The sequence below is a fragment of the Strongylocentrotus purpuratus genome, unplaced genomic scaffold (genome assembly GCF_000002235.5).
Source record: "Strongylocentrotus purpuratus isolate Spur 01 unplaced genomic scaffold, Spur_5.0 spur5_scaffold_7, whole genome shotgun sequence".
NCBI lineage: Eukaryota > Metazoa > Echinodermata > Echinoidea > Camarodonta > Strongylocentrotidae > Strongylocentrotus > Strongylocentrotus purpuratus.
The window spans coordinates 19,292,765-19,353,712 of record NW_022145613.1 but is presented as its reverse complement, the minus strand read 5'-3'; the positions used below and the strand labels follow the sequence as shown (position 1 = coordinate 19,353,712).

The window sequence follows — 60,948 nt, the reverse complement described above, 5'->3', positions numbered from 1 at the left end:
TATACATCAAGATTCAAGATAATTTACTGTCTGTTTTAAAAAAATACAGAAATTTGTCCTCCACTGTCAAGTGACATACATGTGCAAGCAACATAAACAATATATACATTTGAGGATAAAAAGAAAATACAATAATAATAATAACGATAATAGCAATAACAAAACTGACATGTAAATTTAAAAACTGGCATTAAAAATTGAATCTCGACAATGCACAGAATGCATGAAATAAATGTGCTCTGAACATTCACCCCTTCTCTCCCAGAAATGGAGTAAAAGGAAAAAACAGAGGCAAGAAAAAATGAGAGAGAGAGAGAGAGAGAGAGAGAAGAATCGCATGGAGTAGAAAAGAAAGAGGAAATGAGAGGGAGAGAGAGAAGGTGACAAAAAACGAAGAGCTCTGGGAGGGAAGAGATGAGGTAGAGAGTACAGGCTTTCAAGAACAGTGACTGCCCATATAAGGACAAACAACGAGTCATCATCGACATTGCAAGCTAGAGATAGACCCTATTATGTTGAAAAATGAAAATTATGTCGACTAAGGGACCTAGCCGTATCCATATTGACACACAATCATGTGTGATGGAACAACAGTCAAACTCCTCACTGAGAGACACCTGAAAAAAAGCAGCTGAACGTGTGATATGGAGTAGACCAGCTTCGCAATGCATTCTAACCAAACCAAATGCGCAGGTACCCGCATTTTAAGCCCACTTTGATTAATAAAAGTTATATGGCGACCAGTAATGATATCAGGCGCGTACACAGGGGGAGGGTTTGGGGGTTAACCCCCCCCCCCTTTGGTATTTTTTTGGTGTAAACCCCCCCCCCTAAATTTCCCTAAACCCCCCCCCCCTTTTGGATTTTAATTTTTTTTTATACACTTAAATGAATGCATTAAGGTTTCAAGTTATAATTCATGCTCACAACAAAATTACATTTAATTTCTGTATATCAGTCTGTATATCAATTAATTTATTCACGCTCCTCAGTATAATAGCAATTTGGCAGCAGCTTGAAAATTGAGGGGAATCTCTCGTGCAATTGATTTCATGCTTGATTGGCGTTCACTTTTCATGAAGCCATACGCATGAAGTCAAACATATATAGGGAGAGTTCACCCATTTCTTCTTTGTATGCAGTTTGTTGCTACGCATCACACATAATATTATTATTATACCATTCTGTACTTTCATTTTAAATATAACGTTAAGATTACAAACAGAAATCGGCACCAAGGAGAGAAATAATAATTGTTTATTCTACGTAAGATACTACGAGCTAGACGCACAACAAATTATTGGTTTGGATGTGCAAGATAAGAGATTGCATTTGATTAACTAAAATATGACATGATTAAAAGCTTTCAAGCATACAGTGATAATATAGACATCAATATGTATATCTTACACAAAGTGCATTTATGTTGCTGTGATATACTTTCACAAATCTAATCCGATATTAAATAGACATCAATATGTATATCTTACACAAAGTGCATTTATGTTGCTGTGATATACTTTCACAAATCTAATCCGATATTAAATAGACATCAATATGTATATCTTACACAAAGTGCATGTTTGCCCATGTAACGTGCTCTACATTTCGAAGCGAAAACGTCATATTGGCTGAGCTTGGTCCTATATCAATACTCCCCATCTCTCTCTCTCTCTCTCTCTCTCTCTCTCTCTCTCTCTCTCTCTCTCTCTCTATACACTTTTACTATGAAGGATAATTTATTACACTTTTAAAAATTGTATTTATCCGTTATAAATGGTTAATATGTATCGGACAAAAAAAAAAGGATGGAAAAGCCGTGGACTAAGTCATGTATTATACAAGTATTCAACATAGGTATGCAGCCGATTATACCTTTACAAAATGTTCGGATAATGATTTCGCGTCTTGTATGACTTTATTGAAATGGTCATAAAATTGCAACGCATTTCCTTTTGAGATAAATGTGTTTATTTTCTCTTTGGTGGGGGGGGGGGGGTGTGATTGGGTCTCGGTCAGTGGTAATAGGATATTCCCTCTTAAATTGCAGATTCTTATGATCATAGAAACACTGAAATCAACTTTAAATTTAGTTTTTGTTTTGTTTTTTGTTTTTTGTTGGGGGCGGGGACGGGGGGGGGGGGGGGGAGTTTTTAGATAGGAATAATAGAATAATATCTTTTACAGCTTTTGGTTTTAATGACACCTTTTCTCTTCGATCTCCAGACAAGAGGCAGTATTATCCTCTCATCTAAGACATTCCACTGTTATTTCCCGCCTTTCATTCTGTCCCCAAGGAGACGGCCGTCTGGTAAACCAATCTGCCAAATTGATTGGTTTTCCATCATAAGGTTGATCCTGTGTATAACCACAAAAATGAAAATAGAAAAGGATAAAATATGACTCACAAGAATACCAAGAAATTAACTACTTGTACGGTTGTACATAATGTACAATAATGACCAAGTTAAGGTAAATCAAACCCCTCAAAAATGTTTGGAAACTCAAAGTCTGATCGATTATATATCTCTTGTCGGAATGCTGCATATTGTTTGAAAAAAAATACATGACTTTTTCATACTAGAACCTCCTGCCTCGTATGTGTGTAGCTCAAATTGTCTAATTTACAAATCATCCTCCGTAAAAACGCTATACGACGACAATGTAACATATTTGAACATACTCAACACTAGTGGCCTACTTTTAATCCAAATGTACATTAATAACACCAATAAAATCTATGCCTAAAAAACTTTAAGAGCAAAACCCCAGACTGCGATTAGAATCTTTATGGCATCAATATGCATCCGCTTTTAGAGGAAAAGAGATAACGCTTCAATAAAATAACTCAATCCGTAGAGGATTGAAGTGACATTGTATACGTAATGGAACATCTTTAGGTTTGTGTGAGAATATGAGCTTAAGTTACAGGAAATGATCAGCCTGTAAGATTTTAGCCGAAATAATGTATACGGGTAGACATGAAATTCACTTAGAGCAACTAAAGGTAATGCAAAGTTTTGGGAAATTTAGAAAATTGAATGAATAATAATTCTTTAAAATGTTGATATATTTGGGATGCCCCTGTCGATGTATTATAAGCACTAGAAAATTGAGCCCCTAAACACTTCTGCTTTCGAGAAATTTGAATAATACAAATTTACCGGTAAATTTCAAATATTTCGTATAGCGCCTAAGGCCATTTTATGGTAGCTGCGACCATGACAATTTCAGAATATGCAGCTCTGAAATATAATTTCCGAACGGGAAAAGCAAATCGGTCGATTGTAGTCCGTTTAATATTTACAATGTTATCACTTTAGACTCGATTCCAACCGCGACAACGATCATTGAATATTGTAAAATCGCATATGCTTTCAATATGTTTATTCATTTGAACCAAATTCATGACCACATAACAAAACTTTGTATTACCTTTAAGGTATAACAATTATTTTCAACTGAGCACAGGCAGATTCCCATACGGACCCCCTCCCCACCTCAGAAACACACAGTTATTTTTTTGCTCGCTATTGATCATAGACTTAATTTTTTTCTTCAAACGTATGCCCCCCCCCCACTAACTGACAATCCCGAGATTTTCCGGAATATAATTTTGTGAATCTTGCTGTAGCTTAGCTACGAGGAGCACGGGGGCACGCCCCATCACATAGGGGAGAGGAAGAGAGGAACGAAAAACAGGAGGGGAGGCAAGGAAATGCATTGATAGGAACAAATATCATATGCCCCTTAACAGGTAGCCTTGTTAATTTCATTCATTCACCTAATAAAACTGCCCCTCCCCCTCTTCATGATGTCAGCGCCCCTCTCGATGATTAGACCCCAAATTTGCCACTGGAAGGATGGGATTTCTTTCTAAAATGCAACAATTTCAGCCGCCCCTCGAAATTACACATGGCCAATTTATAGTTTGGGATTTTAATAAAAGAGAGAAAAATAAAAGATAAAAAGGGAAATTATTTGTACAAACCTCTGTGCTGGTATACTAAACTCTGCTGCCGCATAGTCGATGAACTCTTTGCTATACTTTCTGTTCTTCTCCTGGTCATTGAAGGCGTCGACGCACTCTAGTTTGATTAGCATACAAGGCTCATCACTGCTAAACCTAAACATGACTGCATGTTTGATCATCACAACCACTGCCTGTATGCCAAGAGAACGAACAACACAATGGTAGAGTCTTTTAATAGCCAACTCATGAGCTAACAATTTAAGTTGTTTTCATTTGATAATGTGCAATTATTTCGATTGTAGCACATTGTTATTAATATGATTATTCTTCAGATACTACAGTTTCATTGACTTTGTGTAAATTATTTCTACCACTGTTATCTATCTGTTTGTATTTCTATTTCAAATTGAAACCTAACTGCCTGTTGTGGTTGCAATATTGAAATAGCCTTGTCACCTATTGAAATGTGCGAACATTACAATGGAGTATTATCCGGACATGATTACCACTGATGGGGGTATAACAAAAGGGTGTTAACTCTTTCTCGAAAGCCTTTGCGATCTTGGTAAACTATTTTTTGATCAAACTTGTTCAATATTACAGAAGTATGGCATAATGAGTGACTAACATATTTGTGACTTAACAAATAGTAATGTTACCTCTGTTTTTGGAATTTGATATTATCCCTGTCTTATGACTGCACCTGACTTATGTTTTGTCGTTTCTATTGTAATTAATTTGCGTCATACGTAATACGTGACGTCATCAGAAGGGTATAATGCACTATAACAAACTCTGGAAATAACTGTTGACTGTTGTCTTTATTGCAAATCGCTATATGCAGTCTAATAACTTCTACAACAGGAAATATAATACAGTACATGGAACATAGTCTTATTCCTCTATAATACGTTTTATAAACTGCCAATTGTGTGTGCGAATTCCTCATTAAAAGTCCTAATAATAAGATTTGTTGTCCTCATAATTATGCTGCTTTATATAATATAATTATCTATGAAACACTTGGTATTTCAGTAATAAAGAGACCAGGCACGGATCCAGGATTTTGTAAAGAGTGGGCAAAATATTCCTACAGTTTTATGACAAGCAAAAAGGGGGTCATCATGGGGGGGGGGGGGGGGGCAAATATTGGTCATAATTATGTACTCAAAGTATGCATATTAGGTTTCCAGGGAGGGCTCCTTATTAAAGCCTCCCCCCCCCCCCCCCCCCCCATCCGCCAGTTAAAGTACAATACTGAGAACGAGGCATGTCAACGCTATATTACGTTAGATCGTATAAGATAAGATCATTGCAATAGAAATAGATTATTCTCCCTTTATTTCCTTTTTCGTTCACCATTACCATTGAGCTACATGGATTTTGAATAGTATTTTGATCGACAATGACGTAATATGAATGACTAGATATTCGTAATCAATGATGTAAGTAGGCCTGAGAACGAGGCCTGTTAACGCTAGACGTTAACATGGATATCAAGACACTTTAAACATTCGCCTCATTTCATTTAATAAGATTGTCTTTGCTTCCGTTTTTCTTATATATGTTTACATACCCACTAATCCCGTCAATAGTTACCTCCTATAGATTTTACAGACGATTGATATTACATCAAATTAAGTCTGTTGAGTTGTTTCACCTTTGATAAGGAAAACATTTGACATTTTAAAAAGTGACAAAGAAACATTTTGCATATACATAGAGAATTAATCGCAACATTTCTCATTCGTTCCTTTAGTATAAAAAATGATATTTTTAGCTTTATAAATAATTCAAGTAAACCAAATATAATCTTTGTGCTACTTTTTAATATCTCGAAATTAATATTACAGCTCGACTTACTTTTGATGGTGTACCAAGCTTTTCTGCTGTGAAATTCGCTGTTCTTTCCATGAGTCCATCCGGTAACGAATCAGATGAAACGTTTGAGATTAACTCAATGATTGGCATTTTCCCTCAATGATAAGAAGTTTTCTGCTTCTCTTTTACTTCTTCCCTCTCCTTCTGTCGTTAACGTTTTGCAGTTATAAAGTGCCAAATCCAGGATGCACGGAAAGCCACGTAAGAGAGAAGAACGCCAACAGAGTGTTACAAGTTGATTAAAAGAAGGATTGTGGACGAAACACAAAAGTATTGAGTGATCACTAATGGTATCGAGCTTATCTCGTTCTTACCCGTTCAATTATGCCCGTTCAATTACTTGCCCGTTCATTTATGTAGCGTTCAACTTTCTTACTGGTAGGGATATAGGCCTACATTACCCTTCACCTTGTGAATTAGGGGCGGCGATTTCTTTTCATGACCGGGGGGGGGGGGGGGGGGGATGAAATGCGAGGGACCAGGGATCAGTGGCGTAATGATAAAACAAAATGATGGGGGGGGGGGGCAGAAAAAAATCCGCATCACCCCCACTTTTCCATGTTACAATTCAATTCAAACTTTATTGATTTCAATCCAAACAGATAGGATCATGCTCAATTTTGTTTATACATTGAATAACAAATTTCAAAGTTATAGTGTAACATAGATAATTGAGTGTAAGAGTAAAGATAACAATAACCAGGAATGACATATTACATGCAAGTCCCGCGGAACGTTTTTCAAAAAGTAGGGGGGGGGGGGGAAGTATTTACGATCAGGTTTAGAGCAAAGCGAGCGAAGCAAGTGGAGTGTAAATTGGCGTTGGGTCCAGGGGCATAGCCCCATGAAGCTCAGGGGTTTTAGGCATGCAATAACGGTCAGATGAGCATCCGGGGGTTCGCCTTATACGGCCCCTGGTAGGGTTTCCAGGGGGCGGATCCCCCTGAAGCTCAGGGGTTTTAGGCAGGGGCGGCCGAGCGACTTCGAAAGTGGGGGGGGGGGGGGGGGGAGGCACCAAGAAAAAGGGGCACTTTCTGGAAAAAAGGGCACCTACAAAGGGAAATCTCAAAGCGAAAATATTCAATCTTTTAGACATAGGTATATAACCCTATATTGTGATTACATTATCAGGGATGATTTCAATATTTGTTTCACTTTATACACCATACAAGATATTGCTTAAGCATCATGCATTGCAGTCGGGTGTAATGGTCTGGAAAATCATTTGCAAGCGAGCGAAGCGAGCAAGGAAAATTTTAAATATTTGTGAGATCGCAGAGAGAAAGAGCACATTCTCATAATGGAAGACTGGATAGAGCTTTGGTAGAAATTGCTCTTAGTCGCTTGAAATTTGGGGCGCGTTTAATGATGAGAGGAAAAGGGGACACTTATCAGAAAAGAAAAGGAGCATTTGCCAAAGTACAAAGAGTAATTATCAGAGGTGAAAATGGGGCACTTCTTAGACCTTCAAAAAGAGGCACTCAACCAGGGATGAACTAAGTCAGTCATGACAATAGGAAATGGGCATTTGTCGACGGAAAGGGGGCCCCCATCAGATTTTGATAGGGGCATTTATAGGAGGTGAAAAGATGGGACAGGTCCCTTATTAGAAAGAAAAAGGGGCACGTATCATTGTTAAAAGGAAAATTATCAGAGTTGAGAAGAGGAACTTATTGCACCTGATAAGGGACAATGACCTGATATGAAAAGTGGCACTTATAATAAAGGAAAATGTGCATTAGTTGAAAGAAAATTGGCACCGATCAGATTTTAAAGGGGCATTTATCGGAGGTTATCGGGGCAGTAATCTGAAGTGAAAAGGAGTATTTTCTCGTACCTGAAAAGGGTCATTTACCAGAGAAGGGGCACTTATGGGAAGGGGCTCTTTTTAATGGGGCACTTATCATTAGGAAAAGGGGAACTTAATAGAAAGGAAAAGGGGCAGTGGTTTAAAGAAAATGGACACCGATCAGATTTTAAAGGGGCATTTATTGGAGGTTAAGGGGGCACTTATCTGAAGTGGAAATGAGTAACTTCTCGTACCTGAAAAAGGTCATTTACCAGAGGAGGGGCACTTATGAGAAGGGGAAGGGACTCTTTTTTAATGGGACACTTGTCATTAGGAAAAGAGGCATTTATTAGAAATTAAAAGCCGGGCACATGTGAAAATATAAGGTGCGCTTATCCGAGTTAAAATGGGGGTAGTTATTAAAAGGAGTAGGGGCACTGATCACAAAGGAAAAGGGACACTTGTCAAAGAAAAAGAGGCACCTCTCAGATTTGAATAGGGCAATTATCAGAGGTGAAGGGGGCACTAATCAAAAGTGAAAAGAGGCACTTCTCGCACCTGAAAAGGGGCACTAATTATACTAGAGATTGAAAAGGGCACTTATGAGAATGGAAATTGGACACTAACCCTTATTGCAAAGGAAAACAGGGAACTAGTCTTGTCGAAGGAAAAGGGGCACGTGTCCAAATAAAAGGGGCACTTATCAGAGTTGAAAAGGTGAAGAGGCACTTTTTAAAAATTAATAGGGGCACTTGTCTAAGTAAAAGGGGCACTATTCATATGTTAAAAGGGGCACTTTTCGGGTGCTTGAAAAAGTAGGGGGGCACTGTGCCCCCTGCCCCCCGGGAGGGCCGCCTCTGGTTTTAGGCATTTAATTACGGTCGGATGATCGAGCATATTTTGATACCATATTTGTGTCACTGATATGCAGGTAACTAATTGGAGTGGCCGGGTAAAGGGGGCGTAGCTACCCCAGAATCTAAGTTGGATGAGCAACCTGGGGCCGCCTTATATATGAGCACAATTTTATCAGGCAGTCTCACCTCCCTGATTTTATTTTGTTTCTTCTCTCAATTTCGTGAGAAAATATATAGCGGCGAAACAGCCATCCGCGGTGAAGCGGGGGGGGGGGGGGGGGGGTGGCACTTATTTTCACCCCCCTCGATATACGCCAATGCAAATAGACACCTCCCAAACGCGGACACACCTCCATCGTTTTAAAATCAACAATTTATCATGAGGATCTTATGAGACCCACACCGGGCATACCGATGACATCAGACCACCGGCCCCTAGATCACGGTAGCTCTGTGCGCCGCGCATCGCCCCAGCGAGTTGGTACCCAGCGAGTTGCGTAATAATACGGCATCGTTGCATGTGCTATCGTCTCCATCGTCTCGGCCTGGATGATGAGAAAATTGATTCCAGTAGAAGTAGAACTCCGAGGAAATTTCGGTAAAAGATGTTGCGAGCTGCCATTTCATCATCGTGGTCACGTTGTGTACTAAAACGACGTTTGAGGTAACGCTCATTTCTTCATTTTCATTGAACTAACTAGAATTCTGGCTAAAAAAATGAGAAGCGTCAAAAATCTAGTCCAGTCCCACTCGCTGTAATTTGTGTTCGCCCTTTATTTCACATTGTAGATTGCATTGTAGGTCTATTTGTAGCATTGACATTATCATTCACCCATAGCTGCATTACTATCCTGGCTGTGTATTAAAAGCTGTGCTATTGATTCTCAACATTTCAAACACCACTGTACAAAACTCAACTGCTTTCACTCAAAATCGGTAGATCTAGGTCTACTTTACTTTAGGCCTAGTTCTTGATGACACCCAAATTACAAATACTAAGCAGTAAAATACAAATTTTTCAAATTTACCGATGTTAGGTCTAGAAAGAATAGATCTAGTTTAAAAATTCAAATTGTGAGTCTACTGTCAAATTTGCTGATCAGCCACATCGTCTTTATTACATGCATTTGTGTGTTATGTGTGTATAGACTATGGACTATTCATGAGTGCAATTCTGCCTATTAACAGTACATGTGTAGCGACAAATGTTACAGTGCATTCATTTATAATTCACTGGTATACATATTGTGTTTTTAATCCAAAATGGCCGCTTTAGAAGTCATTGAGAGTTCGAGGATTTGGTATTATGCCATGTCCTCAGAACTGGTTTTAACTCGATTTATTATATAACGATGTTTATTCATTAGTATTTTGATCACATGACCAATTAACATAGATGTACGCGTATTTATTCATAAGTATTTAGATCACGTGCTTAATTAACATACATGTGCGCGTGTTTTGAACCAATCGCGCTGTAGTTGATTGGCGCTCTTCTGATTTTCCTGTGCGGGAATCAGTGAGCTGTTTTAATATTGGTATACACACATGCTGTTATTGTGTTGATATTTGTACCTAGAAAATTGTATCCAACGAGGATTGAACTGCTACGTCCCCGGACCATTCCCGGTGGACGTGCTCACCTATTTACATCTTGTACGTTTTGCAAGATATATTTTGACTCTCTCGATGTTCAACATTGACGACACTTTAATTCACCAGCAGTGAGAATAGAACATTTAATATGATCTAACGTTTTTTCTCACCTGCATTATTGTTTGACAACCTTTTATCATCGACTTCATATATATTGTCTCGACATTTGATTCTTCGACCTGCATCGCAAGTCACTGAAGTTGATCTATTGACATTGACTGCATCATCATTGTATTCATCTGTTAACTGATTCATCATCGCTGTCTTCACCAGTGTCGTCTTCATCGTCGACTTCATCATCGCTGTCTTCACCAGCGTCGTCTTCATCATTGTTGTCATCATCGTTGTCTTCAACATCGTCTTCATCATCGTGGTATTCACCTAGCGTCGATCATCGTCTGCATATCCTACGCGATCGACAACCAGCTCGTCGACCACTGTTCTCGACTAGCTAGTTTCTACATCTACCTAGAAGTAGAACTTGAAGAAGATCTACTTTGAATTCAACTCCAATGACTCACGTAACGTTAATTATATTGTGATTTATGCTTTGCATTGTTTATCATTGTGAGGCCTTATTTTGACTGACTGAGTGCCTGTTGTTGAGTGCGTACGCTTACTAACACATATTTTACATGTTTATAATTGCACTAGTTCTAGGCCTATGCCTGGTCTACTGATCTAGATCTGCTATAGTCTAGATCCACCGATATATTGTTGTATTCTCGTGTTGTGCATTCCGTACACATACACAAGTAGAGATTTGTTTAGCGGTTTCTTGAACCACAATATTTCGTGCCTATGTAAGTAAATCTAAACGCTGTCTAGCTTAGATTTGAGTAGTATTTTCTTGACTGTTATTATTCATGCAGTGTGAATGATATTTAACTGACTTGTTTTAGTACTGTTTTAAGTTGTACTGAACAGCTAGACTCCTGATATTTCGAGACTTGTATTCAGCGGTAATCATTAATACCATAGTGACTAAGTTGAGTCTCCTTTACATTAATGTGCTGTTGGAAGTTATCTATGTTTGATTATTAATAGCAACTACCAAGGGCCTAGTGATAGTTTAATTGTCTGTCACTGTTGAGATAGACAGAAGAGGTTTCTGATAATTCTGTAATCATTGTATCTTATGTGAAATTATAGAATATAGAACCAGTTTTTAACCATAATCAATTTGTCTGGATGTGATCATTTATTAAGTGTTTTCTTGTCTGGAGGGATACTGCTTTTTAGTAGTTTAATTAAAAAAGGGAATTATGTGGGATTACTAGTTAACACGCAACATAGTCCATACCCCATGTAGTTTTCTAAATTGGTGACCCCGACGTGATCCCCCTGAGATAAGAAACATTTAGTTAGATTACCTTTGCTTATTAATATTTTTTTTTTACCATTAGGTAATCACATTTCTTACTGATACACTGAATTTAGATTTGTGAACAGTGGACGTGGCGCGTCGTCATGCCCGCACCAAATACTGCCGAGGAGGGCCCTCCGCCGGAGCATGAGCAGGCGGGAGCCGCGGCCGGGGCTAGCGTACAGGCCACCCAAGGCGTCGGCGCAGTCAGCATTAAGCTCCCCCCTTTTTGGAGGGGAGACCCGGAGGTATGGTTTGCCCAAGCCTCTGCTCAGTTTGAGACTAGAGGCATAACCAGCGAGCAGACCAAATATGCCTATATTATAGCGACATTGCCGTCGGATGTTGCGCTCGAGATCCGCGACATATTGATTAGTCCACCCCCGATCAAGCCTTATACTGAGCTGCGTGCCCTGCTCATATCGCGAATGACCTCCTCTGAACAGCGCCGAGTTCAGATGTTATTGAATGAAGAGGAATTAGGCGACCGAAAACCTAGTCAACTTCTGAGGCGCATGCAGCAGCTGCTAGGCATGCAGCAGCTAGAGAAGGGGATTTTGCGGGAATTGTTTCTGCAGCGCCTGCCACAGAATGTCCGCCTCATTCTGGCATCATCGAGCGACGCGCTTCCGCTTTCTGAGTTGGCCAATTTAGCCGATAAAATTCTAGAAGCGTCAATTCCCGTCACTGGAATTTCAGCACCCAGCGCCACAGTCGCAGCTGTATCTAACTCTAACCCCGATCTTCAACACCAAGTCCTTGAGCTCACGAAAATGGTGAAGGAGCTGACTGCCACTGTCGGTCGCATGCGGAGCCGAAGCCGAAGCCGCAGCATGAGCAGTAACCGTAAGCGCGACTCATCCGGTAGTAAATCAGCGAGCACTTCAGAATTGTGCTGGTATCATGAGAAGTGGGGTGAGAAGGCTCACCAGTGCCGCCCACCATGCACATATAGCAAGCCGGCGGAAAACAACTAGGCCAGGAGGTGGGCGCGACAAGCCTCACTGGCCCTCTTCGTGACGGTCGCTTGTTCTATGTCACAGATAGAGATTCTGGGACACGATTTTTGGTCGATACGGGTGCCGCGGTAAGCGTAATTCCTCCCAACACCGCTGATAAGAGGCACCTTATGCCACTCGTTTTGCAGGCTGCAAACAAGACGCGCATATGCACATATGGGCAGCGTGAGCTCACAGTGTGTATTGGGCTGCGGCGTTCGTTTAAGTGGTCATTCATATTGGCCGATGTTTCGCAGCCTATCCTCGGCGCAGATTTTTTTGAGGCATTACGGCTTACTAGTGGATTTGCGCACCAACCGACTTTGGGATGCCACCACTAGTCTGTCCGTACATGGCATCGCCTCCGACTTACCGTCGCTGAATCTCACAATAGTGCAAGTAGACTCCGATTCTGTCTACAAACGCTTACTTGCCGAGTTCACGGAAGTAACTCGGCCCATGTTTAAGAACTGTCCGTTGAAACATGACGTCACACATAGAATACTCACAACCGGCCCACCAGTTTCGGCACGACCTCGACGCTTAGCGCCGGACAAACACAAGATCGCTAAAGACGAGTTTGGCCGGTTACTCGATTTGGGCATTGTCGAGCCCTCAGACAGTTCATGGGCGTCGCCGCTCCACATGGTGCCAAAGAAGTCAGGCGGTTGGCGACCATGTGGCGATTACCGCGCTCTTAATCGCGTGACCGTCCCGGATCGCTATCCCATTCCGCACCTTCACGACTTTGCCGCACAGTTGCGAGACAAGTGCGTATTTTCCAAAGTTGACTTAGTGCGCGCATATCATCAGATCCCCGTACACCCTGATGATGTGAAGAAGACCGCGCTGACAACCCCTTTTGGGTTATTCCATTTCCGACGCATGCCATTCGGACTACGCAACGCGGCGCAAACCTTTCAAAGGTTTATTGATAGGGTCGTCCGTGACCTGCCATTTGTATTCGTGTATCTTGATGATATTCTTGTTGCCAGCGAGAATCCCGAACAGCACGAGACTCATTTGCGCCAGCTGTTCACAAGCCTCCGTGATTATGGAGTAGTAGTGCATCCTGACAAATGCCAGTTTGGAGTCGAAGCACTAGACTTTCTAGGGCACCATGTGACTGCCCAGGGCGTCTCCCCGATGGATGACAAGGTCGCGGTAATTCGCAAATTTCCGCGCCCTACCTCGCTACGCCAGCTGCGCCGGTTCTTAGGCATGGTTAATTTTTACCGCCGATTTATGCCTAAGTGCGCATCCTCGCTGGCCGCCTTGACTGATTTGCTGCGCAAGCAACCTAAGCGCTCTCGAAAGGCGTTAGATTGGTCCCCTGTGTGCGACTCTGCTTTCGCGGCTGTCAAAGAGGACCTCGCGAACGTCACGATGCTTACATACCCGTCTGTTGAGCTACCTACATGCCTCGCGGTAGACGCTTCCGATCTCGCCGTAGGTGGTGTGTTACAGCAACTCCATGAAGGGGAGTGGCGACCGCTTGCGTTCTTTTCTCGCCGCCTCAAGCCTCCCGAGACTAGGTATAGTACCTTTGGTCGAGAGCTGCTAGCCATTTACCTCGGAATACGCCATTTCCGATACTTCTTAGAGGGGCGTGATTTTTTTGTTTTTACAGACCACAAGCCTCTTACCTTCGCACTCAAGACATCGCCCGATCGACATTCCCCTAGGGAAGCGCGGCAACTCGATTACGTGTCACAGTTTACCTCCGACATACGCCATATTCGAGGCGTTGATAATCAGGTAGCTGATGCACTTTCTCGCACCGAGATTGACTCAGTGCAATTACCGAACTCGATTAACCTGCGTGTAGTCGCGACCGACCAAGTCGATGACGTTGAGCTCGCTGCTCTGCGCTCAGACACGTCAACCTCGCTCAAATTTGAGAAGGTCCTCCTTCCGGAAGGGGACGCGCACATTTGGTGCGACATGTCCACAGGGCATCCGCGGCCGTATGTATCGGTAGCGCACCGTCGATCGTTGTTTGACAATCTGCACAATCTCGCGCATCCGGGCATTAAAGCTTCGCAAAAGCTTATAGCGGCCCGTTTTGTGTGGCGGGGTATGAACAAGGACATTTGTACATGGGCGCGTACTTGCATCCCATGTCAGCGCGCAAAGATCCAACGTCATACGCACTCACCGCTTGGCACTTTTGCCAACCCCGATGCCCGTTTTGCACACGTTCATATTGATCTTGTTGGGCCACTACCGCCCTCGAAAGGGCACATTTATCTGCTGACGTGTATCGACAGGTTCACCCGTTGGCCCGAAGCGATCCCGATAGCGGATGCCACTGCCGAGACAGTAGCCATAGCTCTAGTGGAGAACTGGGTAGCTCGCTTTGGAGCTCCAGCCACGATTACGCATGATCGAGGTCGTCAGTTTCAATCTGCGCTTTTCACTGCATTAGCTAATTTGCTAGTTTGTCGGACCATAGCCACCACGGCCTACCACCCGCAGGCCAACGGTATGGTGGAACGGTTCCATCGGCAACTTAAAGCCTCTCTCAAATCTCAACCCGAGCCGAACCGTTGGCAAGAATACCTTCCTTTGGTCATGTTGGGTATCCGCGCAGCTATTAAGGAAGACATCGGAGCTTCCGCTGCCGAACTAGTCTACGGGACGGCGTTGCGTCTTCCAGGCCAGCTGATAGTGCCTACGCGACACGATACTGTTGACCCCGCGGACTACGTCCAACGCTTGAAGGACCATATGTCTGTTTTAGCGCCTACAGCGACACGTAGGTCACCACAGACCAGTTTTGTACATAGGTCTCTCGATACTTGTACGCATATTTTCTTGCGTATCGATGCTGTCCGTAAGCCATTACAGCCTCCGTATTTGGGTCCGTTCAAGGTTCTCAAACGAAACCCGAAGTTTTTCGTTATTGAGCAAAAGGGCAAGCATGTTTCTGTAAGCATTGATCGACTGAAACCCGCATTTTTGGAAAGCGTTTCGGCTAGGACTACCGCGGCTGACGTACCTCTAGAGGGAGAGCCTACTGTCTCCTCCCCTCTGCGCACAGCACTTCGCGCAACCTCTGCGCCTGCTCCTGCACCTGCTCCTACGCCTGCTCCTGCTCTGGTGAAATCGCAACCTGCTGCGCGTGTCACACGTTCAGGCCGCCACGTCCACTGGCCGCAAAGGTACGTTCAGGTTCACTACATTGAACGTGTCGCATAAATAGTGGTTATTTTCATGTATATTAATGTATTTTGTACATATGTTTCCTTTATATTTTTAATTGTGTATTTTCGCCCCTCGGAGCTTACGCAAGCTCGGGTCTAGTAGGGGGGTTAATGTAGCGACAAATGTTACAGTGCATTCATTTATAATTCACTGGTATACATATTGTGTTTTTAATCCAAAATGGCCGCTTTAGAAGTCATTGAGAGTTCGAGGATTTGGTATTATGCCATGTCCTCAGAACTGGTTTTAACTCGATTTATTATATAACGATGTTTATTCATTAGTATTTTGATCACATGACCAATTAACATAGATGTACGCGTATTTATTCATAAGTATTTAGATCACGTGCTTAATTAACATACATGTGCGCGTGTTTTGAACCAATCGCGCTGTAGTTGATTGGCGCTCTTCTGATTTTCCTGTGCGGGAATCAGTGAGCTGTTTTAATATTGGTATACACACATGCTGTTATTGTGTTGATATTTGTACCTAGAAAATTGTATCCAACGAGGATTGAACTGCTACGTCCCCGGACCATTCCCGGTGGACGTGCTCACCTATTTACATCTTGTACGTTTTGCAAGATATATTTTGACTCTCTCGATGTTCAACATTGACGACACTTTAATTCACCAGCAGTGAGAATAGAACATTTAATATGATCTAACGTTTTTTCTCACCTGCATTATTGTTTGACAACCTTTTATCATCGACTTCATATATATTGTCTCGACATTTGATTCTTCGACCTGCATCGCAAGTCACTGAAGTTGATCTATTGACATTGACTGCATCATCATTGTATTCATCTGTTAACTGATTCATCATCGCTGTCTTCACCAGTGTCGTCTTCATCGTCGACTTCATCATCGCTGTCTTCACCAGCGTCGTCTTCATCATTGTTGTCATCATCGTTGTCTTCAACATCGTCTTCATCATCGTGGTATTCACCTAGCGTCGATCATCGTCTGCATATCCTACGCGATCGACAACCAGCTCGTCGACCACTGTTCTCGACTAGCTAGTTTCTACATCTACCTAGAAGTAGAACTTGAAGAAGATCTACTTTGAATTCAACTCCAATGACTCACGTAACGTTAATTATATTGTGATTTATGCTTTGCATTGTTTATCATTGTGAGGCCTTATTTTGACTGACTGAGTGCCTGTTGTTGAGTGCGTACGCTTACTAACACATATTTTACATGTTTATAATTGCACTAGTTCTAGGCCTATGCCTGGTCTACTGATCTAGATCTGCTATAGTCTAGATCCACCGATATATTGTTGTATTCTCGTGTTGTGCATTCCGTACACATACACAAGTAGAGATTTGTTTAGCGGTTTCTTGAACCACAATATTTCGTGCCTATGTAAGTAAATCTAAACGCTGTCTAGCTTAGATTTGAGTAGTATTTTCTTGACTGTTATTATTCATGCAGTGTGAATGATATTTAACTGACTTGTTTTAGTACTGTTTTAAGTTGTACTGAACAGCTAGACTCCTGATATTTCGAGACTTGTATTCAGCGGTAATCATTAATACCATAGTGACTAAGTTGAGTCTCCTTTACATTAATGTGCTGTTGGAAGTTATCTATGTTTGATTATTAATAGCAACTACCAAGGGCCTAGTGATAGTTTAATTGTCTGTCACTGTTGAGATAGACAGAAGAGGTTTCTGATAATTCTGTAATCATTGTATCTTATGTGAAATTATAGAATATAGAACCAGTTTTTAACCATAATCAATTTGTCTGGATGTGATCATTTATTAAGTGTTTTCTTGTCTGGAGGGATACTGCTTTTTAGTAGTTTAATTAAAAAAGGGAATTATGTGGGATTACTAGTTAACACGCAACATAGTCCATACCCCATGTAGTTTTCTAAACATGTACTATGATGTAGTGCAGTGCTAGTGGTCAACACATTATCATTGACTCTCTATGACTATGGCTATGCTTTGCTGGAGTGTTACCATGTAGAGTCTAGGCACTCCAGCAAAGCATAGAGAGTCAATTATTCAAACCTGTCAAGCATATTTATGTAATGCTATTGGTAAACAAAAACCACAGAGACAATTTCCAAATAAATCTTATTCTTAGTCACCTTGTCAGTCAGTTTTGTTGCTCCCCTGAGAAAACAGCAAAATATATAAAATAAGATAATTAACATTACTTCATTTACTAGAATCAGACCAGCATCTGTGTCAGATATATAGTTTTATATATTACTTCCACAAACTTTTAGCCAATTAGTTGATTACATTTGTAAGAAATTAGTGTATGGTTCTAGAGAGTAGAGTGTGGACATATTTTCAAACATTGTCTCTATCCTAATATTGTTTTCTTGTCTATTTTCAGTGCTGAGTGGAGGAGAAGCTATGCTGTTGTGAGTAAAGCCCAGGAGAGAGCGAAGCAATACCAACCAGGAGACAGGCTCCATGGCTTCTCGGTAGAGAAAGTATGTCACAGTTCCAATCTTCTCTCTTTTACCCCATCTTTATGATTGCATCATCTTTTTATGTACCTGTAGAATGCTGTAGATTATAGATGAACATAGTGCATGATGAGAAGAAAGAGAAAAAGTCACTGAGATATTGGAATCCTTTTCTCCAGCAATACAAGATGCAGTTCTCAAAGTAAAATACTTGGAATGGATATATGTATACAAATTGATGGTTTTGAATCAGCCATTTTCCTAATGTAATCAAAATAAATGCATAAAACTTTTAGTGTGTTGTTACAAATAATTGTATTTCAATAGTCAGAATGCAAATTGCATACATTACGTGTTGTTAGGTAGGGCAAGCCATAATGTTTGAACTACTTAGAAACCATTAATGTAATTTGCATTCTGATTATTGAAATATATTCATCCATAACAGGTGAATGAAATAATTTGTATTGACTAATGAGGCACTTTAACAAAGACTTATGCATTCAATTTGATTACTGTACATCACGAAAATGGCCTATTGGCGTAAGATCACTATCTTTTTAAAGAGATTTTGTGTTTTTTCAAAGCAGGTTTATTGGTATACCGGTATGCTTTATTTTGCCTCTACAAAGTAAGAGTGAAGGAAATGCATGCCAATATTAGGAGGGTGTATCATATTGAATCAGAATAAAAAAGATATATCTTACAAAAAGCCAGACTGCCGACTGCTGCATAGCACAAGTTTTGAATATCTTGATTGTCTGTGCTACTACTGTTTGAATACACTCTCTCTCAGTATCAGAGTTAGACCTCAGACTCAGTCAGGCCAGGTTTACAAATTATGCATCTTTTAGCTATAAAAATCCTCTTAAAATAAACGTGGCATTTAAAAGAAGGCAGTGCAAAATGAACTTTTGCGGTTGTTGCAACCATATATGCAATGCATGAACCTGGCATTTTGAAAAGCCCTAAGGCCTGTGCCAATGATATGCCTCGAGGATGAATTTATATTTCATGTATGCAGGGCAGATCTGTAATTAGAGGTGTTGTGGTCGAGTGGATACGTCACCAAGTCGATCACAAGGTCTGTGGTTCGAGTCCCGCCGCTGCACTAATGTCCTTTGGCAAGACATTGATCTACATTTGCCACACTCCACCCAGGTGAAGTAAATGGGTACCTGGTAGGAATTTATTCCTTGAAACGCAGCGCGCGTAACAGCTGCACTGCTAAAGCCAGGGTAATTATGCTGCATTATTGTAGAGTGCTTAGAGACTTCTGACCAAGTAAGTGTTAGGCGCTATATAAGCACTGTAATTATTTATTTGCCCCTTTACATAATGGCGCCTAGCCCTTCAACTTGGCTGCCCTTTACCTTTTCTAAATATATCTCTATAATCAGAATGTTCATAATCAGTGTCGGATGTTGGTCAAATCTTTGTTGTTTGTTACCAGGTAGTTCCGGTTCCTGAACTGTACCTGACTGCGGTTCAACTCAGACACGATAAGACTGGTGCTCAGTATCTCCATGTGGCAAGAGAAGATACCAATAATGTTTTCAGGTAAAACTTGCCTCTTTCTTTTCTTCTTTTGAAATGTAATTAGAAATAATGTAATTAGAAATAATATATATATGGTAGCCTCTATTTCAAACTAATCTAGGAAACAGTGCATATTCTATGTTTAGGTTTTTTCCTTTTGGTCATCCATCATAAATTTTTGGTTGAGAAACAAGGGGTAACCTGTACCACTCCATCCATAGCTGCCAACCATTCCTATTTTGGAGGAAGTAGTCCTAGTTTTTGGTCTTCAAGCTACTGTTTTGAACCTAGATTCCTCTCTTTTTCTGATAACCTCTGTGTAAAGTGTATACAAAATAGACTCTATTCCTGATTTTGACTTGAGATATTCCTTATATTGCTGTAAAAGGGTGGCAGGTATGCTTCATTGAAGTTGATTCATGTAGGTTAAATTGTTTCAACATAGGGCTGTGACTTGAAATAACTGTGTTTGTCATTGCTTGTTTCTTCCTGCCAGTGTTGGGTTTAGGACCACCCCGATGGATAGCACAGGTGTATCACATATCCTGGAGCATACAGTCCTATGTGGATCTCAGAACTACCCTGTCAGGGACCCATTCTTCAAGATGCTCAATAGATCACTCTCTACATTCATGAATGCATGGACAGGTTAGAATATTAGGGTATAGCGACTCTCAATCCCACCCTCCCTCTCTCACTCACTCTCCTCCTCTCACTCTCTCTCTCACTCTCTCTCTCTCCCTCTCGGGTCCGCAACAACTCCCACAGACGTGATGATATTTACCATCGTATATTCAAAGTATACTATAGTGTACATGTGTTTTTGGAAATTCTTGTTCATAAAAATACAATGTAACCTGTAGGTTGTTGGCTTGTGAGTTTCTTACACAGTGTATTAGTGGTAACCACACCTCATTGTCCCATCTTTTGAGGCATGGGGCATGTAGAATTTGCCCTTCTGCCGATGTCCTTAAAAGGAAGACCAATATTGTCACATGAAACAAGAACTGCAACAATTTTTTTAGCAATGATCCTGTGCTTACCTGTATGTTTTGTTTTCTGTGCAGTGCTCAGTACTGTTTCATTGTTCTGTCATACAGAACAATTCTTATAGCAACCCCCATAGTCAAGTAGTTTAGACACTTGATTGTGGGTTTCAAACCTCGCTTGGTACCGATGTCATTTATCAAGATGTAGATCCTCATTTGTCACTCTCCCACCCTGGTGTAGTACACTGAATACCTGGAATGTTTTGAGCTAGGGTAATATTGGAGCACCTTGAGCACCATGAATATGTAGGATGGTGATTTAAGCACTACAAAAGAAGGCAAATAAATTACATCTTCCATTAAATTATCAATTTTTCTCATTGCAGCCAGTGACTACACGATGTACCCCTTTTCAACTCAAAATGGCAAGGATTTTGAAAACCTTCTCTCTGTCTACCTCGATGCTGTATTCTTCCCAAGACTGAGGCAACTGGACTTCATGTAAGCCCTCATTTACAATCCTAGTTCAATGCCATCAAGAGAGGAAGTGTCGTACAAACTTTAAATACCAATATAGAAAGGTGTATGGATGCATGAGGCAATGATCCAACAATTACTCAGGCTTCATTCCATCATAAAAATATTGGATTAGTTTAGGGATGTGATCAGGTTTTAGGGGAGTGAAAGATTAGGATGAGGAATACTGTATGATGATGATGATCTGAGATTGAGATGTTTTTAAAAATTATTCACACATAAATATATCAGCTTACCTATCTTTTACCATAATGCTGGATAGAATAGTTTAAAAAAAACTTTTTACTTTTTTAAATATATGAGCTTCAAAGTTTACTTTTGCAAGAGGTATAAATATCATACTCTGACTAGTTGAGTAAACTAGTTGGACGCACACTAACGTAACCTCAGTCTCTGTGTGCGCCATTTTATATTATCCATTCTTTTCTTCATACTCCAGGGGAGTGTTTCACAAAGACTAAGATCGATTTTAAGTTGGACTTAAATATGGCAGTCCATTATATTATTCCTTCAATAATGAACTATCAAAAAAGCTGAATTCTGCGGATGTGTGACCATGATTTTGTACGTCCCTTGAGAGGGTTTTTCAGGTCAATTTTATACATTCTGTCCATGTAAAATATTATTTTTGCTCTCCTTCCCATAGGCTTATTACTGGGACCACTTGGTTCCTGTAGGCAATGGGTTATACCAGGGATTAATTAACAAGCTTACATTTTCATTTCAGGCAGGAGGGTTGGCGTTTAGAAAATGAGGTGACAGAAGACCAATCTACTCCCATTGCCTTCAAAGGAGTTGTCTTTAATGAGATGAAAGGTGCCATGGTAATTATTTTATTTAATTTTTGTTGCATCTTTGTATTGATTAAAAAATTGATTGAAATGTAGATTAGGCAAGTGAACAAAGGTATTCCCATCATCTCTAAGTTGGATGTCTCTTAACTGAGATCAATTTAAGTATGAAATTAAAGAGTGAAATGTGATTTATGTATCTTCTTTGCCATTTTCATCAATTTTAAAGTCAATTATGAAGAGTTGTAACTATGCTCTGAATAAGATAAATATCCAATCAATCAAAGGTAAAATGCAGTGTACAGTCACTGGAGGATTTGCACTAGATTTGTATCAGTCATAGCATATATATATAAACAAGAAAAGAAAAGTTATGTGTATTCATAGCTTAAAGAAGGATCTACTGCTCACAGTTTGAATGATATTCAGAAGACAACCAGGGAATAACTGACCCTCCATGCAGTTGTTAAATTTTAGAAATTTTTGTTCATACTTGTAATTAAATTATTGGCAATCATCAATTTTCTTGATATTCATTTAAAAACTTCTTTGTTTTTTATTTCTTCCATTTTTAGTCCGGTCCAGACCAGCTGTTTGCTCACAGTCTTCAGAGTAAGCTCCTCCCATCTCATACATATTCACATAATAGTGGAGGTGAACCAATCAGAATCCCCGATCTAACCTGGGACCAACTCAAACAGTTTCATGCTTCACATTACCATCCAAGCAACTCCAGGTAAGAAGAAATTGTGTTTTTTGTCCCCACAATGATATAAATAAGGCTAATTTTTTTAAATTTCATTTTTATAATGCATATTACATTTTAAAATATAACATCCCTGTGAGCTTCTGCAGGAGTTTTGGATATTATTACCATAGCTTTTAAAAGCCCTGGGAGCTGCTATGGGTGCACAGTGCATTGCAAGGAATAAATCCTGCTATGTACCCGGGTAGGGAGAGGCAGCTGTAAAAATGCCTTGTCTTGAGTATTTACATGTATGTAGTGTTCACCTTTTGACTGAGATGCAAGTAAATGACCATTATACCAATATACTGCCAGGAAACAAATTTTTGGCCCCTTTTTTAATAGAATTTTGAAAAAGCAATGATTTATGAAAGTGTACATGAAGAGAGCAGAAGAACTCATTTTATATATGGCCTGATTTGATGAGCGATGTGAAAATTGTGAATGTATCAAACCCTATTTCAATCCTCAGTTCTAAAGCAAAATGATGTTAATCTTAATCGTCTCCAACACTTTCATGGCAGGTTCTATACTTATGGTGATCTTCCCCTAGAGCGCCATCTAGAGTTGATTGAAGAGAAGGCATTATCCCACTTTGAACGTCTCCAGCCTCATACAGAAGTACCTAATGAAAGCAGATGGGCCAGTCCGGTATGATGTAATGATAATAATAATATATATTCATTTTCCAAATGCATTTTCAGTTTGGTTTTATGACAGGCAATATTCATACCATCCAATGACTCCAGAAGATTTCTTGCCATGTGAACTTAAATAAGCCTTGCTGCAAGTAATCTGGAATGGAATGTCTCCCTGCGGATTTTCCTTTTAACTTTGTTTGTTTGTTGTGTATTGATTAGGAATTCCATCAAACCAGTGTTTGTTCTTTAGTTGTCCCAGGTAAATGTTGGGGGGGGGGGGTGATGGTGATAGTTCGGGGTCAGTCATCTCTATATGATGTAGTGAAGCACATTTCTCATTGTTAGTACATTGTTCACATCAAGGACTGATTCTTCTCATTAAGAATGACCCGTTACCTTGGCAATGTTTCCCATACAGCGTGAGCATACCATGTACTGCCCACCGGACCCTATGGCCCCTGATCCAAACAAACAGACTACCTTGGCAGCCAGCTATGTCATCAAAGAGTAAGCAACAAACCAGCACTAAATTTGGGTTGTACACATGTTCATGAATGTACATGTATATTATAAATTTAATGAAATATTTCATTTTTTGTTCAAATTATGTATACTACACCTTCAGCCTAAAATTGATACATGTATCTTTACATTTCAAGATGTCTTTGTGATGCGATTATCAGATGGATGGCGAATGGTGGATAATACTTATATGGTATTCTAATGATGATATTGATGATAATGGTTATGATAAGGATAATGATGATGATGAAGGTGATGATAATGATGATGGTGAAGACGGCGAAGACGATATAGTTGTGTCCATACATTCACGTGTTCATGTTTGTGGCAATCATGGATCTTGTAATGGTTCCTCTGTTGTGATTGTTCAAGCTTTATAGTTTAATGAATCATTTTTCATGAGTAATAGAATATCTCCTAATGTGACTGTTTTGTCATTCCCTGTCAGTGTGACCGATGCAGAGGAGTTGGTGTTTGGTCAAATCCTTGGCTCTCTTCTGGTGGACGGTCCAACAGCACCCTTCTATCACTCTCTCATAGGAGCTGGTATTGGTTCTGATTATGCACCTTGTATTGGGTAAGTTTGCCCCCCCAAAGAGTATAATCAATTTTGTGATATAAGTATTATATAATTCATGTGTTTTTCTTTGTTATCAATATAATTTTTCTTTTTTTATGTATATATTATTCAATTAATAAATGATGGAAAAGAAAAGAAAAAAAAAAGTTTGCCATTGTTAGCAGTAATAAAGAAATAGTAAAGGCTTATCTCGAGCTTTGAAATTGCATTTTTTCAGTAACTCTCTGTAAGTAGATAGATAGAAAGATTATTTCTTGATAAAAAACAAACATCATTGTAGCGAATCCAAAATGTGATGATTTTACAACGATAGAGTGTATAGAAAAAAGGTAATCAGCATTGATAAAGATAACACTTAGAAATCAACAATTTTGTATTAATTTATCTCAATTTGCTTTATATAAACTAATACAACATTTGATTCAATATTTGTCGAATCTGAAGTAATTCTCAATAGTTTATTATGTGAAATGTGAAGAAAAAAAAGACACAGAAAAAAAAAGAAGGTATTGACAGCACTTTATATTTCTGTGTGAATACCATCAGGTACAGCAGTCAAACAAGAGACTCAACATTTAGTATTGGCCTTCGAGGATTAGCTGAGGAGGACGTGGACAGAGTCAAAAAGATCATTGAAGACACCATAGCAAAAGTCATCAGGTAAGAAACCACCTTCAACAAATTAACAGTTTATAAACTCCTCGATAGATTCAATTCAATTCATTCAAATTGATATTCATTTTCTTCCAATCAATTTGACAACATATTTGACATCTGTTTAAACAATACAATTTATACGTAGGATCATATTTAAGAACTTGTATTATAAGGAAGAAGGCACGAATCCCAGCAAGCATAGCTTGTATTGGGTATGCCAGAATACACAAATACATGTTATACATTATAAGTAGAAGAAAGGGATAGACAAGGAAAAAATTGAGACACATGTTTTGATATACTGAAGCTTATTTTAACCATTTGGCACTCTTCAAAGAAGTCTTTAGGTTTCTGAACATTTGCTTTATATTTTATTTTTGCAATGCAAAATAAGAATGTACTGAACAAAGTGTCTTTGTTTATGTCCAGAGTATGCATCAATTTTTGCTCAAGACTGTTGTCATTTGTCATATTCTGTCATATTCACACAATTAATAAGCATGACCGTTTTTTCCCCAGAAGGTGCACACATAGATTATATATAATGTGAGTATTTACTTTTATTGTTGTGACCAGGACTGGGTTTGAACCTGAGAGGATTGAAGCCATCCTTCACAAGATTGAGCTCTCTAACAAACATCAATCCACTCAATTTGGACTTGGTGTAGCTGCTGTAAGTACTTCTCTGTAACGGAAGATATGCTTCTACCCCTGAATGTGTCGTGGTCGAGTGGCTACGTCGCCGGACTGCCGATCACAAGGTCTGCGGTTCGAGTCCCGCTGCGGCACTAATTTGCCACACTCAACCCAGGTGATGTAAAAAATGGGCACCTGGCAGGAATTGATTCCTTAAAATGCTGGAGCGATGGCATCTAGGCTAAAGTCGGGGTAATAATAAAATGCGCCTCGGAATTGAATTTCTAGATAGAGGGCGCTTTAGAAATGCCTATTATTATTATTATCATTATTATTAATATGCAGTTGGAGATATTGTATTGTTAGTCTGTGATCTGCCTTTGCATGAAAACAAAATTTGATCGGTGCATTGGAAGCCCAAAGGCATTCTGTGAGATCATATGGTGTTTTTGTCTTCCTAAGTCTAATAATGCTTGTTTTATTATAGAAAAATAATTTTAGTTATTTGTAGAATTAATCAATGCACATAAACTTGAATGGCGAATAAAATGTGTGGGAATGAAATGTGAAATATAATTTTTCGCCTACGAGTATGTTCTAACAAAATTTATTTGAGAAGTTTACATTTTTAAAGTCACTGTTTGTTTAATTCTACCATTCATTAGTGTTACATTTAATAACTTACACTTTTTAATAGTGTAAATGAAAAGATTATGGGTGTCTTCTCTGAAGTTGGGAAAGTAAAAAACATTTATCTGTTGTGTCTTAGGCTTTAATGCCAAGTTGGAACCATGGCAATGACCCCTCAACCAACTTGAAGATCACTCAGCTTGTTGACAGCTTCAAAGCCAAGGTGGCCGCTGACCCCAACTACCTGCAGTCAAAGGTCAAAGAGTATTTCCAGGACAACCAGCACAAGCTTTGGCTTACCATGAAGCCACAGGAGGATTATGTGGAGGAACAGGAGAGAGAAGAGAAGGAGAAACTGGATGGAATGGTTGCCAAATTGACAGAGACTGACAAGATGGATATCTATGAAAGAGGTAAGATAATGATCATGATGATGTTGAACCACGGAAAGGGGTTATGGAAAGGGAGGATGAAACAAAGGAAAAAGAGAGAGGGAGAGATAGAGAGATTCTTGATGGAATGGTTGCCAGATTAACAGAGGCCGATGAGGATATCGTCCCTATTTACACGAAGTGACGGTAGTGAGGAAAATCGTAACGCAAAGTGAATGCAATTTTTTTTCACTACCGTCACTTCGTGAAAACAGCGACGATATGTATGAGAGAGGTAAGATGATGATGATGATGATGATGATGATGATGATAAAAAAGGTGATAATGATGATGATAATGGATATGATGATGTTGATGATGACGAGGATGACGATGATGGTGATGATAATGAATTTGGAGAAAAGGGAAGGAGGGGAATGGTGGGGGAGAAAGCGAGAGAAGAAAGAGAGAAAGAGAGAGAGAGAGAGAGAGAGAGAGAGATATACAAAGAGACAGAGAGAGAAAGAGAGAGATGGAGGGAAAGAGACGGAGGAGCGAGAAAAGAGAGAGAAAGAGATGGAAATGTTTTTTATAACCATAGTGCTTCAGACAGGGGAAAATGAGATACTTGAACTATACATGTAGCTGAACAAAAACTTTACAAAAAAAATTGGAATTTGATCCTGGATTTTCTTAATAACTGGCTGATGTAATAACACTCTCATTTAATTTCCCCAATTATGGTTACATTGTTTGGAGCCTCAAGGGCATTATATGTAATACTTTAACAGAACAATACCCTTATGGCTCCAAAAGTTCAGGTTGTGATGAATAACATTGGATAAGAATTTTTGTTTGATTGATCTTATTAGGATTGGAATTGGCTGAAGAGCAGAAGAGAGAGGAAGACATGACCTGCTTGCCGAGTTTAAAGGTCAGCGACATTGATGCCAAGGCCAAGAGGACTGCAGTGGAGACTAGACATATGGGTATGAAAACTACATTGAAACTTGTGTTGCTGTTTGTATAGTACATATCTGTTGACATTAATATTTTGAGTTTACTGCAGTGAAACCTTTATAAAGACCACTCCAGGCAGACAAGAAATGCAGTCTGTATAGGCAGGGTGATATTTATGTACAGGTTTGTTTTATAGTATACGTGTCTATGAGAAATACTATTCAAATGAAATAGAAAATGTGGTATTTCTGTACAAGTGTTCACTTAGGCATGTTTTTACTGTATAACAATCAATGTATTATTGAATAAAATCTGTAACATATTTCCATTTTTATTCAGATATTATGATTTGCTGATTAGTATTACTTGTACTCAAACAGTGAACTAAAAAATATTGTACGACAATAGCATATACACATTACAGTATAACAATAGCAAGTAGTATGCTGCACATTTTATATTTTGTAATCATTGAAATGAAAGGAAAGGAACATCATTTATTTGCATAGATCTTAATAGAATTATCTATTTCTTTTATTTAATACCAAAATTCTTTTATCTATGCTTCGTAAGGTATATCAAGAACATATAGTTATGCATTGTAAATTATCCTTACCTTTATAATCACCAATATCCATATACCTTATGTAACCTGGCCAGTTTATGAATAGAGGTGATTCTGTTGTCATGCCTTGCCCATCCATTCAGGTGGTGTTCACACTCAGTTCTGTGAGCAACCAACCAATGGGATCACTTACTTCAGGGCCATGTTCACACCAGACAACATTCCAGATGACCTACAGATCTACCTGCCTCTGTTCTGCAATGTCATCACAAAGTGAGTCCTGTCTCAGTATTCATGTCAGAGTTTGTGTTATCATTTATTGTAGGAATAGTTGCTTTATTATTTGTATTGAAAAGTTTTACTTATTGTGATTTTTTTCCAAGACAGCCATGAAAACTGTATATTCTTTCATGCTTAATGCTATCTTAGTATTTCCAAATAATAATAATAATAATAGGCATTTGTATAGCGCCGTCTATCTAGACAATGCTATTCTGAGGCGGACAAGAAAAATAGAAAGAATGAGAAAGTTTTGACAAGAAAGTTCGAATGAGTGTCATAGTGCCAAATACAGGTATTGTTAAAAAAAGATAATATTTCAGCTTGGATTTAAATGTCTCTAAGGAAGTTATCATTCTCAAATTAAATGGTAAATTATTCCAAAGACAAGGTGCTGCAAATGAAAAAGCCCTTCCACCACAGGCTACTCGTGTCTTTAGGATCTTAAGAAGATGCTGATGTGATGATCTTAGACTATGATCTAGATGGTATAAGAAACAATTTTTTTTTTAGTATTTGATATTTGTACATGCAACTATTTGTAGTTTGAATTATTACTGAGCTAATAATTGCATCTTTGAAATCAATGGGTAAATTCCAAATATTAATTGATTCATGTCCCACATAGACTTGCATACATTAAATAACAAGCACAAATTAACGAAGGAATTATCTGTTTATCTGATAATTTGTTAAATTGCACCTCTGTCTGATGTGTATGATATTTGTGAGTTGGTACAGATGGGATGTACATCTTATCATTTTATATCTCATAACCATAGTCATGGGGGCATGGTAGCTAGATTTCAAAGTTTGTTCCAAAGGAAGACATGATTTAATTGTCTTTTGGTTGTCTGTTTTTGTAAGGTTTCTCTGGGCAGGTGACCTAAGAATAAAGAGCTTATTAAAGGTAAAGATCAGTTTTGGAAACGCCCCCCCCTCTCAAAAAAAAAATGAAATGGAAGCTCTTATTACCAATCATGTGAAAGAATATGTTTTGACTAATACGTGATGATACAAATTTTGCTGAGAAACCGCCTACTAATTGATATATTTGGTAAATTATTATATCTATCTGGACCTGATAGATATCGTGCACGTGTTCTTTCACAATGCAATCGCATGACCATAACTGGTCTTTATCTTTAATGTCTTTTTATATGACAGGATGGGTGCGGGGGAGCTTGATTTCATAGAGTTTGCTCAGAAGGAAGAGCTAAAGACTGGCGGAATCTCAACTTCTAGACATATAGCACAATATCACAGTGATGTCATGCAATATGAACAGGTATGTGTAACAGTAAGCTGAATGTAGTATGAATAATTTATTACTAAATTGTGGCTCTTAAGATTTTTAGGCAATGACCTTGTTCTAGATGCACTACTCTTATTTATTTATACCAATGATTCCTGTATAATAATAATATTAATAGTCCGTTCTTGTATAGCGCACAATACTTAGTCTCTATGTGCTTCCAAGAGCTTCAGAAATTATTACCCTAGCTTTAGCTCGGCTACCAATATTAGCGCACAGTGCATTTCAGGGAATAATCCTACCAGGTACCCATTTTAATACCTCACCTGGGTTGAGTGTGGCAAAAGTAGATCAATGTCTTGCCTGTACATTACATTTTGTAATATATCATCACACTAAGATAAATATTCACAATATGATTGATTTGATAGGAATTATGTAGAGTTGATCAAAACACTATCACCACCGTCTAAAAACGTTTTCATTCTTTCTTGATTTTTTTTGTCCGCAGGGGATCGGTCTGTCTTCCTTCTGTTTGGACAGGAATTTACCAGACATGTTTGATCTACTTCTCAGAGTATTCACAAGGTTAGTAATACCTGTGACTCCATGTTTGGATGTTTGTAGATACCACACTCCCAAGATGGGTTTTTCGATTTTGGTTTTGCAACTTCTGATAAAACACTGGAATATGAGAAGAACTAGAATGTGAGAAAAACTGATAGTTTGTGCTTGCAGTGTAAATGCAGCTATTAATGAACCTATTAAAAGAACCTGGTCTTTATCTGATTTGTACAACTGCATCTGTGTGTAGCACACACAGGTGTTTTGTTACCTAATTAGTGGGATAGGGGTTACATCAAATACTCTAGGAATACTTTTAAAATAAGTCTATTCATTTTGTCAACCTTTTAATAGTTTTTATTTCAAAAATTGAAACCTTGCTTTCTTAATAATCCTAGCCCAAGGCTGAATGACATGGAGCGATTGGCTACCTTGGTACGGATGGAAGCAGCAGAATTAGCCAACTCTATTGTATACATGGGACATGCCTTTGCTATGAAACGAGCTGGAAGTAGTCTGTCACCCTCTGGCAGGCTTCATGAGATAGCAGGAGGAATGACCCAGGTACTGTATGTGTGCTTGGAATATTTTATGTTGTGATGTAAATTTATGGAATTGTTTCTTATAAATACAATGAGTGGAGCTTGTCTCATTCTGTCTCCAGATTAATGAATTTGTTGATCTGTTTTAGCATGAGCAAGTCATTTTGAGAATTGAAAAGTTTAAATCCAAGACTTAACCTCAACTTCATTGTATTGAACATGAACAAATGTGAAATAAATTGAAGACAGAAATGGAATGTCAGTAGAACTCAGGGAATTGAAGGGATTTAGTACATGTAACCTTTTAAGAAAAAGAAAATTGATTAAAACAAAAAACACCAAAGAAGAAAAACATAATTCACATCGACCAATATCACTTTTGATAAATCACTACATTCTGTCTAGGTCTTTACGCTTTAAAAACTTTAGACTTGTCTCTCTAAGCTCCCCGAACACAGAGACTTGCTCATGCAGGGCCTTAATTAGCTGTGGAATGCTCTCTGATCAGTTGAACTGTTCAAAAACAATATATACATGTATGTGTTTGATTGGGCCTATAATTATTCTCTTCCTTCTCACCACCCCCCCCCCCCCTTTGTTATATATTGCCTCCTACTGAAATTATACTTTTGTGTATAGTACTTTTATGTTGTTTAATCTTTTGCAAGAGTGCACCTTGAGCATTTGATTTCAAGTCCATTTAGCACCTTACAAATTTCCTTTTCTCCCATGCATAACAATGTAACTTTAGGATAAATAACCTTCATATGTAGTACTCAAACCTGCAAATCTCTTCTGTTTCTTTTTAGGTGTCATTCCTAAAAGGACTTGCCGAGAAGGAGAACTTGGACCCAGTCTTGGCCCACCTTCAGACTATTGCCTCCTTGGTACTAAACAAGACCAACATGAGGTAACTGCTTCAGTACTCATCTAGAGTCTGAGAGCCAGAAGGGCTTTATCAGTGTGTTAGTATATACAAGTTAGCACCTTTCTGGCTCTCAGTATACAAGTCATGTACAGTGATAATGTTAACAAAACAAATCTAGTCTTCATCCACATTCAGACTATTGTATTTTTAGTCTCAATAAGACTGATATTAGGTGGTTACTCTGTTTACTTAACATATGATCAATTGTTATGCAACGATTCTGAAAACATAACCCCAAAACCTAATTTGCGCACCATCAGACTATCAATATTGCTTAAACTGGCCAACATGATGTAACTATTTCCTTATCTGTCATAAGGTATTATATGGTGATACTGAAAACAAATACACATATATGATTTATTCTAATGAGATGATACTGAAAACAAAATCCAGTCTTGACCCACTGTCAGATTAATGCTCATTCTGATATGGAGTGGTAAAGTGCTTTTTAAAATGAAATAAAGATGCAAATGAATGGCAACTGTGTGCCCAACAAAGGTCTTATGCATATTCACTTCAGCTCTGTGTTATGAGATACAGAAAATGTCATTGCAAAAGAAATGCCATGGTTTACCTGAACAAGGCTTAAGTGTCACAATTCAGTATTTGTTCTTGATAAGAAGAAGAAAAAATATGTTGAATGTTGCATTCTAAGGTACCTGAATTAGGACCTTAGACCACTTCTTTTGATTCACTTTAGCAATTCATGATAGGTTTGACTGTACGTCAAGTTCCGTATCTAAATCACTAATGACTAGTGACTAATGAGTCATTGATATTGTTGATACCTGTAGATGTGCAGTCAACTCCAGCCCAGAAGGCGTGGATCAAGCAGCCAATCAGCTGACAAGGTTTCTAGATAATCTACCAGGCTCACCCTTAGGAGACAGTCTACATTTAACACAGGTAAAGTATATAGGAATCATTAAAGCTCAATCTAATGTTGTAGGCGTGCATGTTAATTTACTTTGATCTCTTTTGTCCGATCATAAATTCTAAGAAGAGAAATACATGCTGGCACCTGTATCTTGTATTAGTTTATCTCTGGTAAGATTAGGTCTTGTTTTTTTTTATAGGAGCTCTGGAAATAAAAATGTGTAAAAAGGATCAATTAGAAAATCTGTCTTTGGTTTGTCAACACCCAAACAAACAAAATTTGTTCCAATGAAAATATTTTTTTCCTTTAAAACCTGAAACTGAGTATGCTTTCTTCTCTTAGGTATTTCACATCTCTTTTGCTCCTCCTCTGTCCTTTGTCATCTACATACCCATGCTTGCTTTTTCTCCTTCTCGACTATTGTTCTCTTCCATTATAGGGACGTAACCATGATAATCACCATTAAAAGTTATCAAAAATATAACATACAAAGTAGATTGATACACATCTGTAAGTAGTCATTTACACGCACACTTTTATCCTAGTCATGTCTTCATGTATCTGAAAACTACTCTTGAATGTTCTCCGCAGGCATCTGACTTCAGTCCATCTGAAGAGAGAATGCACTACGAGCTTCCATTCCCTGTTAACTACATGAGCCATGCTGTATGTGGAGTGCCTTACTCACATCCAGACTTCCCCAAGTAAGCCATTATCATTGTTTTGAAAATAGATATTGGGTGGTATTCTCGAAAGCGGAATAACTTTAGTCCGTGGTTTAATGCACCGACTAAGTATGAAATGCCAAGTGTCCATATGAATATGTTTTTGAATAATTTGATCTATCACTAAATTAAAATAAAATGTAATATTATAATTGATGAATGACAATATCCATGTAACTATGATATAATTATTTTATCATGGTACTTTTAGGGAAATATCAAATTATTCAAAAATATATTCATATGGGCACTTGGCATTCCATACTTAGTCAGTGGATTAAACCATGGAATAAAGTTAGTCCGCTTTCGAGAATACCACCAATTGAAGCTGCCAACCTGATGTGAGGCAAGCTTAATATTTCTTTCAAGTTGCAAAAGTTATGGTACAAGTCCATTTAATATTTTCTGAATGCATGCTCAATGTTGCAATTCAGTTTGTTGGATGAGAATTTTATTTGTCATCCCACAAATTTCTCTGAGACATTGAACTTGGGGTTCATGTATATCCTGTCACACTTTAGAATGAAAAAAACTTTGAAGTTTAATCCGTTTTCTTCAACTTTGGGGTTGGTGATGACTGCAAAAATATCTTGGATATGATGTTAAACAAGTATGAACCATGACCTGTTTTTCAAGACAGCAGACGTGCTGCCCTGATAACATTTTTTGTATTCTACTAAACTCTTTCTTTCCCTTTTATTTGTTTCTTTTACAGGTTGAGGGTCCTTGCCCGTTTGATGTCTGCCAAATACCTGCATCGGGAAATCAGGTGAGCATAGATCTGCAGATGATAATGACAGGATAGACCATCATTTATCTAGCATAAAGATAAGTGTTAAAGTGGGTAGGAGTGAGGGGCAGAAAATTATGCTCTCAGGTATCAATGCTCCAAAGAGGTTACACAGATTATACCTGTGTTTTCTAGAAGTCATACATATCTTGATTTTCATATTTCTCATACAAATGCATATTCCATATGTTGTAGTCAAGGGGTGTAGACACCAGTGCAAATTTTCCCAAGATGTACATTTTCAGGGTTTGTGCCTCAGCATGGCACTTGTAACGTCTATTGGGAATATATTAATCTACATTTTTTTGGTCACTCTGGTCTGAAGTGTAGTCTCAAGTAAAGTTAGCATAATTCCTTCAATTATCAGAAAGCTGTATGAGAGATTTCCTACATGTGGATTTATTGTCGAACCAGTATTATGAACGTTAATTTTACTTTGTTTTATTTTCACCAAGTGTAGGCTATTGCCTCAAGCTCTGAGAAATTTTGTGAAATTCCTGTATCTTCTAAAGCATTTCTCTATGATCATGTCATTTTTGAGGATAATTTAGGAATCGTTATTCAATTGCATGACATTTTTTGTAATAACTTGTTTGTTTGTGTGTTTATTTTTTGTATTTCTTTGTTTCTTTGTTTTTATTCAGTGTTAAAGAATTCAAGATCTCTTCACCTTAATGGATGAAATATATGTTTGAATATGTTTAGATTAATACAGCATATTGTGCATGTTCATTGATAATAATTTTGTTCCGCCATACAGGGAGAAGGGAGGAGCATATGGAGGTGGAGCATCCATGGGCACCGAGGGCGCTTTCAAGTTTTACTCTTACAGGTCGGTTTTTATTCATTATAAGATTAACCTGTTGATACTGTTTACCTGGATTAATATGAGCCACCCTTCCTTTATTGTGTACAACTATGTACCATACAAAAAATACTATAAAAAATAAAATAAAGATTGACTAAGGTCACTGGTCAATGCAGTGCACTGATTAAAACAAGATTAAAAAAAATATCTATATATATATAAAACGCGCACTATCCCTGGCATAAGAACGTCATTGTACAAAGCTCCATATTAAAGTTCCATGGATCAAATGGGGTTACATTTGTACTATAAAATCTGGCAACTAGAATCTCACTTGAAATACGTATGAAGACCCATAATATGAAGATATATTGAAAAATCCTTACAATTGTCAAATGTACAATATATTACAATAAAAGATAAATAAATATATTCCACACAAACCCTGACATTGCATTTGAAATTACATTGCACTTACATGTATGAAATCATGGCAACTGAATTCATCTAATAGTAAAGACATAATTACATATACAGCTGAACGTGTAGTACTGTACCACAACACCTGATCAAAATATCCTTGCCTGAAAATCAGCAGCTATTACTTTACCTGAAAATAATGCATATTATTATTACACCAATAATACATGTAAATAGGAAGCGACATGAATGAATCCAATAGAAAGTACAATTGTCATAGCATGTGCACCAGTATTAAGTAGCGCGTCCACCGAAACAGATGCGCATGTGCAAACAAATTGGGGTCTTTTCCACCATGTACTTATGACAAACTTGCTTATTGGCAACTAGCATCTCACTTGAAATACATATGAAGACCCATAATACGACGATATATATAGAAAAATCCGTACAATTGTCAAATGTTCAATACATTACAATAAAAGATAAATATATTCCACATTACCCTGACATTGCATTTGAAATTACGTTGCACTCATGAAATCATGGCAATTGAATTCATCTAATAGTAAAGACATAATTATATATAGCTGAACATGCACAACACTTGATCAAAATATTCTTGCCTGACAATCAGCAGCTATTACTTTACTTGGAAATAATGTATATTGTTATTACTCCAATAATAAATAGGAAGCAACATGAATGAATCCAATAGAAAGTATCACATGATAGCAAATAATATGTAGAGCAAATAATTATCAGCAAAATGGAAAAATATAAACATTTCGCAAAGAGCCTGACAGAAAAATTTCATTGCATTTGATATTACATTGCACTTATTAAATCATGGCAATTCAATTCATATAAAGATAAGGACATGAACAGAGATGCCAACTAGTACGGATTTCCCGTAATTTCTACGGGAAATCGGCCGATTACGGGCGGTACGATTTTCATACCATAAATTCCGGATTTTGCCGATTTTCAAAATTAGCACTTTAAGGTTTAGCACGTTTAAGGTTTAGCACGTACTTTTGACTATTGCAGCGCAGCCATCCTTGAATCCATGCATAGAAATCCCACAGGGCTTCCGATTGGACAATTTGTTATCTAGCACACCCCTTTCAGTGCATACATGTGCATACAACATGTGCTTCGCGAGCGGGGGCCGGGTGAAATACCTCTCTTGGCCGCGCCGCTACCGCCCGCCCATGCCCAGCGCCAGGCCTCGCTACGCTAGCGCCGTGTACACTGTCGGATTTCTCACAGGCTGTCACAGCGTTCGTCGATTTTCGTCGACAATCTGAACTCATGTTGGTTGGATTTAGATATCAATCATCATGTCTTCCACAACTAAGAAGCGTGGCAAGAAGTTACAGACTTTTAAAGAAGAATACAGTAAGAAATGGAAATGCATCGTGTAACACCAACTAATGAACAGGTAGACTATGTTACTTTTATTTAACTTGTTGTGCTATCGCGCTTGCCTGCGGGAGCTGTGCTTGCCAGCGTGCAGAAAAATTTGCGTCGCGCAGAAAATTACGGATTTTGTCTCCAAATTACGGATTTTTAGCCTTATGATTACGGATTTGTGCTCTGAAAGGTTGGCATCCCTGCATGAATAGAATCCCACTGGAGGTATCGCATGATAGCAAATATTGTCTATTCCAGCTGGAATGAACTATCTATTGCTCCGCATCCTCAACATTGTCGATCTCAAGATGAAACGCAGGAGTACAGGCCGTCTTGTACTTCCTTTTGGTGTGGTACAGTCTGAAGCATGGCTTGTCGCACAGGGGGATGTTTTCACAGTCTCTACAAACAGTTGATGTTTGGTGACGTTTTCCCTCCCTGTTGGAGCACCCATCACAGTCTCGGAAACATTGCTTCCCATCTCCCTTCCTCTTGGGGTTATTTGCTGGGAAGTGCTTCTCCGTCAGTCCGTATTGCTCCATGGCTTTGGGTTTGACATATCTCCTAATGTGGTCTGGACCATTCTTTGCTCTGACTTCTTTGACTTCTTTGACGTACGTGTCTCCGTTGTGCACAGACGTGATACGCTTTACTGCTTGCTTGTCTGCCCATGAAATATATGTGATATCCCCTTCCTTTACCACTAAAGGTGGATCGTCCTTCTTGGGTTTGTGCGATTTGATAGCAATGGGGACACCTCTCCGGTTGGCCCTCAGTGTCCCACATGCACCGGTGTCTTCGCTAGCCAGCTCTTCAAAAAGACTCGGTGAAGAAAACAGATTGTCCATATAAATATGGTGTCCAATGTTCAGGTATCCAGCCGAGACATCCATCACTACCTGGTGCATGGCCCCACGATCATTCTCCAGGATTTCCTGCCCCGTGGAAATGTTCCAGTTCTGGACATAGCCGGTGTTGGCATCGCAAATGCTCCAAGCTATCATCCCCCACTTATGAGGCTTGTTTGGATTAAAGCGCCTTAACCGAGTCCTCCCCTTGAATGCCATCACTGTCTCGTCGACACTGACTTCACGACCAGGGTAGAAATTTGCTGCCCATCTATCTGTGAACATGTCCATGACTCCTCTCACCTTGAAGAGTCGATCTCTATTGTCACCTTCAGGAGCATCTTCGTTGTTTACCAGGTGAAGAAATAACAACAGCTGCATGAAGCGGTCCCGTGACATAATGCTCTTGATGCCAAGATTAAGCTTTGCGTTTGTACTCCACACTTGGTTGTAAGCCAGCAAGCAAACAAGGCCATTGTACATGATGATTCCTAAAACGGCCCTCATCTCTGCTGGATCAGTTGGAATTCAGGTCCTTGCCCTTGACCGAGGAGGCAAGTTTTCTTTCCCTCCTACTCTCCTGAAATACTGGTCAGCATAACGATTAGTCTCCACCGCTATTCTATCAATTATCTCTGCTGACAAGAAGTCAGAAAAAACTTCACTGGATTTGACTTCATCAAGAGTTTCGCGAAGAAGAGGTCCAACACGATGATCAAATGCACGACACCACATATCATCATATGCATTCTCCATGTAGTCATTTGGGATGTCATCTTGGATGTCCTCTTGTTCTCTGTAGCCATCAGACACGTCGTCATCAGGCCCGCCATACCCTGCCTCTCGAGCCTCCGAATCAAGAAGAAAATCATCGTCTCCATGTTCGCTGTCGTCATCAGCCATGAATCCATCAATGACCTCCTGGATCTCATCCTCGTTGAGGAACCTCCTTCTGGGCATGTTGCCTGACCATGACATACTCATCTCTTCTATCAAGACACTGAAAGATTTAAACAAAAATACTTTTGATTAAAAAATAATGTTCAAATAACGGTTTTAATAACACTACAGTCTATTGGGGAAAACGAGTATGGTAAAACCAGACACTCAAGATTTTTACTTTTTTGAGGCACTTCTTGATCATTTTGAAGTGCAATTTTTTAGGGCTTCAATGATAAACGATATCACAGACACTGATAACAGATAACACGTAGGGCTGTGCATCTCAGATTTAACATTTATAAACGATGCCTTTCATAGAGTGAATTCATGACTGTAAATCATGGAAGATGTTTAGTGATATAGGTAAATCAATTTTTCATTCATTCATTCACAGGGATCCCAACACAGTGGAGACAATGTCAGCCTTTGAGTCATCGGTCCAGTGGGCCCTAGATGGCAAGTTTACTCAACAAGATATAGATGAAGCCAAACTCTCTGTCTTCTCAGTGGTAAGTCTGTGCTGTCATGAAATTTAATTTATGACTTAGCTTTCTCAGTGCAACAGATTAGCAATGTCAATAAACATCGAAATCCTTGTGTATGAAGCTTGAACTCTTATTTTTCTATGTCATTTTGAAACAAAAGAGATAGAAGAAGAGAGGATCAACAGAAACAAATGTACAGATGAAGAAAGGTTTAACACAAATTCAACATGTTAAAGACTTCTCTTTCAAGCAAAATTCTAGGTTTCTGAAAGAAAGGTTGGAAAAAACAATGTTTTACTGTAAAATGTTTCTTTTCTTTTACCTTGCTGTTACTTTGGTTGGAGAAAAAAAAAATCCAGTACGGTGAGATATATTGATATTGAAAACTACATGTTTTTTGCTTGAAGTAGTAGAGAAGTGAGGATAGGAGATAAAGTAATTTGTAGCTGAAATACAACAATGTGCACCAGGTTTCTGTTTTCTGAACATATATAACATGAAAATACGATCAATACTTAAAGGACTTTCCATTCCCTATTATACATTGGTCAGTTTAATAATATTGGTCAATTTAATAATATTGGTCAGGTTAATAACATTGACGGTCATATAACAATAAACAGTTGTAGAGTGAAAGCCCTTCTAGTTCCTCCCAGATGATTTTCTTGCGTCACAGGAGTGCAATGTAAACTCACCATGCCGTTCTAATGCAAGAGTACCTTCTTGTGAATCTCGATAAGCAAAGCTAACGTGCTATGTGTTATCCATGTACAGGTTGATAGTCCGCTCTCACCGGCCGAGAAGGGTGCCACTCTCTTCTCCACAGGGATTGACAATGATATGAAGCAGGAAACTAGAGATGCACTCTTCGCTGTGACTAAAGACGACCTCAGAGATGTAGCAGAAAGGTATGCAATCGTTCTCAACACCGGTTTCCTCATGAAAATAACCATGTCACCTTGTAGCTGCTTACCTTTCCTTTTTTTTGGAGTAATTTTCCTTTTTTAGTTTTGCTTTTCAACTTGTGTTGTAAACAAAAACAAAAATCCCCTTTTCTGACAAACTTGAGTGTAAAAAGCATTCTTAATACATGTGCAGCGCATTTCTATTTTGATACCTGGGCCACATTTAACAAAACTTGTCATCAGTGACAAATGACAGTATTTGCCATAAGCTTCTGAAATCGTTGCTTCTGATTGGTTATCAGCAGATTTTTGTCATTTATATCATTGAAACACGCCTTTGTGAAATGAGTCCCAAGTTCTTTCCTACAGAGAGTTGCGATTCATTGGAATTAAACTGAAAAAGTATATTGATACCAACTGCATGTACAGTTGAAGTCAACGTTTACATCTAGGCACTGTCTTTTAAAGAGTTGATATTAATCACAACTCTTTATACCGGTAAGTGAAAAAATGTTTGAAAAACATAAAAAATATGTTTTTTATATTTGTAACAGCAGTTCAATATTAGTCTAGTCTTCCAGTGCATCACCTCTAACAGAATGTATGGTGGAGAACAAAACCAATTCATAAAGGGGTTGTAGCATGGGGAATACTGGTTGATGCCATGTACATCGTCTTTTGGACAACTAAACAAATGGACTTGATTAAGTGGGTTTGCGCACGCTAGCGTACACGATTCATCCCGATCGGTCTCGAGTCAGGCCACGGGAGAGACACATAGTCTTGTCATGCTACACCCCCTTTAAGACATGACATCATCTGATCCCTGGATCAACAATTCATGTCCATCTGGTCCTAGAGTAATAGCCGTCTGGTTTGTCTTTGTTTGTTATTCCTCTTAGGTACTTGATGGATGGTAAGAGAACCCATGCCACTACTCTACTAGGACCAACCACCACCATGACCAGTCAGGGATGGAATATACTCAAGGAATGAACAATTCCAGGTTGGAATGGAAGCTTCTATATCTGAGGAGATGTCAAATTGATTAGATTTTCCACTTCGTCAAAATTCCAAATAAGATCAAAAGGATTTTTTTTCTGCTGGAATGCATATTCCGTCTTGCCTTTATATGGAGATGTCGTTTTAATAAATAATCCGCATTTCCAATCAAGAAGATGACAAGGAATATTGTATCTAAGAATTAAAGCTCTATGTCTTGCCTTTCATATGGAGATGTCAAATTGATTAGACTTCCACATTTCCAATCGAGAAGATGAAATAAGAATATTCAAGACTGGCATGAAGACTTGCCTTTCATTTGAAGGTGACATATTGATCACCCTGATGTACCTTCAAAGTCTATCCCTTATGTCTTCGGACTGTGATGTGAGAGGAAAGTGCAATGTCTTTATTCTCAGTTGGGATGAAATGCTAGAAATATTCAATGTTTATATACACCTCATCTGAGGTGACTATAAACAAGAGATTTGTGTTTATTAGAGATTTAATACCGGTAAGGAAGAAAGAGATTATTCAAACAGTGGTTGAATATTACCAGCATATAAACATTAACCATTATAATAGGGAATACTTTAAAAAAAAGTAAACATGGACAAAATTTGCAATAGTCATGATTTTTATTTGTGCAAATGAACTATGATTACGGAGATGAAATTGAAAAGAGGTCTTTTAGATTTATAAAGACAGACTTACATGTAAAGCCGTGTACGTGTACATCTGCTCCTATTACAATCGGTGAACCACAATGAATTCAAATGAAGGAAAATCACTATGCCCATCCCCTGAAATCGAGACTTCTGACTAATTAAATAACAAATATAACTTGTTCTTAGTACTGCTTATATCTTCCATCAATATAAAGTATGATAGACTTTTTAACCATTATTACTGACTATGCATTTATGTGAAACAAAACTTCTTACTGTTACATATAAGGCATGTACTGGATGATATGCCAATAGTCAACATATCATTATACAGCTCTTTTCAACATTTTATTATGCCTCTGTTACGAAGTATCCGGAGGCATTATATTTTCGGGTTGTCCGTCCGTCCGTACGTCCCGTTCTCATGATCGCGTTATCTCAAGAACCGACTGATGGATTCCTGCCTAACTTAGTCATATGTGTATCCTGCAGAGCCAATGAATTGATTAGATTTTGGGGTCACAAGGTCATAGGTCAAAGGTCACAGGCCTCATTATGTATGCAAAAAAAGCTCGTGATCACATTATCATTAGAACAGATAGACAGATTACCATGAAAGTCAGGAAAAGTATGTATCTTGCTGAGGCAATGAACTGAATAGATTTTGGGGTCATGAGGTCAAGTTTAAAGGTCATGGGGCTCATTATGTATGCAAAAATAGCTTGTGATCACATTATCATTAGAACCGATGGATGGATTACCATCAAACTCAAGATATGTATGTTTCTTGCAGAGCCAATGAACTGAGTAGATGTTGGGGTCATGAGGTCAAAGATCAAAGGGTTTATATACAGTATATCAGAAATAGCTTGTAATCACAATATTCCAATGGATTACAATTGAACTTGAATTTTAAAAATTGCTTCTGTTTTGGTTTGTAAAATTGCTCTATGACGGAGGCATCATTTTCGACTGCGTGCAGTCGAAGTTCCATCTCGTTTATATCAAGATTAATGCACGAAAATGTACAAGTTTATGCTTGCAAGAACTATATACATACATGAATTTGTGTGAGCATGTTGTCAGTCATTTTCTGCTCAAATCAGGTATGTTCCTGAACTAGAAATCTCAAGTTATTATATGAATTTGTCTTTTTATACACAACACCTATTGTCATATTAAATATGATACATGTATAAATCATATACTGTGTATGATGTGATTTTATATGTTAAGCGTTAATGAATAGAGGGTCACAAGATATACATGATCTTAGTTTATTTCCTTCTGCATAGTAAACAAAACAAAAACAAAACAAAAACAAACAATTACATGTACATGTCTATTGACATGATACAATGAACATGAATTATGTACAGTACAGTATTTTATCTCATCAAGGACAGCCGAAAATTTAGAAAATTTGTTTGTAGGGAAAATGATACATTTGATTGATTGTCTTCATGAATGGTTAAGAGTTTGGCCTCTTTAATAAATTGTTTTATTCATATTTTTTTACTTGGTCTAAAATGTGATGGAATGCAATATTTTACAGAATATGACACTTGTATGATATGCCTTTGAAAACACTTCTCAGTTATAATACTAGAACTAAATGTTGCTCAAATTTTATAAGATGTTTTTAACAAAAGTTTCTTCTTCCATTAGAAGAAAAATTAATAAACAGTTCAGCTACTGTCATAACAAAATGTATGTCATTTATATAGTAAAAAATATAGAAAATATGAAACAGAATACAATGGCAATCACACATATACTAGAAAGAAAAAAGAAATGTGGAAAAGAATTAACTACCGGTACAAACTCCAAGCACACCCTCTCTTGCAATTCAATCACAAACCGAATCTAAAAGCCTACAAGTCTTTTGTACAATGATCTTTTCAGAGTGAATTGTACATGTACCATAACACTGATGGAGGCAGAGAAGGGCAGTAGGCCTACACTATTACACATCCTTCTTTGAAAAATGCTCTGTATTTCATGAGCAAAATTAAATCAAGACCAGTGTGAAATACCTATATCACCAATGATGGGGGTCGAGTGTCAAGACTCTTTATAGCTAAATTTGGCCTATCAAGATTTCTGCTGTATTTGAAGGGGGAAAAAGCATCAAGTAGCATTAATACAATGAATATTTGCTGCTGGTGATATTGATGACATACTTTCCTTGAGATACTTTCAAATACTGTTTTTGATTTTCTTCAAAAACACGATCTATCCATAGAAAGGGCAACCTGTCTGGACATGTGGATATAAAAATACAAATCCAACAAGGTTTTCAACAACAAGTAATTAACAACATAAACGCGCATGATGGGCATTTCCATGGTTTAATATCTTAAAATGATTTATCTGTATTTAAAGAAGAGAGGTTTTGTGAAAGATGGTAACTCACACTAATATTTATTTAAAGTGCACAATATTTCAATGTGTTTGTTTTATTCATTTTCCTGATACATGCCCAAAACATTATCAAAGAAGTTTAGTATGTAAACTGAATATTACACCGACATAAACGTTAGTTGCGACGGTCGTCGGTCGTTATAGCTACAATGAAAGTAAAGGATTCATTATGTTTTCTTTATAGAGGTATTCTTTGTCATTTATGCATCCATCTTTAATCTCTATATTTATATATTTTCAACTCGGATACATACTTAAACCAATCACTGCCACCAGTAATTTGAAAGAAGAAAAGCTAATGAAATAAACTTTAAAAACTGGGTGGAGAGTGGCAAATGTAGACTATTGCCTTACCAAAGATACAAGTGACGCGCTAGGGCTCAAACCCATGACCTTCTCATGTCCATTCTAGTGTTGAAACCACCCGGCAACAACATATTGAGGAGGCCCAATGGCTCAATTGTAGAGCAGTGGTCTTTTAACTGAGAGATCCCGGGTTAAAAACCAAGTCGACGCTCTAGTGCCCTTTGATAAAGCATTCATAATATTAATCCAAATTACAAGTTCTCCAGAGAGGACTTCAACCTGCAAGTTTAACTTGTGCTTCCTTTAAGCAATCGGGTACATGCAGGGGCGGCGATTTCTGTTAATGACTGGGGGGGATGAAATGCAAATTTTTTTACGAGGATGTTATGCGAGGGAGCGTAGCGACCGAGCGAGATTTTTTTTCTCAATTTTATTAGTCTAAACACTGCACTCTTGGGCCTTCCGGAGCCTAAAAGTGTGTTGCAGTCATTATTCAGTATATGCTATACAATTTGTTTTGCACTTTTTCAAATTTCCAGGGGGGGACGATCCCCCCCCCTAAAAAAATTGAGGGGGGGGGGACGTGTCCCCCCCCCCCCCCCGTCCCCCCCCCGGGATCGCTGCCCCTGGGTACATGTAAATGAAACCAACAAACCAAACACCTCTACAGTTTTTATAGGAAGACCTTATGCCTAGGTATCACCACCGTCTGTTTGAATGATGAAAGCAAATGATGTGCTGAATTGAGCCACGGTGAAACCGATGATGCCGGAGGCAACAATGTCAGGAAGATAGTCTTCAAGGAACTTCAGCTGCGGGTACAACGCTGTTACCTGCCCAGGATCTCCCTTGATGAGGAAGAGTATGAGGGATGGTAGCAGGTCATCTGTACCGATTGAGCGACCTTTGCCACCCAGTTTACCTGTTGATAAAGAGATGGATGAGATGAACACAGACATGTAGAGTAATAGCTGTTTCTCATAATATACAGCATAATCGACCATGGCGTTTACAGTATTACGCTGTTCGCTGGATACCATTATGATTCTCCACTGAACAGTGCATACTCTCCTCTCCATTTGGGCCGGGACATTCCAGCTAATCTGTCAACTTTTACAGGTGCCCACATGGTAATTCAACCACATAACATCACATGTGCATGATCTTATCAGGTACCCATGTAACATCTAGATGGAGAACAGCAATGTACTATAATTAAAATGCCTTGTTCAAGGACATATGTGCTTTGACAATGCTCGAACCCACAATCTTTACATTCCCAGTCAATTGATGAAACCACTACAATATCTCTATAGAAAAAAATTCCAAGTTCTGAATACTCATATTTGTCCCGGATATTTGTACTCGCTGTATTGTGTATGATAAAGGCTCACGTTTAAATGTAAGATAATATAAATTCTATTTTCAATAGCCTTAATCAATATTGTCTTGATGAATGTAATATGAAAGAATCACCTACAACACTCACATGACACTCCTTCTTTGACCGATTCGGACAGAGCTTGAAGACACATGACCAACCAGCGAAGTTTGACCAACGGAAGTCTTTCTTGTAAGACCATCCTCAAACACTTGTATGCCCGGCTGAACATGTCTTCAAAACTCACAGGTCCTCCTGAGTCGATCTGCTTGTGATTCTTCTGTGACTTTGAGTTAGGAGGGAGGCACTGTTTCCCAGACTGGACTTGGGACTTCTGTACCATTTGATCGATTTGGGGTTCAGGTGTGATTGCAGGGAGATTGCTCAGATCCGTCGATCCAAGGGTCACATCTCGCAGGAACGGGTAAAGGTTTTCCATCTCCTCTTCCAGATTTGAAGCGAGGGATACATGTGAGACACTGTCCACATAGTACAGCCGGTGTTCCTCTGCACCAACACCACTGGTAGCCCCTCTTGGAGTCTTGTTCCCATCATGATCTTGATCAGGATTTGACCGATGCGTATCAAGATTTTCCGATGCCTTTGCCTGTTTATGGGCCCCCTGCCTTGCTGTCGAGGTCGTGCCTCTTCTAGACGTACCGGAATCCTCTTCATCAGACGAAGTTGGATCGGTCTGAGTAGCCTTCTCAGCGGTTCCTGGTCTGGTGGTCTTGACAGGATCAAGGATATCGATGACCCATTCACCTCTGAGCTTCATGTTCCTAGGATCGGCTGTAGGGAGGAGCATCTGAAGGAGCTTGGCATCTCCATCGTAGGCGAGCTGTATGGAATAACAATGTTTATGTTTGGCATCATTAATGGTCAAAGGAGAAGTCTTTACATTGTTCTACACATTCAGCTAATAAATTATTTGTTATCAAATAAGCGTAATGGACACTTAAAGATCTACTAGGCTTACTATAATTTGTTCTTTTTGTTCTTGATTTTATTCTCCCTTTTCTTGTTCTTCTTGTTCTTTTTGTTATTCTTGTTTTTTCTTTTGGTTTCTTCTTCTTCTTGGTTTCAGTGATATCAATGTAACGTAATGACAAGTTATAATTCAGAAATTTATAATCACAAATAAGTATGGGGATCAACTTGTATGAAGTTGTCATACTGTCATTAACGAATACAGTATCACATGATTGACGTACATCAATTCGTGGTTAAGAGAAAGCAAGAACATGTGATTATTTGTTGGGTTGTGTCTTATTTCTGAATATGTAATTTAGATTGTAACTCACCACATAAAACTTTTCAATATCTAGTATTGTTGAAGTGAAGAAAAGTGCTTCATAAGATGCCCATATTTCTGGCTGACATTGATCATCCCTCTGTGCCAGATATCCAGTCAACTTTCGAACCACCTATATCAATCACGAAAAGCACAAATAAAGTATCCATTATTCATGTTGATGACAATAAGGAGCTTTTGCAATACCCAACTAAATTAAATTATCCTGCATTTATTTCGCTACGTTTCAATTTTTACATGAATCCGACAAACTTCAAATGATTGCATGTAGGGTTGCATGTCTTGAAAGTACTAATTAGATTAAATGAATCTTCTCTTACGTCACCCCCCCAGTTTCCTAATTTGTCCTGTCCTCTCTAATTTCAAAGCACGTAGTTCATGATCCGTATCTGATTTCAGTGGTGTAGCATGTGTCCAGCCATTTAGGGGACATTGACATCTATAGGGGGGGGGGGGGGGGGAGCTTGGTGAAACAAATGCAAATTGACTAAGTCATCAATTAGGAGATGAAGCGGGGGAGGGGGGGGGGTGTTATCTGTTCTCCTCATCCTTCCACTTTCCCTCTCTTCTCTTCTCTCTTCTCTGATGAGGGCAGGGAAATGGGGTCCCATATACACGTAATGTACACCACTGTCTGCTAATGACAATGCTAATGACAGCTTCACTGTTCCTCGTCGTCTTTACTCTTTTATCGTTCATTGTTCATCTATTATGTGTACCATTTTTCTGTCTTTGAACTTTTGTAATTTTGACTTTAGATCTGTTAACATTATCTTTCTTTCTCCTCTTTCTATGTCTCTATCTCTTCTCCTCACTCTATCTCTTCCTCTCTCTCTCTCTCTCTCTCTCTTTCTCCCTATCTCTCTATCTCTCCCTCTTCCGTCTCCATTTCCCTCTTCGTTTTACTTAATTCGCCCATTTTATCATCATGTCGAAACTATATTGTAGTGATACGGAAAACTCATTACAAGTAATGCAGACCCTTACCTCTGAGAAATGATCCCTGATTTCGAAGGTAAGATTTTGAGTGTAGGTCTGATAGTCGGTCAGTGATGAAAACCCGTCTCTTGCCGTCATTGGAAGATGTGGCTTTGATCTCTGATATAAGCAAATAATTACCAAGTTTTTTCTTAAGTAGGTCAAAGACTTGTCTTAACTATATACAGCAAAAAGTAAAGGATAATGCATATTTGTCCACTGATAAAAGAGGGACACATCGTTCAAGCACGACAGTTAGAAAAATGGATGTTGATCTAAGAAAGACTAGAAGATAATTATCTCAAACGCAGTAATTCTGAGTAGTAAAGTGCCACCTTTTCATTTACATTTAAACATTGCGAGAGAAGCACTTTGCTGATTTGACCAAAAAGAATTGTCCTACTTGTGGCACTTATATACCTTTCCTCGCTCTGCCGCCAATAGCCAATGGCATAAATGAGAGAGCTGATGCCGTACAAGCCCTTCGCTCGGATTAAAATAAGAGATAGTTACCACAAGGCCTTTGATAGGAAATGCCGTCTCTGAATTGAATTGACTGAATTGAATTGAATTTCTTTTTTGTCATGCACAAATAAAAGGAAGGCATAAAAATCGTCTCACATTTGTATGAAATAAAACAATACATTAACGTATCATAAACAAAGAACTACAAATAACATAAATAACATAAGTATCGTTTTATCTATTCAAATTTTATTCAGTATTAATGACTTACATTTCTCCTCGGTGTCAACTTTGGTCTCTGTGCATGCTCATAGTGAAAATCTATTGAGCCTTGGTTGCACCTGTTCAGCACTTCTAGAATTAGAGAGTGATGGCTGATCTTCATGGTGCTGTCTCGCTGTAAAATCTTTAACAAAGTGGAAAATGAAAATAGAGATGCATCCTTTGTGCTTTTTGGCTACATTTAGTTTGAAGCCGAGATGTATGTATATTAGTGAAATATGAATACAAATTATGTTAAAAGTTAAATCATGCTCTTTATAAAAGCAGGTCTACCTAGCTTTTTGCTTGTTTGCTTACTTCAGAAGAAAGCAAAGGATACACGTAGGATACTAATGTGAACTGATGATAAATCCGTTGATTTATATTTTCACCTTCACCCAGCTCATGGCTCCTGATCTTTCTTTATCATCAATTATTATTTAGAACATTCATGCAGAATCATCCCAAATAATCAGTAATATTGGTTTACCTTACACCCTTCATTATTCCATTCTCAATCTTTCAATCTTTTGTTTTTGTTTGCTTGTTTTTTTTTTAAAAATATTTTTGTTCTGGGGGGAGGGGGGGGGGGGGTGTTACTTTTATCTATATCATTTGAATTCATCTGAATATTTTCGCAAGCTGTGAACAGGGAGGTCTGTAGTTCATATAAAAACGGAGCACTACTGGGTGCTCGAGTGCACACGCCGCCATGTTGCTTAGTCCTTGATCTTATCAGCAAGCAAGGCCTAGTGCAGTCGACCATTCCGATTTTGTTTATAGGGCATTTTGCCATCATCTTATAGATTCACTTGTGATTTTGAAGACGGCTTTTCTATATATCATTTAATGGCGTGTGATATCTTCTAGCATATCAAATTTGAATTTTATTTTTAGTCCTCTTTCAAGGCCAAAAAAAAAAAGGAAGTTTAGTTCTAGTTGTTGTTAATCCTCTTTCAAGATTGGTCAACTAAACAGTTTCTCTATATCTTATTGTTAGGGGAAAACTTATTTTAATATTATATAACTTAAAACGATAAGGCAAGAAATCAGAAGACCGAATGGCAGATTGTTTTACAATCATGACGGAAGATATAATGAAAACATTGTAAAACGATCAAACAGATATGAAAACAATAAAATCACAATAGCAATAATAATATGTTACCAACCATACAAAAGCACATTTCTAGAAAGTTCATTTTCTGCCCTTTCATATGACACCTCTATCAGGAAAAAAGAGCCAGGAAAAACGTTTTCACTGGCTGCCTGCCGTAGCAAAAAACAGAGATGACAAAGGACTTAACTCCGTTTCGTTGTCGATCAGCGATGCACATAGAAGACGAAAGACTTGATGCATGTCATATGAAAGGGCAGAAAATGAACTTTCTAGAAATGTGATTTTTTTTCTGCTTTAAAATTCAGATACCGCCCGCCAAATACTTTTTGGTATCCTCTCTTCATTTTTCTTTGAATCACTCATGCTTGAAATATGCATAATATGAGTTGCATCAAATGAACAAGGAGGATCTTAGGTTTACAAATATGTGTCATTTATTAATCATTATTATTATCGATAATTCTCTGTTTCGCTTTTTCAAAATTTTCAAATAATCAGCACCTATCACTATACTGTCTTGTTTTATGGTCATTGTAGATATAAGATTCTGCAAACCATCTCTTAATGAATTTCCGGAGGTAAGTCTAATTGGCATAAAATTGGAAATTGGCCCAACAAAGGCAAGTAAATCATACTATCGCACAAATTCACCTTAGGCCTATATCATGTTAGACTGCATGTGCTATATAATGTGCAATCAATTATATACATCTACGTTCATAGATTTCATATATAATACAAACACAATGAAGTTGATGGATTTTGTGCAATTTGAAATGAAATGAATTTCCACCTTTCGCAAACACATTCGAAAAATGAATTAAATTGCCGTTCTAGTTCTTTTAATAGGGACTTTTAGATTTGCGTGGACTGATACGTGTGACGTCCATTCAAGACAGTGCATTAAAAGGACGTCGATCGTAGCAATCCCCATTGTCCTCGTGCGAATCTAAAAGTCCCTAGTGTTGTTAATCCCATACAAATAATGTTCGGATTACGTAATACGTCATTGCCATGATCGCACATTTCAATAGGTGCCGCACAGGGCTATTGAAACTAACATGGGTTGACCTTTAGAAAGTCATCGCTATGATGTTCAACCGTGAAAATTAAATAGATAAAAGCCTTACCTTGTCAATTTTTCGAAGAAGTGGCAGAGACACATCAGATTTTGTATCTACATAGACCAACAGAAAATGAAATCAAATTGGACATCATTCATTTGAAAATAATAATAGATAGAGCGAACGGGGCGTGTTAATTTAAAGCTGAACGAACATAACGTACAAATGACAGTTTGTAATGCATGTAGTGGCTTTCAATATAAAATCCACATTCCAAGTTTATTCACCTGCATGTTGACAAAAATGACGTAATAAAACCAAAAGACAGACAGAAGCAGCCAAAATGTGAAAACTATATTTTGTAAATTTGTTACCCATTATTGTTGCTCTTTTGCAGTCTTCAAACCATGGACCTAGATGGGTTGACCGATTTCCACTTCCGTATATCTGTCAGCCATTGTCAGACGTATCTTGCTATGTCGTGTTAAAGTCTATAATATCAAAGTTCAGATTGAATTTCATTCTTTATTTACACAGACAGATAACAAAAGCATTGATTCCTTTGCATAAAGGGGTGACTGACCCCCTTCAATTATATTTAAAAAAAGAACGAACAAAAACAAAGACTTTTTTTCTAGGCCTTGGTCTCGGCCGTGGAGTATGATACAAATCATCCTGGGTTAGTAATTTTAGGATATGGACCAGCGACAAAAAGATTTTAAAAAGTTGTCAGGACGCTTACGGGACCTGCATTGTCGGCTAGTAGGATGCCTGTCTGGCTTACAGCGAATCATCGGATCATCGCGTCGGGTCAAGTGGTCGCGTTGCGCGGCCATTAATTTTTTGTGATAAAATACCCCATTATTCACGAAATTTCGGAGGTAATGTTTGTAAGAACCCCTCTCATCTGCACATGGTCTGTTCCAATAAACCGACACTTTGTGAAAACTCTACGGCAAATCTACGAAAGGTCTTGTAACGCGACCACCCGACCAGACGCGATACGAAGTAAGCCGTCTGTCTCGTTGACTATAGGTATAGTGAACCATCTATGCACACCATATTATTATACATCTTATGAAAGATTGTTTTGTCCCAAGTCACTTGGTATCATTGTTATATGGTATGTGTTCACGCTTGGATGAACAGGACACATTGTTTGCGAGAGTGCAAAAATCGACTTGCGCCAAAATGATGCCTACAGCATGTTTTATGTTCGGATTAGCGGAGTGAGAGAATGAATTGAATGTATCAAAAGAAATGCAATTGCATATGCTTTTTGCAGAAGCAAAGTCACACACACACACACACACATGCGCGCGCACTTAATGATCGTTGATATTTGATATTCGATATTTGATATGTGTGGCATGATTAATTTTGTTAGGGATGTTATTTGGATCTGCAAAGACCAAATTAATACCCAAATCCCAATTGTTTTATTCAAAAATCACATAAGCAACTTTGACGAAAGTCGATTTTTGCACTCTCGCAAACAATATCTCCTGTTCATCCAAGCGTGAACATATACCTCACAAAAATGATACTAAATAATTTGGGATGAAACACGCTTTCATTAGATGTATAACAATTTACTGTTCATAGATGATTTTGAAATAATTAGCAATTTTCTAGGTGTAAACCTGTTTTTGACTCACGCTGTATAGTTGAAGCAAGGTTGAACAAATATTCAACATTAATTGGTATAGAATTCTAATCTATGCAACATTCTAAGTAAGTATTATATCTTAAAGAAAGGTTGGAATGCCAATGTATTACTATAAAATTTAAATTTTTCTTTAACTTTGCTATAAATCTGGTCGAAAAAAAATCCAGTACATTGAAAACTACTTTGTTTTTGCTTATGGATCCATTTTTCATGAAGTAGTACAGAAGTGAAGACGGGAGTTATAAAGTAATTCGTAGCCGAAATACAGAACTTTTCCTTGTTACATACACTTTCACTCATAAAGTTGGAATATTTTTGTTTCACCCCAATTTATGGAATTATTTTAAAAATAATTTAAAAATAATAGATCTAGATAATAGTATGCATTCTCAGATTTTATTGAATAATAATTTGCCAATGTGTGTTTTGCGTGACTGCTAAAGTATGTGTATGCTACTATGCTTATTAACTAGGGGACCTACGCACTTAAGTCATGAATGACAGTAATGAGGATGAATGCCCCACAAAAGGGCACTAATATAGCACATCGATACGGTTTTGATCCTGGGGCCTCACAGTAACGAGGCCATTGCTTTGTCACTGAAACATGACAGTACGCAGGGGGGCTAGGGAAGGGGGCAGTTTCAATAAATAAAAAAAAACAAAAACAGAAAATGCAATAAATTTTCAATAATTTATTGCATTTTACCCCGGTTCCCAACATAAAAAGAATCTTCTGTGTGCCCATGCCTTGAGCCATAATGCATGGCCGTCCAGAGGATTTTTTTTAAATTCAAAAATTGGTTGGGGGGAATTGGCGCCTTTAAAGAGAACCATGAATATGTTTGTGGTTTGAGAATGTTTTCAGTTTTGTTTTATTGCATGTTAGAGGGTTGTTACAGCAGGATTAATAAAATAAGTAGCATTTCATACACAAATTAGGCAGTTTTTTCATCAATCTTCAACAATGTTACCGGTCCACTTTAACAAAAGTTAAAATACATACATAATCATATGGTATTATAAATAAATTAAATAGTTATACCTCTAAAAAAACACAGTTGACAAATAATTTCAAAATTTAAAAACTGCCATCTTAAGCTAGAACTTGAACGTCATAGCGGCCTCAGGAAAGGAACCTATATGGGCAACCAAACCTATAGCATGTAGTGTAATCAGTTATAAATTAATTAAAACAGCCACATAATAGTAAATAATTTTCTTAGGCATGACATGACATGCGTTTAGTACAACTGTGTATGTTATATGTGTATGTCTTTTGTGAAACGTTTAATTTATGTTCTTATGCTTTTAGCTTTTGAAATAAGAGTTCTGAATTTGCAAGAAAGGATGATCCGGTACACATACACAGTACAACTGTGTATGTTATATGTGTATGTCTTTTGTGAAACGTTTAATTTATGTTCTTATGCTTTTAGCTTTTGAAATAAGAGTTCTGAATTTGCAAGAAAGGATGATCCGGTACTAATGCTAATAGCCCTTTTCTGGAAAAAAATGAATGGGATTTAGTTTACTCTTCGCACAACTTGCCCAAACAATATTACAATAAGAAATATTTGGAAGTACCATTGTATTATACAATAAAAACAAAAATCTTTTGAGTAAAGAATTGATTAATTTTACAAACAATTCCTATAACTTTAGACATAGACATTTTAATAAAATTTTAATCGTCATTCCATGTTAGACATTCATCAATAATCACTCTGACAAACCTAAAGAGTTACGCTTTTTGTTCTAATGGCAACTTATCAATCAATAAGTTCATTGTCATATCCGCAGTTCTTTGTGCATTTGGGTATAACATGATTTTTGTTGATATCATGAGATAAATTATTGCACTTAAACCATATGGTCACTTATGTTAACTCCAAATTAAAGGTATTCATTAGTGTTTCAGTGTTATTGTGTAAGTAAACAAAATATGTATGTCATCAGCATTGATAATGACAAAAAGGATGATAATAATAATAATATTCGGTTCTTGCATAGCTCATATCACATTTATATTCAACGTCTCTATGCGCTTCCAAAGCGGAAATTATTACCCTGGCTTTAGCATGGCTGGTATTACTTTTGTGCCATGCCATGCGTTCATTATATCGTTTACATACAAAAGAAAAAGAAGAGCTCCCAGAAATAGAGCCTTAAGGGACACCTCACCTAATCGGTAAAAGACTAGAGTCAGTACCATCATGTGAAAAATATCTTGTCTGTTCGATAAGTAGTTTTTAAACCAGGATAAAGTTTGCCCTCGAATTCCATATGTATCGAGTTTTTGAATCAATATATAATGGTTGAGAGTATCATAATTTGTAAAAGCGACATTTGTAGTACCCATTTCTTTCGCCGGTTGTGGGCCAATATTACTAAATAACTCGGGATTTTGGTTAAAGAAATTAAGATTTTGGGAGTGTATTTTGCGTTAGACATCAGAATAAGAGAGGAGTTGAATTATAAGAAGATTTTGTGCGAGATTAAGAACTTCTCGAATGGTGGAAACAGAGGGACCTCACGGTGTTTGGAAAATATGTTTTGAATTCATATGGAATGGGAAAGATCAAATTAACAGATTAATATTGTATCAAGGTTATAATGTAGGAGGGGGATGGGGGGGGGGGGGGGGGGGTAAGGAATGAATAATTTTGACTTGTTTGTAAAAACCCAATGTGTAATGTGGGTAAAAAGTTTATCGTACGAAAAAAAAAATAATAATATGAAAGCTATACTTTGATTTCTGCTCCAAAGTGGTATTAGGAGGTAGATTTTTTTTCGTGAAACTATGATTCCAAGTTATTAAGTTTCAAAGTACCTAAGTTCTATTAGAATGATCAAAAGATGGGAATTGTTAGAAGGCTGTAGAAATTCTGAAGAAAATAATAATCCAATTATTTTTAACAATAAAAATTTATTATAAAAAAATAAAATAAAATTATATGTGATGAGAATTTTTTTCAAAGCAATATAATTTCAGTTCCAGCTGAGATGGCATGCAGTCAAAATCTAATTTTCAACATTACGTTAAAAGGAAACAAATTTGTAGATGTATGGAATATTAGGGAAGCTATTTTGAGAAAAAAAAGAAAGAAGATAAGTGGATGTAAAAGAGTACTGTGAAGCTGTTCGTGGATTCTTTTTTATCGAGGAAGGTTTATAAATATTTTTATAGAGAAGTCACAAAATGTATTGGTTTTGCAGATTCACGATGGGTCACGGGGATTTTCTTATTTTTCCAATGAGGTATATAGGGAAATATTTAGTAGGCCTAGGAAAGTTACTCTAATTAACAGAATAAGAGAGGTTCAGTATAAGTTGCTTAATGAAGTAATATTTAATAGATAACACTTATTGAGATTCGGCTTCGTTGAAGATACCTTGTACTCATTTTGTAAGCAAAAAATTGAAACATATTAAGTTATTGAGACTTGTTCTGGGAGTATGTACATGTTCAAAGGTTATGGCAAAATGTAACAGCTGAGTTTGAGCTAAGGAAATTAAGGTCTGTCGATTGGGAGGATATTCATTTAGGATTATCTGTTTATTTCCCACGAATAAAGATATTTAATACAATTATTTTGGCAATGAAATATGGAATATATAGAAACACGGGAAAGTTCATAATGTTGTTTTGGGGTGCTTTTCAAAAAGAAATGTTGGAATTAAGGGAAGAAGGAGGGAAGATTGCAGGGAGGGGAGGTCATATTTACAGGAGGGGGAACGAGTGGAGTTTTCATGAAATTTTAACACTGGATTTAATTTAGCCTCATTTTAATTATTTATTAATTTATTTTAAATTATTTTTTATTCTGTCGATCCAATTTTGGGTGTTCTGAGGAGGCTAGGAACAGTGTGGTTTGTGTGCGGAAGTGTGGTTGGGTGGTGGGCATGTTTGTGTGCGAGGTTTTTGTTGTTCTGTAAGGGGGGGGGGGGGGTGGGTGGGTAGTGTGAAAACCAAGTGTATTTCTCAGAATTATTTGTATTGTCTTGGAAACAATAACAAAACTTTAAACAAAAACATGAGTGTATGTTATTGTGGTGTGTGTACACACACACACACACACGGGAACTATACTCTAGAATATACCCTTTAATAAAGTAATAATCGTGTTAGTCCTCATTACCAAGTCCCTTGGAGAGGACTTCAACCTGCAAGTTTAACACATGCTTTCTTTAAGCAAGTCAGAAACATGTAATTAAACCAACAAACTAAACACCTCTACAGTTTTATTAGGAAGACCTTATGCCTAGGTATCACCACCGTCTGTTTGGATGATGAAAGCAAACGCTGTGCTGAATTGAGCCACGGTGAAACCGATGATGCCGGAGGCAACAATGTCAGGGAGATAGTCTTCAAGGAACTTTAGCTGCGGGTACAACGCTGTTACCTGCCCAGGATCTCCCTTGATGAGAAAGAGTACGAGGGATGGTAGCAGGTCATCAGTACCAATGGAGCGATCGTTACCAGCCAGTTTACCTGTTGATAGAGAGAATGATGAGATGACTATATATTTGTATAGTAATAACTGTTTCTCATAACTATTTTTCAAATTTATGGTGCACACTCTTCAGTCCATTGAGGGGGCATTACGGCCTGTCAATTTTGTACGGGCCTGAACGTGATAATCTAACCACATTGCATTACATTCGCATGATCCGATCACGTACCCTTGTAACCCCTGGGTGGGAAGCAGCCACGTAGACTAAACTTGTTGCCGATAGACATTAGCACCATTCCCAGTTAAGTACACTACTCTTCAGAGTATTGTCTAGGATAAAGGTTATTAGTAAGGAATGTCTGGATTGATGATGGATGATGATTGCACTTAGGAAACATACAGTAATTTCCAAATAACTTTGATCAATATTTGTATTTCTTTGATAAATCTAATGTAAAAAACAAACAAACACCTAAAACACTCACACGAAACTTGTTCTTTGAGCAAATCACACACAGCTTGAAGACACATGACCAACCAGCGAAGTTTCATCAAGGGAAGGCTTTCTTGTATGACCATCCTTAAACACTTGTACGCCCGGCTGAACATGTCTTCAAAACTCACAGGTCCTTCTGGTACGATCTTCTTCTTGTGATTCTTCTGTGACTTGGAGTCAGGAGGGACACATTGCTTCACAGAATGGACTTGGGACTTTTGTTTAAGATGGTCAATTTGGGGTTCAGGTGTTATTGTAGGGAAATTGCTCAGATCTGTCGATCCAACGGTTTCATCTCGCAGGAACGGGTAGAGGTTTTTCATCTCCTCGACCAGATTTGAAGCGAGGAATACATGTGAGACACTGTCTACATAGTAAAGATGGTGGTCCTTTGCAACATCACCACTGGTAGCCCCTCTTAGAGTCTGGTTACTATGTTGGCCTTGACCAGGATTCGTATCAAGATCTTCTGCTGCTTTTGCCTGTCTATGGAACGCCTGTCTATTGAATCCCTTCCTTGCTATCGGAGTTGTGCCTCTTCTAGACGAACTGGAATCCTCTTCATTAGATGATGTTGGATCGAAATGAGTGGCCTTCTCCGCGGTTCTTGATCTAGTGGTCTTGACAGGATCAAGGATATCGATGACCCATTCACCTCTCAGCTTCATGTTCCTAGGATCGGCAGTAGGGAGGAGCATCTGAAGGAGCTTGGCATCTCCCTCGTATGCGAGCTGTATGGAAATAAAATGATATGTTTGACATCATTAGTTATCAAATTATGTCTATGCATTTCAAAAGCTAATAAATTATCACAGTTTATCAACAAATGCATGCATGAACGATATCAGAGCTATTCAAAACCCTTTATAATTTATCATCTTCTTAATATGCTTCTTCTCCTCTTTTTTTGTCATTCGTCTCCTCCTCCTCCTCCTTCTTCTTTATCTTTTTCAACTTCTTTTTTCTTTCTCTTGGTTGCATTGATTTTTTTGTTATTGAATCACAAGTTATAATTCAGAAATTTATAATCACAATTAAGGTATGGGTATGACTTTTTATGAAGTTGTCATACAACTGTCCATTAAAGAATGCAGTATCACATCTAATTGACATACACCCATTATTCTCCTTAGCCCAATGCTTCTACCTAGAATGTCTTCAAATACTGAGAATTTACAATACACAAAATCAAACAATTATCCGCGGTTAATAGAAAACGACACGAACATATATTTCTGTTATTGTGTCATATTAGTTTTGCATGTTTTCTAGATTGAAACTCACCACGTAAAGTTTTTCAATATCTGGTAAAATTGTAGAAGTGAAGAACAGGGCTTCATAAGATGCCCATATTTGTGGCTCACTGTGGTCATCTTCCAGCTTCAGATATCCAGCTATCTTGATAACCACCTAAATTAATTAAAAGAAGAAAAGCACACATATAATATTAAGTATCCATTAATCATGTCAATGAAATTGATGGGCTCGTATCAATACCCAACCGACATTTATTCTTCATATTATATTTCGGGATGTTTCTATGTTTCATGTTTGTTTCCTGCCTATTGTAATTTCTAACTACACAGTTTACGATCAGCCTCTGGTTCCAGTAGTGTAGCATGGGTCCAAACATTTAGGGGGTACTGGCATATCTAAGGGTGGGGGGGGGGTTTACTCGGTGAAACAGATGCAAATTAATAATAATAATAATAATCTTTTAAAGTCCTGTCATATTTTTTTCCTCACCCTTCCACTTGTCTTCATTCTCTTCTCTCTTCTCCAATGAGGGCAGGGAAACGGGATCCCATATACACTGTACACCACTGTCTGCTTATTGCAGTGCTAATAACAGTTTGACTGTTCATTGTTGTCTTAACTTTATCAATGTTTATTAGCTATAACTACTTTTTTCTGCCTTTGTACTTTTGTAGTTTACATTCACAGTAACTAAAGGAAACGTAATTCGTTTTTGCGTCTACTTGAGATTTTATAGAGGATGGAATCTTGTTACCCTGAATATCAAGATTATAACAATAGCAACAACTACGACACAAACTTTCCCAACTGAATATAGAATACTTTTACTTTAAATGTTACACTGCTCCAATCCACCCCATGCAGGGAAGGACCCGGTTATTACTTTCGAATCTTTTGATTAATTCATACAAATACATGTATCTACACCTGCAAACACTGGAGCATGGAGCTACCGGCCCGAAGGAGGTTTGTCGACAAACCTTGGTTTTCGTGCGTCATATGACGCGTTTTGACGTGTTTTTACAAACCAGGTTTGTAAAAAACGTGTCATATGACGTACGAAAACCAAGGTTTGTCGACAAACCTCCTTTGTGAATTCGGGCCACCACGTTCAGTCCAAAGTACTCTCTGCATCGAGGCCACAAACAGACGAGACTTTTGTACAACCCCCCACAGGCCGTAAAAAGGCGACACTGTTCCCTGCGTCAAACAGGCGAACAGTATTACCTTCTCATTTGAACTGCGAGTACAGGATATACGTATAACACCCCTCTGCATAAAAAGAAGACAAACAGGTCCCTGCATTTGACAGGCGAACAGATGCCTGATTTACAGGCGGGTACAGTTAATAAGCAAACGACAGGACGGAATGACTGTTATCATCGGGGCCCCACCGGAAACCAATTGGTGCTCTGCAAGATGGGGGGGGGGGCGGGTTTAAAGTCGGTCCCCCAAAAATTAATTGGACACATTTTTTTTTTTTTTTGGTCTCAAAATTTGAAAATTTGACATTTTGTTCCGTTGGGGGGAGGGGGGGGGGGGTGTAAGGTCACCTTTTTAAGGTCAGCCATTGGTATAATTTTGTTAAAAATATTTTTTATTAACAAAAAAAACACTAAACAAACAAAAAACAAAATCAAAGGGGGGGGGGGGGGTTCCCAAAAAACATACACAAAACATACACATAAAAAAAAACAAAAAAAAACATACACATAAAAAAAAACATACACATAGAAAAACTGCGTACGCGCCTGGTCGATACTGTATTGTAATGATACGGAAAACTCGTTTAATAATCTGCGGACCTTTACCTCTGAGAAATGATCCCTGATTTTGAAGGTAAGATTCTGAGTGTAGGTCTGATAGTCCGTCAGTGATAAAAAATCGTCCCTTGCCTTCTTTGAAAGGTGTGGCTTTGATCTCTGTGCAGACAATTATCAAAGATCATTTTAAGTAGTTTAACGAC

The 60,948-nt window shown here is 38.1% G+C and overlaps 3 protein-coding genes across 3 annotated transcripts; 1 reads left to right on the top strand and 2 right to left on the bottom strand.

The window, feature by feature from the left end:
* Positions 1–1,983: 1,983 nt before the first annotated feature.
* On the bottom strand, positions 1,984–6,180 carry LOC754012 (macrophage migration inhibitory factor). The gene is made up of 3 exons (XM_030974673.1): positions 5,837–6,180; positions 3,992–4,164; positions 1,984–2,358 (listed from the first exon to the last, which is right to left on the bottom strand). Exons 1-3 carry the CDS (start codon positions 5,942–5,944, stop codon positions 2,268–2,270), a joined length of 372 nt encoding a protein of 123 aa, XP_030830533.1. The 5' UTR covers positions 5,945–6,180; the 3' UTR covers positions 1,984–2,267.
* A 2,817-nt stretch (positions 6,181–8,997) lies between these two features.
* On the top strand, positions 8,998–41,991 carry LOC588072 (presequence protease, mitochondrial). Its single transcript, XM_787772.5, has 26 exons — positions 8,998–9,164; positions 18,094–18,193; positions 19,623–19,729; positions 20,205–20,356; positions 21,084–21,198; positions 21,962–22,058; positions 22,601–22,761; positions 23,295–23,421; positions 23,830–23,918; positions 24,382–24,510; positions 25,060–25,173; positions 25,747–25,843; positions 26,576–26,849; positions 27,680–27,796; positions 28,476–28,605; positions 29,779–29,899; positions 30,378–30,454; positions 30,829–30,994; positions 31,782–31,882; positions 32,698–32,809; positions 33,372–33,484; positions 34,221–34,274; positions 35,056–35,127; positions 39,124–39,238; positions 39,989–40,122; positions 41,022–41,991. Exons 1-26 carry the CDS (start codon positions 9,106–9,108, stop codon positions 41,113–41,115), a joined length of 3,027 nt encoding a protein of 1,008 aa, XP_792865.3. The 5' UTR covers positions 8,998–9,105; the 3' UTR covers positions 41,116–41,991.
* A 5,128-nt stretch (positions 41,992–47,119) lies between these two features.
* LOC105442389 lies at positions 47,120–51,543 on the bottom strand. The gene is made up of 5 exons (XM_030974902.1): positions 51,478–51,543; positions 51,170–51,216; positions 48,930–49,064; positions 48,203–48,313; positions 47,120–47,327 (listed from the first exon to the last, which is right to left on the bottom strand). The coding sequence occupies exons 1-5, from the start codon at positions 51,479–51,481 to the stop codon at positions 47,151–47,153; spliced, it is 474 nt and encodes a 157-aa protein (XP_030830762.1). The 5' UTR covers positions 51,482–51,543; the 3' UTR covers positions 47,120–47,150.
* Positions 51,544–60,948: the final 9,405 nt, after the last annotated feature.

Bases quoted from the DNA above. Each gene is read 5' to 3' on its own strand.
- LOC754012 (XM_030974673.1), bottom strand. From the start codon at position 5,944: ATGCCAATCATTGAGTTAATCTCAAACGTTTCATCTGATTCGTTACCG. The intron at 4,165-5,836 runs GTAAGTCGAGCT...CTTGGCATACAG, and splicing joins AGCTTGGTACACCATCAAAA to GCAGTGGTTGTGATGATCAA. The intron at 2,359-3,991 runs GTTTGTACAAAT...GGTTATACACAG, and splicing joins TTTAGTATACCAGCACAGAG to GATCAACCTTATGATGGAAA.
- LOC588072 (XM_787772.5), top strand. From the start codon at position 9,106: ATGTTGCGAGCTGCCATTTCATCATCGTGGTCACGTTGTGTACTAAAA. The intron at 35,128-39,123 runs GTCGGTTTTTAT...ATTCATTCACAG, and splicing joins TTCAAGTTTTACTCTTACAG to GGATCCCAACACAGTGGAGA. The intron at 39,239-39,988 runs GTAAGTCTGTGC...ATCCATGTACAG, and splicing joins AACTCTCTGTCTTCTCAGTG to GTTGATAGTCCGCTCTCACC.
- LOC105442389 (XM_030974902.1), bottom strand. The intron at 48,314-48,929 runs GTAAGTCATTAA...TGCTTATATCAG, and splicing joins AGTTGACACCGAGGAGAAAT to AGATCAAAGCCACATCTTCC. The intron at 47,328-48,202 runs GTAAGGGTCTGC...TGATTGATATAG, and splicing joins TCAGGGATCATTTCTCAGAG to GTGGTTCGAAAGTTGACTGG.